Below are 60948 nucleotides of genomic sequence, written 5' to 3' on the forward strand. Positions count from 1 at the left end.
TGATAAAGTTGGCTACGGGTTTGTAAATTTTGTTGATTCTTTCGAATACCCAACTCATGGCTTCATTGATTTTTGTATCGTTCTCTTAGTCTCCATTGCATTGATTTCTCCTCTGATCTTTATAATTTCCTCCCTTGTATGAGCTTTGTATTTGTCCTACTCTTCTCTTTCTAGAAGCTTGAAGGGCAGCATCAGGTTGTTTAATTGGGCTCATTCTGTTTTCCTAATATGAGTATTCACTGCTATGAATTTCCCTTGTAAGACTGCTTTCATTGTGTCCCATAGATTCTGATATGCTGTACTGTTGTTGTCATTTAATTGAAGGAAATGTCTGATTTCTTTTTTAATTTCCTCTGTGATCCACTGGTTATTCAGAAATGTGTTATTCAATTTCCACGTGTTCATGAAATTTTTTGAGTTTCTTTTGCTATGGATCTCCAATTTCATCGCACTATGGTCTGATAATATACAGGGGATAAGTTCAATTCCTTTGCACTTACTTAAACATGTTCTATGTGTGAGTATGTGGTCTATTTTGGAGAATGACCCATGTGCAGCTGAGAAGAATGTGTATTCTGATTTTGTGGGGTGGAATACTCTGTAAACATCTGTTAGTTCATTTGTTCAAGAGTTCAATTGAGTTCTAGTATTTCATTACTTATTTTTTGTCTAGTTGATCTATCCATTTGTGACAGTGGGGTGTTGAGGTCCCCCACTACAATTGTATTAGTGCTTATATGACTTTTCATGTCTGTTAGTATTTGTTTTATAGAGTTGGGTGCACTAGTGTTTGGTGCATAGATATTTATGATTGTCATCTCTTCCTCTTGGATTCTTCCCTTTACAAGGATGTAATGTCCTTCTTCATCTCTCTTAATCAGTGTTGGTTTGAAATCTACTTGATCTGTGAAGAAGATAGCTACTCCTGCTTTTTTTCAGGTTCCTGTCACATGGAGTATTGTTTTCCACCCTTTAACTTTCAGTCTATGAGTTTCCTTTTGAATTAAGTGTGTTTCTTGTATGCAGCATATTGTTGGATCTTGCTTCTTGCCCCATTCTGCCAGTCTATTTCTTTTGATTGGTGAATTGAGATGATATCAAAAAATGGAAAGACATCCCTTGCTCCTGGGTAAGAACAGTCAACATAGTGAAAATGGCCATACTTCCAAAACTGCTTTATAGATTCAGTGCAATCTCAATTGAAATCCAAGCAGCATACTTCACAGACCTTGAGAAAACAACCCGAAAATTCATTTGGAAGAAGGAGAGACCCAGTATAGCAAAAGCAATTCTAGGTCCAGAGACATGGCAGGGGGTATTACAACCCCCAACTTGAAACTATACTACAAATCTGCTGTGATAAAAACAGCATGGTACTGGCAAAGAAACAGACCTGAGGATCAGTGGAACAGATTAAAAGATGCAGAGACAACCCCAGACACACTCAGCCACCTCATCTTTGACAAAGGAGCCAAACACCCTCACTGGAGGGAATATAGCCTCTTTAACAAATGGTGCTGCAAAAATTGGGTTTCAACTTGCCAAAGATTAAAACTAGACCTATATCTCTCACCATGCACTAAACCAAAATTGAAATGGATTAAACATCTAAATATTAAAACAGAAAGACTAAACTAGCTGGAGGAGAGAATTAGGTAGAACTACTAAAGACATTGGTATAGGAAAAGATTTTATGAACAAAGTCTCAGTTGCCCATGAACTAGCACAAACAATCACCAAGTGAGGTCTCTTCCTATTAAAAAGCTTCTGCACAGCAAGAGAAAGCACCAACAGTGTGAAGAGATAACCCACAATGTGCAAAAAAATTTTCACCTGCTGTCCCTCAGACAAAGGTCTACTATCTAGAATATATAAAGAACTTTTAAAAATCAGAGCTCCCAAACTTGTTTTGTTTTGTTTTTTTGGTACCAGGGATCAACTAGGGTCCGTGTGCTTGCACGGCAGGAGCTGGAACCACTGAGCTAAATCCCCGTACCTAGACCTCCCAAATTTAAAGACCCAATCCAAAAATGGGCATCTGAAATGAACAGACATTTCTCAGGCAAAGAAGTAAAAATGGCAAATAAACAGGAAAAACTGTTCAATCACTGGTCATTGGAGAGATGCAAATGAGAACAACAGTGAGATTCCACCTCACCCCAGAAAGAATGGCTGCTACCAAGAAATCAACCAATAACAAATGCTGGTGGGGCTGTGGGGAAAGAGGAACCCTGCTCCACTGCTGGTGGGAGCATCAACTGGTGCAACCACTGTGGAAATCAATATGGAAATACCTCAAAGGACTACAACTGGAAGTCCCATTTGACCCCGCTATTCCACTGCTGGGGATCTTCCCCAAAGAATTAAAAGAATCGTACCACAGTGATATTCGTGCACCCATGTTCATAGCAGCACAATTTGTAATAGCTAAAACTTGGAAGCATCCCATTTGCCCATCAACTGGAGACTAGATAAAGAAAATGTGGCTTTTTTATAAAATGGAGTATTGGGCCGGGGATTTAGCTCAGTGGTTTCGCGGCCTGTTGTGCCAGCGGAAGGATCTGAGTTTGATCCCTGGCACTAAAAAAGAAAAATGGAGTACTGCTCAGCCATCAAAAATGAGAAATTAGAGACATTTATAGCTAAATGAATGCACATTGAAGCGATACTCTTAAGTGAAATAAATAGGACACACGTATAAATACCGAATAGTTTCTCTATCGTGCAAAATTGAAAGTGCAAATAAGTACTAAAAGGTATAATAGATAATCTGAAATAGGAAGAAAAGGGGCAAAGGGGAAATGGGAGAGGTAGGGGAAAGGAAAGAAGGGAATGGAATTAATATGAGAAAATGAATACAAAGTCTTTGTAATAGGGAGGGATGGAGGCTTTGAAGGGAGGGCAGGGGAAGGGGAAAAAATAAGAACCAAGAGAGATTATGTAAAGGTGCAAATTTCCAATGATGAATGTCATTATATTGTATACCTAAAATGTACCAATAAAAAAAAGATATATCATGTACAGGTACAAATTCCATATGATGAAAGTGATCATTATGTATATCTAAATTGCATCAATAATCTTAATTAAGAACAACAAAATACCCCAGAAGTGTATTTACATTTCTAGAATCTGGAATTCAAAATCAAGGTGTTGGCAGGGTAGGTTCCTTCTGAAGACTGTGATAGAGAATCTGTCCTAGGGCTTTCTGCTTGGCTTATAGAATGCTATCTTCTCCTTGTCCCTTCACATTCTCTTCCCTGCATGAGTTGTTTGTCAAAATTTCTCTTTCTTATAAAGACACCTATCACATTATATTAAAGCTCATGCTAATAACTCATTTTAACTTAATTACCTCTGTAAAGACCCTATCTCCAAATATGGTCATATTTTTGTGTTATTAGTATTTAGGGGTCTCACATGAATTTTGGGGAGACATAATTCAACCCACAACAGAGGACATGTGTCTTTCTGGTTGCCCATTATCTATATCCCTGTGATGTGAGTTTGGGTGGGAAGCAGAGTCCTCTTTCTGCCTCAGAAGTCGTGAAACCCAGATACCTCTCAACTACTTGATAACAGTGAGTGACCAGGAGTTATGCCCCATTTTGTTCAGGGAAATGCACCTGCACAGAACTGTGAGTTGATCAGGATTTATTGTCACAAAGACATAGGCTACTGCAGAATTCTCTCCATTTCCACAGGTTAGCAGCCAGGCATTTGCATGGCCTCCAGTTCCAGGTCAAGGGAGCCAGTGAGATGAGAAGTCTCATGTGGGAGAGGGGATAACTTGACAACACTAGTTCTGCAAACACCTACACCCATTTCCCATCATTTTTTTTTTGGTTTTTTTTCTCTTTAGGTCTTATCTGCCTAGATAAATTGTTCCTGGCAACTGCTCTCCACTTCTGGGCCTTACCTATGGAGATCTCTGTAGAGGATCCCTTTCAGCACTCGCAACCTATGTTAGATTGGCCATGCTAATTGTTCTGAGAGGTTCTCTTTGGAGCCAGTCAGATGGAGGGCCAAACACTAATACACTCGATGTATGATCTTGAGGAAGTTAAAGACCTAAAGTAGCAGTCTTTTCTTTAAATGGACTAATAAAAGTAGATACTAGGCCAGGGATTTAGCTCAGTGGTGCTGCTGCCTGCCTCGAAAGCACAAGGTCCCGAGTTCGATCCCCAGTACCAAAAAAAAAAGTAGATACTACATCAACGTGTTTTGAGGATTAAATAGCAAACGCCACTGGTAGTAAATACATCATGTCATGACAATGTGTCCCAGTGAGGACTCCATCTCTATCATGAAAGATCTACAGACAGGAGTCTTTAGGCTCCACAGGGATTTAGGAGAAATCAGCTCAGCTGGCAACAATGAAAGATGGATTTCACCTGTGCGCTTGCAGGGCCATATGTGGTTGACCTGCTGTTGTCACTTCCTGGATGTTGGGCTTCCAATATAAGTGTGTGGGGCAGTCCTAGGGGACTGCAAGCTGGCCTGACCAAACTAATATTTTGCCTCTCTTCTTCTTTACTGAGTTCCTGGCTCCTTTCCCTTTATGAATGTTTCTGAGTGCCCTAGAAAGAAGCAACTGACCTGGAGAGGGTGTTAATACCTGGACAGGTCAGTAATTGTTCCCATATGTACTTTCTCTTCTGGTTATAGAAACCCTGCCATTGTTTCAGGTCTTTTTCAAGACTTTCCCTTCCCTGCCCATTGAGGAAGGTTCCCATTCCATCTAGCACCCAGCACCCATCCTTGTACCTGGTGGAAGGGACTCAGGGGAGACTTTTCATAGTGGCTCCAGGCTCAGCTCCCTTTTCTAGTTCAGACACTTATCTGAGGACCTGTTGCCATAGAAACAACCACCAAAAAAGCAGGATGATGGGGAGGATGGCATGTAGGTTGGGCTCAGACCTTTCTCAGAGATAGTTCTTGGTTTTGTCTTCTTATATTTTGCCTTTTTTGTGGAGAAATACAACTCACATTCCCTAGTGCTTCACCACTTGGCACATGGCAGTTCCACCACACACATGAGTTCGGATGTTATATTTCTGCAGTGGGAACTATGGGTCACTTTTAGCTGGCTGGTTCTGGAAGCCTTTGGAGTGGCCATTGGATTCTATAAGGATAAACGGAGCCAACAGTAAATCAAACAATCAAACAGTCAACGTTTGATTTAAAATTGGAAACCTGAGAATCAAAGGCGTGCTTTTTACAGTCTGGGAGGAAAGGAACCCCAAGTCCTGATCTATGAGGGAGCTCGATGGAAAGCACATGAAAGCCGAGGTAATATTTATAAATTCCTTCCTCCAAAAGGTAGAGGGAATATTTTTTAGAGCTCCAGTCAGACAGCACCTTTTTGGGATTCAGGGGAGGTTGTTTAAATCCAGTTACTCAATGACTGAAAGGAAAAGGAATTGTTAGTCAGGAGCAAGTGTGCCTCAGAGTCTGTTGCAGACACAAGGCCAGATCCTCTTTTGTATCCTTCACATCAGGGATTTCTTGGTGGCTCCTTCCTGCTGCTCTGCTCCCTCCCCTATCTCCTCCTGCCCTTATTCATTGGGGAAGAAACTCACCTGTAATTATGGTGACTGCATTTTGCCAATAAAAATATCTATCTTGGTGTCTAGGGACAGGACAGATTCTTTGGATGTCTGGTCAGGGTGAGGAGGAAGAAGGGAATAGAAGATAAATTATATGTTGAGGGGATAGAGTACAAGCACAGGTATACCCCAGGTTGCCCTGGATCCTGAGGCTGTTGTGTGATGGGATACATTGCCTTGGGAAAAATGAGTCAGAGTGTAGGAGTTTGCTGCCAGCCCTGATGTCCAAGGTGCTTCCAGCCCCAGTGAGAGGCTCATACATATGCTATGGGCTTTGGATCCATTGGCAAGACCAGTGGAGCACCCCCCCTCCCCCGCCAAGGAATCATGACCCCATCAAGGGAGGATGGAGTCAGAGCAGCAGCCCAACTGTGTCTCCCTCTGGCCTTGGCATTCCTGTCAGGTGGAAGACTAGGGAAAAAAGAGGAAAAAGGGAAAATGCAAGGAGGAGAAACCCCAGGTTAATTTCTTTAAAGGTTGACCTCCACACCTAGATGGAAGATGTCATTACTGGTGGCTCCTGCTATCCCTGCTGGAAAAGGGGCCAAGCCATGAGCTTGAGCAGGAGGAACTCACCTTGGCTAGATGGCTATGCTTCCCTGAGAAAGGAGGATTTCTTAAAAATTGTGCTCAGGAGAGAATATACCAAGAGGAGGGATGACACACATTCAGCTTTACCATATGTCCCACCTTGACCTTGCTGCTTCAGAGTTCTTATGGCAGAATAAGGGAGCCCCACTAATTACCACTCTGCTTACAGGAAGGTTCAGAGACCTGTCAGCTCTGGCCTGAGAGCAAGTAGGGGCCTTTCCATCTTCCTGCTAGCTCCTGCCCAGACAGAGGCATTATGCATGCATGAGGCCTATACAATGCTGGCATGTGTGCTTCCAGGGTAGAGTAGGACATAATAAAAAGGATCTGTTTCACCTGAACTGCTAGAAGGCTGGGAGAGAAACACAAAAAGGCACCTTCATCCACTCCCTTGTCAAAGAGTTGGCACAGTGAGTTGGTCCAGATACTTACAAGAGCTTGTTCAGCATATACCTCAATAGAAGGGCATTTGATGTCAACTCTCTAGACAGGTCCTTTACAGTGACTAGAGAGACCATGGAAAACCTCTATTTATTTCATTCTTACAGAATTTAGGAGACACCCTATGAAAGATGCTGAGATCTGAGTGTTTCCCTGGAGGGGATGTCATGTTTCTTTTGGGAGGTGGCTCTGTGGCTTACCACCAAACCTCTGTCTTGGCTCTTCTGCTTTGCCCTCCATCCCAGGGAGCTGCTGTCTATTGACTTCTGGACATTCTGTGCAAGCACTTATGGGGCTTGTCCCAGGAGGTGTCCAACCAACTCCAACTCTGAGTGGGTAGGAGGGTTAGCTCAGCTAGCCAGGCTTGACCCTCTCTCAGCAAGAGAATTGACACCAGGGTCAGTTCTTACCTGAGATGCCACCAGCCAGTGTCCCCTCAGTAACCAAGATGGCATGAGAGAGCCTGCTCCTATTCCCTCTCTATCCATGTCCCCTGGGCCATGTAGGGGTGGAAATATATTGCTATACCACAGTGCTAGAGCTGGAAGGGCTCCTTAATGGCGATGGTAATAGTAGCTATCATTTAGTAAGCACATGCTGCATTCCAGATCTGTTAAGAATATTGTTCCCTATCCTCCCCAGTGCTGGAGAGAGGCACTATTATAACCATCACAGTGGATGCACAGAGCGCATGAGTGGCTGGGTAGCAGAATGGTCAGGGCACAAATTTGGATTCAAATCCAGCTCTGCCATTTAGTCACCCTGGGCTGATTCTTAAATTCCCTGGGTCTTGACTTCCAAAGAAGGTGAGAACAGAAGCTTCCCTACAGGGGAATAGTGAGGTCCCTCAGCATCTGGATAGGATCTGACCTCTGGGTGAGGCTGGTGTGGACAAGGATACTCATCTCTAGATTGCTTTTGCACCATGTTGTGCTGGAAATGTCTCACAGGAAGCACCCTGACCTCTCATTGATCTTCTAACCATTGGACACTTTACAACATCCAGAGCAGCTGTAGGAAAATAAAAATAAAATCAATCTTCAGAGGTCCTCTACTGTAATAAACACAGGCTTTTAAGGAGCTCTACATGGATTTCCAACTATTCTATTCCTCCAAGGTATTTATTATATTCAAGAAAATATACAAAATTTACTCTCTCTCTCTCTCTCTCCCTCTCCCTCTCTTTGCTATGCCCAGAAATACAGGAATTCATTGCATGCCCAAAAATCACACACAAAAAGTGGAGATTTCAGTCTGATTTATGCCCTGGATTTAACAGGTTCATTACAGTTAGAATCAGAAACAAGGAAACAAAATAGGAATGCCAGTGTCTTATTTCTTGCAGTTTCCCTCTCCTTTTCATTCAAATTTCTCCCCTTCTAGATGAATATAAACATGTTACAACTGATCCCAGTTTTACTCCTAACTTCAAAAGATGAATCACAGAGATCTGGCAAAGACAGACTGGAGCAAGCAAGTGCTATGTAGAAGGAAGAGATTTTTTGAGCTGGCCTGACCTCAGTGGCCTGTCTTTATCAGCATTCCCTATTCCAAGGCCAAGATGTCGCTCAAATGTGACAGTAGATGGAGTCTTCAGTCCAAGAAATTCTGGCATGGACTGAAGGCTACAGTTCCCCTGGTTCTGCGTTTGCACAAGAGGTTCTAAAGTGTCACTGGACCCATCCTGGTGTACAGCAGTGAAGACTTTGCAAGTCCTTTGGCTCTTTGTCCACACAGAGACAGCTCATTCTACTTCTACCCTTGAGCCATGGGAGAGGTACAGTTTGCTCAGCATGACAGTATTTTGCATCATGCAAGATGAGCAGGTAGGCAGTTAGCAGAAAAGAAGCTGGAAAAGGTGAGATTTGAACCCACTTTGCCTGAGACAACAGTGTCCAGAAGAAGCTGGGAATGGAGGAGAAACCTTAGTGAGGTTTTTACTGCAGCACAAGGTGGCAACGGCACAGCCAGATGGGTGACAAGCTGCAGCAGCCCCTCTTGAGCCTCACTTGGACACCAGCATACGGACAAACTCCTCATAGTTCACTTGCCCATCTCCATCCGTGTCTGCGGTCCGGATCATCTCCTCCACTTCCTCATTACTCAACTTCTCCCCCAGCCTGGTCATCACGTGCCGCAGCTCAGAGGCACTGACATAGCCATTGCCATCCTTGTCGAACACGCGGAAGGCCTCCCGGATCTCCTCCTCACTGTCTGTGTCTTTCATCTTCCGGGCCATCATACTCAAGAATTCTGGGAAGTCCACTGTGCCGTTTCCATCCCGGTCGATCTCATTTACCATGCACTGAAGCTCAGCCTCAGTGGGATTCTGGCCCAGGGACCTCATGACAGTGCCCAGCTCCTGGGTGGTGATGCAGCCATCCCCATCCTTGTCAAACAGAGAGAAGGCCTCCTTGAACTCAGCGATTTGCTCCTCAGTCAGCTGGTTGGCCATGCTGGCAGGGTGTGGGTGGCGTGGTGGCAGAGGTGTGGGGCTGGTCTCTGCTCCTTAGCTGTGGGACAGACTATACTCTTCTTCCTGGCTGTGGAAGGACAGGTGGAGATCTGAGGGGTGGCTCTCTGTCTGACTTTCTAGCCCTGCCTTGAATTACTGGAGCTTAAGAAGGAACAGAATCCTCCCCCACCTCGAGGCTGCCGGGATTGGGCTGCCATCCGCAGACACCCCCGCCCCTGTGGTTGCCTGAAGGCCGAGTCCTGTTTAGACATGAGTCCAGGAGCAGCAACCAGGCCAGCCTGCTGATTGAATTGACGCCAACCCCTTTATGTGAAAGGCAGGCAGTTTTCACCCGGACACCCACAGGGCCAGCAGGAGCCACCAGTAATGACATCTTCCTTCTAGGTGTGTGGGTCAACATTTAGAGAAATTAACCTGGAGTTCCAACTTGCACTTCCCCTTTTTTTTTCCTAGTCTTCCCCCTCTTCAGCAGTAAAATAACCAGCCAACACCCCGTTTACCCCTTCAGCTGGCTTTTTTTTCAGGATGAAAAGCAGAAATGGTTTACTGAAAGGGACTTCCTTTCCTAGTTTTGGTCTCCAAAGTTTTGGGAGACAGTTTTCAGAGAAAGACAAAGGTTTTTATTTTGGGTAAAGGCAGCGTTTTCTTTTCTTCAGAATAGACATGCATGGAGAAGGATTTTTCTTGAACCCATTCACTGTCAGTCACTTGCTCACAGGGGTTCATTGAGTGACTATGATGTGCAGGTACTCTTTGAAGCAGGCCACGTTTGTCCTCATGAAGTCACATTTCAGTGGTGACACAGAGTTAGTGAGTAAATGAACAGAGAACCCAAACAAGGTCATTAGAGATTTTTGATACGTACTATGAAGGGAATGAAAGGTAATGATGGAGAAGACATGGTAAGTTCACCTCCTTCGTCATCGTCAAGGACAGCCCCTCTATAAGGAGGCACTCAAGGGTGGCCCTGCAGAAGAGGAGGGCATGGTGGGGCTGAGGGACAGAAAGCCAGTGTGAAGAAGGTGGGGAGAAAGGACAGATGATGGACTTTGGAGGACTTGAAGAATTCCTTGTCTATGCTTGGATACATAGGCAGCCTGGAAGCTTTCAGCAAGGGCTTGTCTCGGCCTTGAGGGCGGTGGGGACAGAGCCAGAGTGAGGAGCATCTTCAAGAGAAGATGGGCTCGAGAGGTACCCCTGAGTGTTCACCAGGCACATGACTCAGCTCCTTATCTCTAGCAGGCCTAGGGAAATGACCTCCTGAGAGGTGGAAAAGGTTGGTTTTTCAGTGGGAATCCAAGAAAATCCAAACTAGAGAGGAATGTGGAGCTGATCCTTTATTAATTCTATTGTTGGATGCAGAGGAATGGGGGTCAGGGGCCTATGGGGTGGGGAGGACTTGTATTTGTAAGGACTTGGGTTTACTGAGGAGAAAATGTAGCAGTATAACAGTTTAAATATTAGTATTTTTCACTCTCTGAATTTCCATCATTTTCCCCATTCAACTATTTATAACACATGTCTTTCTTCATTTGAGTACACAGCAATTCCCTTCCTTATTCAGAGAGAATTTTTGGTAGGGACAAAATAGAAGTTACCTACATGAAGTTTCCCACAAAGCCCAGTCTCTGATGGTTGATGGAGGAGGAAGAAGGAATATTTTTGTCTTGGGAGAAACAGTGAGGTTGAAGAATCCCCCCAACCCAAATCTTTTCCTCAAGAAGAGAGCCTTAGAAACACCCAGACAGCAGGATCCAGAGATGGGGAGGCCATATGCAGCCTTGGAAAAAAGTTCTGGAATCAGAGGATAGCATTTCTTCTCTTATGTTCCCTCTTGGTTGCTGTAGAAGCAAATTCATGAAATAATATAAGGGCAGTAGCAGAAGGCAGGATAACCAGCTTTCTGTGGACAAGTGGCCAGCAATTTCCTGGAAACCCAGGGGCTGGCATCCCAGGAACCCTGTGGCTGAATCAGTCCCATGACGGATGAGAACTCAAGGCTGGACAGGACCTCATTCACTCGTCCTGCCTACTTCCCCTAGAACCAGGGTAAGAGGTGACTGGTAAACTGGTGGTTTCTAGGGCATGGCTCCAGTTCAAACCCCCAGCTTTTGCTAATGTGTTTTTCAAAAAGCCACATTGAAAGATAACTCAGTAAGGATATTAAACAGGGTTAGTACACATGACTCACAGAAGCCTGCCTTGTGATAGCTAAATTGTTGCAATTCACAAATTGGGAAACTATGGCAGAGGGAATGTTTCTAATTTCCTGGTTTAATTCTCTCCCTGCAGCTTCTCACCCCATACACTGATTCCCTTCCCTACACAATGAACAATGTGTGTTCACACACACACACACTTTGGGTGTGGAGGGGTCTGAAGATCCATTTAAATATTTAGAAGTTAAATGTGTTGAAATATTTAAATATTTAAATGTTACTATATATTTAGAACTTTAGAAGTAAAGCTGAGCACAGTGTAATTCCAGCTACTCAGGAGGTTGAGGCAGGAGGACTGCAAATTTGAGGCCACCCTGGACAATTTAGTAAGACCCTGTCTCAAAATAAAAAGTGAAAAGGGCTAGGCTTATAGCTTAGTGGTGGAGGGCCCCTGGGTTCAATACCCATTGTCTCACCTTCATAAATAAAAAAAATTACTTGCTCACATAAACAACTTATTTTTATAAAAAATATATTTTCCAAGATGAAGGACAGGGAAAAGACTGGCATTTAAAAAAGCAGCTCTGCAAATCTCTTTAATGTCTGACTTTATGAAGCATACGTTCATCTGCTTACAATCTGTGGTAAAATGCTTTTGTGAAGTATATATTATCCAGCTTCACACAGATACACAGTTGGGAAAGAAGGGAGCATTTAAGTGGCTTTGAAAGAAAATTGTGGATATTCTTCTTTGATGTTACATCAGAGTTTGACAAGCAGTAGTTACTTAGAGGTTAGCTGTAATATGGATCTGAGAGCATATCAATTAACTTTCCATACTGTTCCACTAAAATCCATTGGTCTGTTTTGCACTTTGAATGGATCTTTTATCCAAATGTAATTATGTAATGCCATGCACTGGTCACTTGGAAAATACCGGTTCACTAGTTCTGCAGATCATTTAAAAGATCAGATTTTTTAATTCAGATTTCATTTTTCAATCATATTACCACCAATTCCACTAGAAAAAAATTTTTCTTTTGAAATAGGGTCTCACTATGCAGTTCAGGCTGGCCTTGAAGTCTATCAAACTTGAGACGATCTTCCTGCCCAGTGTCTCAAGTGCTGGGATTACACATATGTGGCACCATGTCTGGCTAGAAAAATCTTATGGTAGTAAAAAACCTCAAGCCTACAGTATCAAATGCAAAATTTCCAAAATTCCAATTTTCATTTGAAAGATCAAAGTTTATTATTGACAACAAACTTTGTCTATTGTTTTCCATAAATTGACAGGCTCACTTTATCCATTTATGAGAAACCTTCTGCCAAGTGTTACATCTGAGTACCCACGGTGTGTTTGTTAGCTGTTGCTTCTGATGAAAATAATATTCTATAGAAAAGCTTCCCTTGCCACTCCTGGAATCAATTACACATGTGCTTTCCAGATGACAACCATCATGCTTCAATATTTCCCAAAATACTAATGATGTTCACCCAAGGATTGAAATTTAATAAAATTAATACCTTTACTGCATCTCTAAGAGCATTCTCAAGTGAATGTTGCTTTTTTAAATGAGACAATATGGAAGTGATGAATATAAGGATTAACTGTAAAGGAGCCTTGGTTCAGGCCAAGGGGCCAGCACTTGCCACTGCTTTTTGACCTTTATGCAAACATTAACACTGTAAAAAAGGCAAAACACAAAACGAAAAACCAAAAACACACTGAAATTTTATGAAAATAGTTTTGAACTTTCAGATCCTCTGAAAGGGTTTTGAGATACCCTGCTCTCCAAAAGACCCATGGATACGTTGGAGACCAACTGCCCTGGAGTGCAAGGCAGCATGTGTCTGAACTAGGTATAGAATCCTCCAAAACAGAAGTGTGAGGTACTGAAGTCTCTGGAATCATGGGAAGACATTGTTGGGCTTACAGAGTATGGTAGTAACAGAGACCACACAGATACAGATTAAAGGAACCCACATTCATTACTTCCTTTGAAAAGGAAAAACCCTAAACAGAAGAGAAGCAAGGTATTTTACTTCATTTGTCTGAATTGGAGTTACAAGTAGCTTTTGTTAAAATTTGTTAAGCACACTTGTGATTGTGCCTCTCCTTCCGGATGCTATAGAAAGAGATATGGATCAGGATTCTCCAATCTTCTCTAGCCAGTTCCATTTTTGTGATGCTGCTAGAATGGGTGTGACTGAGGGTGGCCATGGGATGGTCCTTTTCTTCTCTTGACAAGCCACCTACTTGCCTAATATTTGCTCATATACATCCCTTGCTGTTCAGTATAAATACATGGTCAACACGGATTCAAGCTGGGCTTGGTGATGCTCACCCATAATCCCAGTACTCAGGAGGCTGAGGCAGGAAAGATCACCGTGAGTTCCAGGCCAGCTTGGGCTACATAGTGAGTTCAGGGCCAACCTGAACTACAAAGTGAGATCCTGTCTCAAAAAAAAAAAAAAAAAAAAAAAAAAAAGAAGTATTGATTCAGTTAATAGCCATAGAGCAATTACTCTCATCTATTTTCTTATAACTCCATGTTTCAGATCACAAATATGTGTGAGTCAAGGTTAGATGACTAGCAAGTGGAAAGCTTGAATTGGAATCTAGATCCTCTAATTTCTATACCCTCAGTTGGCATCCCATCCTGTTTATTGTCATCAACTCAGTCTTCGACCTTTTTCTCCTGTAGCCTAAAAGTGACTGACTGGTGTAGGAATCTTTCAGTGCAGGAAAGTATGGAAACATACATGTTGATCAAGCATGTCTTTATTCTACCTTTTCCACAAAGCCCCTCATGTATCCAGTTGCCAACTTAACACCTACATTGTGTGTTTAATCAGCATCTCCAAGTTAATGTGATCAAGGGAAATTCTTGGTCTTCCTTCCTTACCAAATCTGTTTCTTCCCCATTCTTCCTATCTCTTCAAAAAACACTCAAATCACTCAACTGTTCAGAGCAAAACTGGAGTCATATTGAATTCTTCCTTTCCTTTTGTACTTCATACCTGGTCACTCAGCTTTATGCTGAAAATGTATCTGGATGCATCCACTGCACCAAGCCACCACCATCTCTGGGCAGAATGACTCAATAGCCTCACAACCGGTCCCCCTTTTTTGTGTTATAATTCTGTGCATGCCATTTCCTGCTCAAAACACTACAATAGCATCTCTTTGGTTTTTGTGTTAGTTACTTTTCTCTCATTGCTGAGACAAAATACCCAGGACCTAAAGTTGAAGGGGAAAGGGATTCCTTTGGCTTTCAGTTTGTTGAGGTTTCAGTCCATAATTGGCTGGCCCCAAGGCTGGGATGGCAAACAAGCATTGCAGAGGAGAAAGAACGTGGCATGCACAAGGTAGCAAAGGCAACAAGGGGAATGGTTCATGGTGGCGGAAGACAGCAAAATCCAACAAGGGAGTTTAACAGCATCTTTCTGCCCCTTTGATCTTATTCAGATTACTGGGATTAGTGCAGTGCCAAACTAATCTCTCACATGTAGTGGTTTAGTAATCACACACCCTTAACCCCAGTATCACATATTCCAGATTCAACTACCTCTGAAAAAGAAAGTCCCACCTCATGTGCATGAGGCTTTAGGGGCACATCTAAACACAAACCATAGCAGTTTTCAAGTAAAATACCTATAGTAGCCATCTCGCCTTCATTTCCTGCCCTCTTTACTCTTGACCCATCAGCAACTTCCATCATTATGCTCCAGACACCAGCTTATTTTCTGCTCCATGAATACTCCAACCCTGATTCCCTGTTCAGTATCTTTGCATGACCTGCTCTTTCTGCCTGGGCACTCTATCCCCAACCTTCTAGTGGCTACATGTCACATCAGTTGAAAATCAAATCACTTCCATGTGAGACCTTTCCTAACCACTTATTTTATTTTTTATTTATTTATTTTGGTACTGGGGATTGAACTTGGGCCCTTATGCTTGCAAGGCAGGCGGCAGAACCACTGAGCTAAATCCCAGCCCTAACCACTTACTTTAAACTGACCCTCCTTTTCCACTTCATCACTTATTTCATTCCCCTCTTATTTTCTTCATAGCTCAGTACTCTTAACTGTCTTGCTCATTTCTTTGTTTACTTGCTTATTTTTTATTTCTTCTTATTGAAATTTCATAAGATACAAGGCTCTATTTTTTACCTCTTTCTCTGGCGAACCTCCTGACATAGGGCTAGCAGGCACCAATCAGTTTTATTTGCTGAATGAATAAGACAGGCGGGTCTCATTGTCATGAAAGAGCATATTTTGCTCCACCTGTCTGGGAAGAATTACTAGAACCTTATCTTTCCTTTCAGGTATGGTGCAAAAAAACTCCATGGTATGCCTCAAATTGTTTTACCGAAGTGCCCATTTTATTCTCCTTGTGTTATCTGTAATTTCTTCCCTTACTGTTCTCTAGTTTGCTATGTGGTTCCTTTGGGGATAGTGACCTCTTTGTTTGTCCTTGGAAGCAGATGCTGATTCTTTACACCTGTAGACATCTACCAGAGGCATCTTCTGGTTCAGATCTCTATAAGAATGCAAGAAAGTTCCTTCCTCCCACAGTATATACCATTTATGCTGTGTAGGATTCCTGAGGCCTGGACTTATCTCCAAATTCTTTTCATATCCCCTGGTCTTACAGCACTTTTATCTGCCTTCTTATTATGGTTTCTACCCAGGGGTTCCTAAGAGAGGTCAGGGACAATTGAAATGATAAGTACTGACAGATCTAAGGGTAAGGTGAAACTTCTCTCCTTAGTAAAGAATCCATGAAGATGACTGGAAAAAGAATTGAAGCATAAAGCTGAATTTGAAAGTTAGACCAACAGTCCAACCAGTGTCAATCTGGAGGGACTAGATGGATGATGTGGGAGATTCAGAATAGACGGTGGGAAGTGAGTCCTAGGAAGTGGTCTCAGTGGAGCACAACCAGTAGCATTTTGTCGGGACCTCAGAATTTACTACAGAAGAATGGGCACTCCTCAATGACTGTAGGATCAGCTAGAAATAATGTCAACTTCTTTGGATCTCAACCACATACCACAAGATGATCTCCTTGCCTATTATTTGTCTTAGGTTGTCCTCTTACCTGAGCTGTGCCCTGGATAGAATTTTGGGTCTTTGGTCTTAGTAGCAAGAATTTTTATCAATGACTTCTATCAGGACCACCCTATAAGTCTTTCAGAAATGGCCAGACATACTTGAATTTGCAGGGAGTGCACAGCTTACGTTGTTGATCTGGGATTCCTGCATTTCATACTCTTATGTCCAAGATCCATGATTCAGACAAAGAGATGGGGGAAGTAATTATGAGCTACTAAAGAGTTGATCAAACTTGTATGGAAATATCATGGCACCATGCTGTGCCCCTGGTGTTGAACAGATCTCTGCTGTTTCTGGTTTTCTGAGGCAGGATTGACCAGACAATAGATATTACTTGCTTTATATTCCAATTTACATTGAATGTGCCCCCCCCTTGTGTGTGTGCACACACACACATGCACAAATACACACACATACACACACACACATTTTTCCTGGCAGCTTGCAGCTAGGATAGGATTCTATCAAAAACTGGGAGGAATTTCTGTGGGAACCACGCATCCTTGGCCTCCCTGCCCTATCCTCTTATGAAAGACTGTCCCAAATCCTCTCCATTACCCAGATCTTTGGATTTTTGTGAAGTCCAATGTGAATCATCAAGATTCCTATAGGACTGAGTTCTGGGCTGAGATGTGGAGTTCAAGTCCAAGGAGAAGATCATTGTTCTGGAACAGAACTGTGATTGGTGAGCTTAAATCTGATAAGCAGCCAGGTAAAGCATCATTTAGGAAGTTGGCAAGAAAAAATGGCTTTCCCAGAGCTTGCAGGTCTCCTGGCTACAAAGGCAGAGTTGCTTTCCTGGTGTATTACAGGCCTCACCTGTAGCAAGAAGCCCACAAGGTGCTGAGGAAATCAAGCAACTGAATTGTGTCCAGGTGTTCCAGTGTCTCACATTGATCAGAACTACCCTTTTCTCTGGGAGGCTGGTTTTTGAGCTCACCTCAGGCTGTTCCACCCTGCACCAAGGCTGTCTTCTCAGCACATTGAGTTCTTTAGCTGCTTCTACTGCTGAGATCAGCTCTGACATCGGTGAGTTACAGGGCAGTCTAAGGGGCACAACATTTGCTTGTGCTTTATTCTTAACAGCAAGTTTAATTAAATCAGGAATAAATGATCATCCCTAAGAAAAGCTAATTAGTAGTAGTTCTCATATAAAAACAACCCAAAAAACCCAAAAAACAGACAGACAAAAAACCCCAGCCAAACAGGTATTTATTTGTGGACTTACCTGGGAAAAGAGCTCTTTCTTATGGAATATGCTGGGATTGAAGCTTTCTCAGATAGCTAACTCACTATGAACTCACTCCTTGTCCCCTCCAGTGTAGGGGGCTGAGTGGTAGCAAGTTGAGGGGATTATGGACAGAGGGTAGGTGAGGGCAGGGGCCAGAGAAATGTCTGACCCTGGAGGGCTTCATGTTTATGTCCTGGCCTTGCAAACTTGATGTTTGGTATTTTGAAGAAAAAAAAAAGACAGACAAAAATATTAAATCAGGAAATGCTACTGAGAGGTTAGGGTTGCATGCATCTTCCTACCAAGATGCATTTGACAGGGCTGGGGATTTAGCTCGGTGGTTCCATCCCCTGCCTCGCAAGCACAAGCACCTGAGTTCAATCCCCAGTACCAAAAAAAAAAAAAAGATGCATTTGACAGTTGGCTAAGTGGAATCATCTGTACTTTAAGCCCCCATAACCAAAGGTGAGATCATTGTCTCCAAGAGTACAAGTTGATCTTCTCTGAAGCATGGGGAGCTCACTAAAAAGAGCTTTTGTTCCAAGTTCTGAACCTTTGATGTTTATGATTGTGATGAAAGCATTAGCATTTAATATATGAGGGTGTGCTCATTTGTGTGCATATGCGTGTGCATGTATGTGGAGCTCAAGTATTCATGTGAAAATGTGTTGCCTGCTGGTAGGTGAGTGACATATAGAGAAAGCAAGAGTGCTTAGAGCATGAACTCAGCCCCTCGATAAGGGATTTGAAGGAGGGATTTGTCAAAGTACAGCCCCATTTTACCAGGCCTCACTCTAGTCACTTACTCCAGAGGTCTTTTGGTGGGTTTGTTTTGTTGTGCTGGGGGTTGAACCTGGAGCTTTACATCCCAGCCCTTTTTATTTTATTTTGAGTTAGGATCTCTCTAAGATTCCCAGGCTGACCTTGAACTTGTGATTCTTTTGCCTTAGCCTCTTGAGTAGCTGAGATTATAGGCAGGTTCCATCATGTCCAGCTACCCACCCGGTTTTAATCATAGTCTTTTAAACCCTGGCATTCTCCAAGGGTCCTTCAAAAGATGCATAGGGGCAAGGGAAGGCAAGGGACAGAGTCATGGATGTCTGACCTCCTGCCTCCCCCCCCCCCCCACAGCCAAGCAGTCAAGCTCTTCTCTGAAATATCTGTACCAGGCAAGTTGCGACTCTTGTGGTTCAGAGTTTTCATTGATAAAATGGGCCTGATAGTAGCATTGTGGCATAGTAGCATAGTGGGTCATTAAGACATAAGGAGGCTCAAAAGAAAAGCTGAGCCTCTAACACAGTAAGAACTCAGAGAATATTAATTATTATTTTAATACTAGAGATGCATTTTTATGCAAAAAATGACTTCCTTAGGGCCCCACCCTAATGACTTCTGAAAGGACTCACCTTCAAATAGCATCATGTAGGGGGTTAGAACTTTAAGGCATGAGTTTTGGGGGAACATAATTTAGTCCATAGAGACCATAGAAAATCTTTTCGTATTTCTATGCACCCATTTCTTCATTTGTAAAATGAAGAGAGCAGACACCTTACCTGTGAAGAAATATAAAGTGACAGAAAGGGCCCCACCCAAGATTAAGTATTACATGCTGAGAAGAGGCCAAATTTGATGATTCATAGAAAGGGTACCCCTAGGAAATGTGGCAGTTTCTCAGGAGGTGGAATGGGCAGACAATGGGTGTGGCCCAAGAGAAGCAGTGAAGAGGTGTAAGGGCGATAGCATCTGCAAAAGAAACAAAAGAATCTGGGGTGCTGAGCTCTGAGATTTTTCCTTCTCAGTTTGGTCAAGAATCACCATGGGTAATCCTCAGCTGCACAGAGAGCTTTGTGGATGAGGCAGAAATAGAACATGCTGAAGAATTAGAGTGAAAGAAAGGAAGAGAAGCAAAAGGAGTAAGGGGAAGAAAAGGGCTTTTCAGAGAAGCTTCTTGCCTTGTCTACTGCAGTGTTTAGCTAGAGGGAGTCCCGAGGAAATGAGGGCTTGAATGAGGACAAAGAAGAAAGCATATACTACTCCTCTGAGGAGAGCAAGTAACCAGTACTGGGAGGTAGCCTGTCATGGAGACCTTATCATAAACTTCACTGAGATTGGTTCAGACACAGACCTGAAGGCAGACAAATCCTTGGAGATGAGAAGTTTGGTGTATTTCAGATCAGTAGAGAAAGTGAATTTTGTTTTGCAAAATGAATTGAGAAAAAGAATTTAAAATATTGTCACAACTTTCTGTTTCAGTCACTCATTCTCCTTCCATGCATTCGATATTCTTCATCAGAAGACAGGCTCAGGGAGATAAGAGCCTGGCACCTCTTTGAATTTTGAAATTCTCCACTTATTTTTATTCCAATTCCATATAAGACAGACATGGAAGATACATGACAGAGGAAAGCCAGGTTTGATTTATTATTCTGCCTGCCTCACTCCCACCCCGTCTTTCATTAAACAAATAGGGACTTGCAAATCTATGGATCCCATATGTGTACAGCCACCTTTAAGAAGAAATTTTACATGCATCTCTGGGAAAAAATATTATAGCTTGAGGAAATGAACAATTGCTGTGAATCCAAATATTTAGAATTGATTAAGAGGACTCGAGTTATAAAAAGCTTATTTTCCTGTAAATGATGACAGCTTGGAATATATTCAGAAAAGGGAAACAGACCCATATAAATCATAGGATTTATGGGAGAGAAAAAAGAGTGCATAATATGTAAAAGCAAACATCTGAAGGGAGGATCAAGGAGAGAAAAAAGCTCATACCTCTTTTCAAGGTGCTAGAAAGTGGTTCAGATATGTTTTTTTTTAATGCAGTAAGTACTTAAAGAAAGTAAGTCTAAAGAATTTTAAGAATCTAATCTTACTTCCAAATGTTTAACAGAGAACATAGACATTAAAAACAAAAGTGAAGAAATTGGAATAAAAATAAGGGAGAAAATCAAAACTCAAATAAAGAAATATTTAATCTAACAAAATATAAGTTATTAAGGATGAGAAAAGGCCCAGCCAGAATCAGAAGGTAGTTTGTCACAGAATGTTCCAGAAGATAAGAAGACAATAGTAAATTCAAATAAATATGGACCAATTAAATTGATGTTGAAAGGACATTGTGTGAATAGAGATTTTGATAAAATTGTCTCCAAAGATTGCCTAGAAATGTTTTCAGAAGCTTTTCTCCATTTACCAGGGGATTGAATTTAAATTTTAAAAACTGTATATCCTTTTATTGGTATATTTTAGGTATACAATATAATGATATTCATCATTGGAAATTTGCATCTTTACATAGTCTCTTGGTTCTTCTTTTTTTCCCCCTTCCCTTGCCCTCCTTTCAACACCTCATCCCTCCCTATTTACAAAGACTTTGTTTCCATTTTTTCATTTTCTTATATTAATTCCATTCCCTTCTTTCCTTTCCCCTACCCCTCCCACTTCCCCTTTGCCCCTTTCCTTCCTATTTCATATTTTCTATTATACCTTTTAATCCTTATTTACACTTTCAGTTTCTCAAACTAGATAAACTATTCAGTATTTACACATGTGTCCTATATATTTCACTTAAGAGAGTTGCCTCAATGTGCATCCATTTAGTAATAAATGTCTCTAATTTCTCATTTTTTATAGATGACTAGTACTCCATTTTATTAAAACAAAACAAATTTTCTTGATCCAGTCTCCAGTTGATGGGCATTTGGGCTGTTTCTAAGTTTTAGCTATTATAAACAGTGCTGCTATGAACATGGGTGCACATATATCATTGTGGTATGATTCTTTTAATTCTTTGGGGAAGATACCCTGCAGGGGAATAGCTGTGTCAAATGGGACTTCCAGTCCTAGTTCTTTGAGATATCCCCATACTGATTTCCACAGTGGTTACACCAGTTGACGCTCCCACCAGAAGTAACTCAGCCCCACCAGCATTTGTTATTGGTTGTTTTCTTGATAGCAGCCATTCTTTCTGGAGTGAGGTGGAATCTCAGCCTTGTTTTCACTTGCATCTCTTGAATGACCAGTGTTGTTGAACATTTTTTCATATGTCTATTTGCAGCTTCTACTTCTTTGTCTGAGAAATGTCTGCTCATTTCAGATGCCCATTTTCAGATTGGATCTTTAAATTTGAGAGGTCTGATTTTTTTAAGTTCTTTATAGATTAAAGATAGTAGACCTTTTTTTGACAGACAGCTAGAGAAAATTTTTTCCCACATTGTGGGTTGTCTCTTCACACTGCTGGTGGTTTCTCTTGCTGTGCAGAAGCTTTTTAATAAGAAGAGATCCCACTTGTTGATTGTTTGTGCTAGTTCATGGGCAACTGAGACTTTGTTCATAAAAATCTTTTCCTACCCCAATGTCTTCAAGTGTTCTACCTAACGTCTATTCCAGATGGCTCAGCGTTTCTGTTTTAATATTTAGATCTTTAATCCATTTTGATTTTAGTTCAGTGCATGGTGAGAGATATAGGTCTAGTTTTAGTCTTTGGTAAGTTGAAACCCAGTTTCTCCAGCACCATTTATTAAAGAGGCTATCTTTGCCCCAGTGAGAGTGTTTGGCTCCTTTGTCAAAGATGAGGTAGCTGCATGTGTCTGGAGTTGTTTCTGCATCTTCTAATCTGTTCCACTGGTCCTCAGGTCTGTTTCTTTGCCAGTACTATGCTGTTTTTTATCACGGTAGCTTTGTAGTAGTTTCAAGTTGGGGGTTGTAATAACTCCTGGCCATGTTTCTGTTACCTAGAACTGCCTTTGGTATTCTGGGTCTCTTCTTGTTCCAAATGAATTTTTGGATTGTTTTCTCAAGGTCCATGAAGTATGCTGGTGGGATTTCAATTGGGATTGCATTTAATCTACTTTTTTTTTTTTTGGTACCGGGGATCAAACTCAGATCCTTGCGCTTGCGCTTGCGAGGCAGGTGGCAGAACCACTGAGCTAAACCCCCGGCCCTGGATTCCATTGAATGTATAAAGCAGTTTTGGAAGTATGGCCATTTTCACTATGTTGATTCTTCCTACCCAGGAGCAAGGGATGTCTTTCCATTTTCTGATATCATCTTCAATCTCTCTTTTCAAAGTGCTATAGTTTTCAGAGACGAGGTCTTTGATTTCTTTCATTAGGTTGATTCCTAGGTATTTCAGTTTTTTGTATGCTATTGTGAAAGGAATGGTTTGCCCTAATTCTCTCTCAGTGAGTCTTGTATAGAGGAAAGCTATTGATTTTTATGTGTTGACCTTGTATCCAGCTACTTGACTGAATGTGGTTATTAAGTCTAGAAGACTTTTGGTGGAGTTCTTGGGGTCTGCTATATAGAGTATCATGTCATCTTCAAATAATGACAATTTGACTTCTTCATTTCCTATCTTTATTCCTTTTATCTCTTTCTCTTGCCTAATTGCTGTGGCTAATGTTTCCAAAACTATATTGAACAGGAGTGGTGATAGTGGACATTCTTGTCTTGTTCCTGATTTTAGTGTGAAGGATTTCAGTTTTTGACCATTTAGTATGCTATTGGCTGTTGGTTTTTCATAGATGGCTTTTATCAGATTGAGGTAGAGACCATCTATTCCATTTTTTTGTAGGTTTTTTATCATAAATGCATGTTGGATTTAGTCAAATGCTTTTTCTGCATCTATTGAGATGGTTATATGGTTTTTGTCCTTGGCTCTATTGATATAGTGTATTACACTGATTGATTTTCATATGTTGAACCATCCCTGCATCCCTGGGATGAATCCCACTTGGTCAGGATGTATGATCTTCTTGATGATCTTCTGCATTCTATTTGCCAGTATCTTAGCAAGGATTTTTGCATCTATGTTCATTAGTGAGACTGGCCTATAGTTCTCTTTTTCAGTTGAGTCTTTCTCTGCTTTGGGGATCAAGGTGATGCTTGGTTCCAGGAATGAATTTGGAAGGATTGCTTCCCTTTGAATTTCATTGAAGAGTTTAAACAGTAGTGGCACCCTCAAAATGTCTTGTAGAATTCAGCAGTGAAGCCATCAGGACATGGGCTTTTCTTAGTTGGTAAATTTTTAATTATGTTTTCAATTTCATTGATTGATATTGGTTTGTTTAGAATTTTTAGGTCTTCTTCGTTCAACTTTGGTAATTCATATGTATCTAGGAATCTGTCCATTTCTTCTGTGTTTTCCATCTTATTGGTGTATAGTTTCTCAAAGTAGGTATTGATGATCCTCTGGATTTCTGGTGGGTCCATTGTAATTTCACCTTTTTCATTCCTAATTGCATGGATTTGGGCCTTTTCTTTCCTTTTTCTGATAAGGTTGGCTAAGGGTTTGTCAGTTTTGTTTATTCTTTCAAAGAACCAACTCTTGGCTTCATTGATTTTTTTGTATCATTCTCTTAGTCTCCAGTGCATTGATTTCTGCCCTGATCTTTATAATTTCCTCCTTTCTATGGGCTTTGGGCTTGTCCTGCTCTTCTTTTTCTAGAAGCTTGAGGTTCAGCATCAGGTTGTTTAATTTGTGCTCTCTCTGTTTTCCTAATATGAGTATTCATTGCTGTGAATTTCCCTCATAAGATTGCTTTCATTGTATCCCATAGATTCTGCTATGTTGTATTGTCATTGTCATTTAATTGTAGGAACTGACTGATTTCTTCTTTAATTTCCTCTGTGACCCATTGATTATTCAGAAGTGTGTTGTTCAATTTCCATGTGTTTATGAAATTTTGGCAGTTTCTTTGGCTATTGATCTCCAATTTCATAGCACTATTATCTGATAATATACAGGGGATAACTTCAATTCCTTTGCACTTACCTATGTGGTCTATTTTTGAGAACAACCCATGTGCAGCTTTTTTTTATTACTTGAATTCTTTTATTGGTACATTTTAGGTATATAGCACATTTACATTTTTCATTGGGAACTTGTACCTTTACATGATGAGTCTTGGTTCTTATTTTTTCCCCATTTCTAGCCCTCCCTTCACCTCCTCCATTCTTCCCTATTTACAAAGATTTTGTTTCCATTTTTTCCATTTCTCATCATTTTTCCTTTCCCTTCTTTCCTTTCCCCTGCCCCTCCCACTACCCCTGCCCCTTTGGGCCTTTTCTTCCTATTTCACATTATCAATTATTCATTCTAATCATTGGTACATTTTAGGTATACAATATAATGACATTCATCATTGGAAATTTGCACCTCTACAATATCTCTCTTGGTTCTTATTTTTCCCCCTTGCCCAGCCCTCCCTTCAACCCCTCCATCCCTCCCTATTTACAAAGACTTTATTTCCATTTTTTCATTTTCTCATATTAATTCCATTCCCTTCTTTCTTTTCCCCTACCCCTCCCACTTCCCCTTTCTCTTTGCCCCTTTTTTTATTCTGATTTTGTGGGGTGGAACACTCTGTAAACATCTGTTAAAGAGTTTGATTGAATTCTAGTATTTCATTACTTATTTTTTGTCTAGTTGATCTATCTATTTGTGACAGTGGGGTATTGAGGTCCTCCACTGCTATTGTATTAGTGCTTATATGTTTTTTTATGTCTGCTAGTATTTGTTTTATATAGTTGGGCACACTAGTGTTTGGTGCATAGATATTTATGATTGTCATCTCTTCCTGTTGGATTGTTCCCTTTACAAGGATGTAGTGTCCTTCTTTGTCTCTCTTAATCAGTGTGGATTTGACACCCACTTGGTCTGCCAAAAGGATAGCTCCTCCTGCTTTTTTTCAGGATCCTGTCGTGTGGAGTATTGTTTTCCACCCTTTCACTTTCAGTCTATGGGTTTCTTTTTGAATTAAGTGTGCTTCTTGTATACAGCATATTGTTGGACCTTGCTTCTTGACCCATTCTGCCAGTCTATTTCTTTTGATTGGTGAGTTGAAACCATTAACATTGATGGTTATAACTGATATGTATTGACTTATCATTGTCATGACTTTTTCTTTTTGTTGGATTCTCCCCCTTTGCTTTTAATTTCTTGTTGTGCCCAGTGGATTCATCCTGCTAGGCTTCCTGGGGTTGTGATCCTCATTGTCTTTTCCTAGGATTTTGTCTAAAATTTTTTGGTGTGCTGGTTTGGTGTTAATGAATTTCCTAAGGTGCTCTTTGTCATGAAAGTATCGTATTTCACCATCAATTTTGAAAGATAGTTTTGCAGGGTACATCAATCTAGGTTGGAGCTTGTTTTCCTTTAGGACTTGAAATACATTACTCCAACCTCTTCTTGCCTTGAAGGTTTGAATTGAGAAGTCTGCTGTGATTCTGATGGGCTTTCCTTTGTATGTGATTTGTTTCTTTTCTCTAACTGCTTGTAGAATTTTGTTCTTCTGTTGGGTTTATGGAATCTTAACACTTATATGCCTATGTGTACATTTTTTTTTTTTAATCAAGGCTAGTTGGAGCCCAAATGCCTCACTTATCTGTATGTCAGTTCTTTTCCCCTCCTTGGGAAGTTTTCTACCATCTCTTCTGTGAGCAGTTTTTTTTACGTCATCTGCACTCTCTCCTGTTTCTTCATTGACTCTAATCAGTCTTCTGTTATTCTTCTTTGCATCGTCTAGCAGGTGCTGGATTGATTTCTCATGGTCCCTTACAATTTTTGTTTTTTGGTACCGGGGATCGAACTTGGGTCCTTGTGCTTGCTAGGCAGGTAGCAGAACCACTGAGCTAAATCCCCGGCCTGGCCCCTTAGAATTTTAAAGAAATTTTTCTTTTCCTGGTCACTAATTGCAATCTTATCTTCTATATCTGAAATTCTGTCCTCACATTGGCTCATTCTGCTGCATAGACTTTGAATGGAGTTTTTAATCTGGAAATCTGTTTGCATCTGTTTTATGGATTCCATTTGTTTCCTATGTTGGGATTCCATCATGTTCCTCAGCTCCTCTATTTTTTTATCTGTGTCCTCTCTGGATTTATTAATCATGTCTTGCACTATGGGCACAATCTCTGCTGTTATGTGAGAAATTATTTCTGATTTCATTGTTTTCCAGATCCTCTTTTGTAGCTAGTTCAGGGAGTCCAGGTGGTTGAGTATCAGATTGTTCCATCTTGTTTTCCTTTGGGGTTGCTATCGGTGATCTGAAAGTCTGGTTCTGAGGCTTGTTTACTTGTCTTCTCATTTCAACAGGGGAGGGGGTGCTGCTGGCACCTGCGTGGCTCACCTCCTCTGTGCTGGGAGCGGTGGTAGGTTGACCTGGAAGCCCCCTCTGTGCTGGGAGCTGTGGCATGTCTACCCAGAAGCCTCCTTTGTGCTGGAAGCCTCTTCTGCACTGGGAGCTGTGGCATGCAGACCCGGAAGCCCCCTCTGCTCTGCTGAATTTAAATTTTCAGTCACTGATTCTAAATGGTTATGTGTGCCAAAGCCTCATAATGGACAAGAGGCAAAGCTGAAATTATATTGCCACCTCCTCTGGGCACATCGTATGATCTTACCACCACTACACAGCCACCTCCAACAGGCCCCTGACTGGGGCCAGAGCTGTGCTAAAAGCTGCCAATATGTTTTTTCACTGGGGTGTGCATGACTGTTTTTTTTTTTTTTTGGTACCAGGGATCGAACTCATGACCTTGTGCTTGAGAGGCAGATGTGGCGCCACTGAGCTAAATCCCTGGCATGACTAAATTTTGATGGCAAACTGTGCTTCTCCATGAAGTCACAGTCAAGTCTTAGCAAAATTCCAAAAGGTGTTTTGGCTGCCTTCAGTGGCTCACAGAGGAAGCTAATGTTAGACAATGAATGAATGCTGTAATGCTGGGTCTTGGAATAAGGCAAAATTAGGTTCAAATCCAGTTCCTCCATGAACTTGTTTTGTGGCATTGCTAAACCCCAATCTCTTCATCTGTAAAGTAAGAATGAATGGTGAGGATAAGATGAGGTCATACATCAAGCCCTTAGCACAACACCTGGCACATAGAAGGAGCACATTAACATGACCTCCCTCTCAGGTAAATGGGGCAGCAGTGGCAGCAAGGTGGCTGTACCCAGTCCAGGCAATCAGTTGTTGTAGGCTGGTATGAATATTTAAGCAAAGAATAAAGCTGGAGGTAGCTGCCACTATTAAATGCTGGTGCAAAAGAAGATAGTATAAAGATACCATAGTCACTTAATCATTGTGTGCTAGTTAGAGCTGATATGATGTTCCAGAATAGGGAAAAGTACTTTCCCCAAAAAAGAACTGGGAAGGAGAAACAGCTGTTTCTAAGAAACTCAAAGTTGGCTGGACACTGTTGTGGGAAAGACAGGAAAAGCCAGCTATGAAGGCCCAGAAAAGGCTTTGAGAGCCTTATCCTTTGGGAAGAAGAAAGAGGACACATGACTAACAACATCAATGAGACTTCAGGTTTTCTGGGACAGCAGAAACAGGAATGCTTCTGAAAATGTAACTGAGTTAAGGGAAGGGACATGGGTGTAGAGCCTATCATAGAAAAGAGAAAGAAACAGAAAAGATAAAGACTTTAGGATTTTTAAGAAAATAATACATAGCAGTTAAGAAAATTTTTAGTGGTGGATAAAAGTGGCAGAAGTATAAATGTCTTTTATGATTACCAATCTAATGGGAGGGAGATCTAAGAAAAACCTGAAGAAATACTTGTGGAAAAGGCCTAAAATGTTTGGAAGTAGGTATTAAACTCGAGGCAGTGGTGATCAACACTGAGAACAAAAAAGGGTGAGTGGGGTAGTGAGGAGATGGAAGCAGTGACCAAATAGCTGCCAGACATCTGGTTAGGAACAGGGGCCATACATACATGGAAAGTAACTTACATTCATAAGGCCACCTGTATGTGACAAGTGGCACATAAGTCACACCTATTTTAATTCTAGCTTCCCTTTTACAAAGCTGGCATCTTTTCTCTGTGCTTTGGTTTCTCAGTCATTGAAGTGTGGTTAACCGTGACTACTGTCTTGGCATTGGCTACAGGGATGGAATGAAAGGGTTATTAACAAATGGACATTAAACATGCCCATGTGAAATGAGCACTGGCTTAGAGCAGGGATGTCTCACCTGGAAGCAAGAGCCTCCATTTGCTGGTGCATTTTTCTTACTGCTGAATCTGGAGCCCCAATATCTGCTCCAGAGTACATTGCATTAAACCTCTACAAGGCTGAGGCATCCTGCAATGGAGCAGCTCTGCTATGTACCTGGTTGGGAACACAGTTGGGTTACTTAGCTAATTTACTTGACCCCTCAAAGCATTATCTGTGGAGAGATCAGCCCTAACTAACTAAAAGGATTACAGAGAAAACGCCCAGGCCATTGGTCATGGACACCTTCATGCATTCTTTACATGTGAATTCAGCCCTATCATGTGATGAAGAAGATATGCTTCCTAGTCTCTATCCAGGCCAGGGACACAGGCAAGTGCATAGAAACTCCACCACAAGATGTGAGGAAAGCTGTGAGATCATGTACAAAGTGCTGCAAGTGAAAGAGAGAGAGACCAATCCATGTGGGAATGGAGCTGCTTCCAGGAGCTGTGGCATCTGGATGCACAGACAGAGCAGAAGGCAGAGAATGGGCTGAAGGATTGGAGGTGGGCATTGGGCATCAATTCCATTAGTAGGGAGGAGATGCTAGGACTAGAGGTGCAGAGAGAGCAGGTGATAGAGGACTTGAATTTGAAGGTAGCAGGTGTTTTTGTGGGGTGAGCTTGCTACTCCCATCCTCTCGGGCCATTGCAGGACCTGTCTGGGCTACTTAGCCTCCTGCTGGAACACAACTTGACCCTACTTCATTCAACATGTGGCCATACCTGCCTGCAACCCACACTTGCTATCTCTGGGCTTCCATCAGAGAGAAATCTTAAGGGCAGAATACATCCTGACTTCTTTTACCCCACTGTAAAGGTAGCCCTGCCCAGAGCACAGTTCCATGCCAGCTTGGTGGTGCCTGGACCTGCCCTGGCCTGGGTCCCCCAGGGGGGCAGGCACAGAGTCTCCCAAGGATGAGGCATGGCAGTCCCTGCTGAATGGGTTGGTCTCCTACAGATCAGGTTTGTTGTGAAAAGTTCCTGAGACTCCATGGGAGAGACTTGTGCAGGTCCACCTCTCCCCTGAAATTGGCATGTGGAGAAGAACTCCTGTTGAGAAGGACTGAGCCAAGAGTCTTCAGGAGTAATGGAACAGCAGTGACTTCACTGAGACACTGAGCTGTCCTTGGGGTAAGCACTGAGCTGTCCTCAGGCTGCAGTGAGAAGACACTGATCTCCAAGGTCTCGTTGCTCCCATTTGTTGAAGACAGTGCCCTCTGTCTCCAGGCTCAAGCACTGAGAAGAACAAATGCCATCAGGAAAAGAAATATTTTCTGGGCCAACTCCATCTTCTATTGTAGTTCCTATGCTTATAAACAGTTTCTGTCTCCTTTCCACTCTGATCACACATACTAATGTGTTTCTCATACCAGACTCAAGGATCACTGTCTGCTTGGTTTGCACCATGTGTTATAAGGAGCCTAGGACCAGGAGACAATAGACCTATAAGGCCTCTGGGTCTGAGTCATCATTCATTTATTGAATGGGCAGCTGTCTCAGAGCATCTCACCTTCTGTTGGGGGGAAGGAGGAGCTAAAGAAAGTTGAACTAAAGATGAGGATGGTAAAGTCAACTCTTTACCTTTGTATAGTTTGTTCCACAAGCACTTTTCCATTTAACTCCCACAACAGCCCCATATGGTATATAGGCTGGGGATTATTGGTCTGTTTTACAGTTGGTGGATCAAAAAAACTCAAGAGAACTCTTGTTTCTCCAAAGGCCCAAAGCTAGTAAGCCATAGGGGCACTTAGAATTGAGTTATTCTGCTTCCTGAGCAAGAGACTTTCTCTGGGACCCAGTCCTGTCAAGGGCAAGACAGAGTCCTGGCCACCATTCACTCTTCCTTTCCTAACTACTATTGTCATACCTGAGGACAAGGTGCATTTTCATTCCTGACCTTTGAACAACTGAAGATTCAAAAGAATCTTACACCACAGTTGGCCTAGGAATAGCAGAAGAGGAGGCCATAGGAGATGCTTTCCCTATAGCAGGTTCCATGATTTCTGCTGTTGGCAACACTGAGGGTAAAGAAAGTAACCTCTGACTCTCCCCCAATTTTCCTGTACTATTTTTGACTTTGATTTTTTGGAAAATGCCTTATCTCTGAGGTCTACTTTTGCCCCAGAATTTAACCCATGGCTCTAGCCACACTACCTCATTCCAACAAAGTCTTGACTGCATCTAATCAAATGCAAAATAAGGCTAATGTGACCCCAGTTCATAGCCAGGAAACCTGTCCTCACCACTATCGGCATGTTAGACACAGAAACTTGTGTTTTCTGTAAGTCAGGTACATGAATTCCAGTTCCTAGGGAATGTAACAAATATTATTATTTAAATACTCTGCTATGGGACTGGAGAGTGAGACAGCTTCCCAGATGCCCATGTAAACCCCAGACCTTCTGTACTTTGCTTCTTTAATAGACCAAGAATTTCTCCACAAGTGAGCATATTTATTTACCCAACATTTATGAAACTGTCATGATATTCTCAATGTTTCCCAGAGGAGTTCTAAAAAGACACCAAATTTGAAAGTTAATAAAAAGAATGAACATTTTATCATGTCCCATCAAGTCTTAGAAGATAAAAGATATACCTGGGGTACTGTTAAAATGAAGGCAACAAAAGACTTCTACTGAAACCTTCCTACATGAATTACATGGTATTGGAGTCTGACACCACCTTCCCCAACCCTCCTATCTGGAGGCCCTGAGATCAGGCTGGTTGATCTCTGAACCCTCCAAAGAATGTCCAGCCTCCCCTGAGTTCTCATGCAAAGCTGTTGGATGCAGTTGGGAGAAATATAATTCTTTTTTTTAAAGTTTTATATGTACTTTATTATACATAAAATATACTTGCATTCTACAAGAAAGCAAAATTCCAAACCCAAACAGTAGTAAGAAAATAACATCATAATGAGATAATAAAGTAACAATTACTGAAATTCTAGAAAGACTTAAAACAATAAAAATCAAACTTCTAACATGGATGAGAGAGGAAGAGAGAGGCAAGGGAATAAGGTTTAGCTAGACAGGGGACCCTCCTCTTTTAGAATTTATTTTATTTTATTATTTTGTAAAATTAATTTTACTGGTATATTTTAGGTATACAATATAATGACATTCATCATTGGAAATTTGCACCTTTACATAATCTCTCTTGGTTCTTATTTGTTCCCCATTCCCCTGCCCTCCTTTCAACCCTTCCATCCCTCCCTATTTACAAAGACTTTGTTTCCATTTTTTCATTTTCTCATATTAATTCCATTCTCTTCTTTCCTTTCCCCTAGCCTTCCCACTTCTCTTTCCCCTTTGCCCCTTTGCTTCCTATTTCACATTATCTATTATATCTTTTAGTCCTTATTTACACTCTCAGTATCTCACACTAGAGAAACTATTCGGTATTTACACGTGTGTCCTATTTATTTCATTTAAAGAGTATGGAATCAATGTGCATCCATTTAGCTGTAAATGTCTCTAATTTCTCATTTTTTATGGCTGAGTAAAAAATTTTATTAAAAATCCCCACATTTTCTTTATCCAGTCTCCAGTTGATGGGCAATTGTGCTGCTTCCAAGTTTTAGCTATTATAAATTGTGCTGCTATGAACATGGATGCACATATATCACTGTGGTATGATTCTTTTAATTTTTTGAGGAAGATACCCAGCAGGGTATCTAAACTAAATCAAAGTGGATTAAAGATCTAAATATTAAAACAGAAACGCTGAACCAGCTGGAACAGAGATTAGGCACAACTCTTGAAGACATTGGTGTATGAAAAGATTTTATGAACAAAACCTCAGTTGCCCATGAACTAGTACAAACAACCAATAAGTGGGATCTCTTCTTCCTAAAAAGCTTCTGCACAGCAAGAGAAACCACCAACAGTGTGAAGAGACAACCTATAATGTGGGAAAGAATTTTCACTAGCTGTCTGTCAGAAAAAGGTCTACTTTCTTGAATCTATAAAGAACTTAAAAAAATCAGACCTCCCCAATTTAAAGACCCAATCCGAAAATGGGCATCTGAAATGAACAGACATTTCTCAGACAAAGAAGTAGAAATAGCAAATAAACATATGAAAAAATGTTCAACATCACTGGTCATTTGAGAGATGCAAATGAAAACAAGGCTGAGATTCCACCTCACTCCAGAAAGAATGGCTGCTATCAAGAAATCAACCAATAACAAATGCTGGCGGGGCTGAGGGGAAAGAGGAACCCTGCTCCACTGCTGGTGGGAGCATCGACTGGTGCAACCACTGTGGAAATCAGTATGGAGATACCTCAAAGAACTAGAACTGGAAGTCCCATTTGACCCAGCTATTCCCCTGCAGGGTATCTTGCACTATGGGCACAATCTCTGCTGTTATGTGAGAAATTATTTCTAATTTCCTTTTTTCCAGATCCTCTTTCTTTGCCAGTTCAGGGAGTCCAGGTGGTTGAGTATCAAATTGTTCCATCTCTTTTCCCTTTGGGGTTGCTTTAGGTGATCTGGAAGTCTGGTTTTGATACTTGTTTACATGTCTTCTCATTTCAAGGGCGGAGGAGGGATATGTGCTGCTGGCACCCACTCGGCTCACCTCCTGGGTGCTGGGGGTGGTGGTACGGTGGCCAGGAAAGTTCAACTCCTTTGGCAGGAGAAATTTAATTCTTGTCATGAGGATGCTTTTCTTTTTTGGAAGATCTCTGAATGGAAAGCCAACCTTTTTCCTTTTTATTCAGTCAGATATGCTTTTTTAAATTCTGTTCTTTCTTAAAAATGAAAGCTTTTTGAGGCATAGGTATATAAAAAATAAATGAATTGTTATAGAAATGGTAGGTACTTTAAAATAAAGGCCCTTTAAAATATTTTATTTAAATTCGTACACACACACACACACACACGCACACACACACCTGGTGTGTCTTTAGTTGTACAGTCGTAGCTGCCTTGATGTCCTAAAGTCCTGAAGAATAGATTCAAAATATTGACCTTTGAAGAAGAGTAAAAAGTTGCACAGTGCCAAACCCAATGAATAAGGTGGATAAGGGCACACTGTAATTTTTTTATGAGCCTACCTTTCTGCTGGATGGCATTGGGCAACAAGCATTGTGTTTTGGTTTTTATGGTTGTTTTTGTTTTTATCATCTCTTGTAAAGACACTCATGAGAGAGGATTTCCAGAACTGCTTCAGAAAGTGGCAAGAGTTATGGGATAATTGTGTTAGAAGCAAGGGGGAATACTTTAAGGGGGATTAATGGTAGAGTGTCTTTTACTGTAACATTTTTTAAAATTTAAACATATATATCTCATACAGTCTTTCTCATCTTGTTCATTTCCTTTCCTGCATATTGCTACCTTCTGAATCCATGTTAATATCCTAAATTTTTGTTCATAGTCATGTAATACAATTATTAGAGTTAATATATGACATACTGCCTGACTATTTAAAAAATTGCCTCATTTGATTTTCCACCAGCAATGTAGGGTGATATTAATTTTCCTATATCTTTTCCAGAAGTAGATATTTCAGCTAATTTTGTCACCAGATTGGACATAAAATGATACTTCATTATTATTTTAATTTTTCTTGTGCACTGCCAAACTTTACCATCTTTTAATTTGTTTGCTGGTTACTAGAATTTGTCCTTCTGTGAAATTATTCATATCCTTGGCCCATTTTTCTATGGAATGATTGTAGTTTTTAACAACTTAAGAATTCTCTTTGCATATTAAATGTTTTGTAATTTATCATTTCCCTCCACATCTATCATTTTTCTTCCTTTCTAGTCTTTTTTTGCTGCTTATGTAAAAGTTTCAGTTTTTTCTTCAGTCATTCCTTGATGTCCCTGGAAGATTCATCTAGGATCCCCCACCTCAATTCCTGCATTTATCCACTGTTCAGGCTCACGGTAATCTCCCTGCTTCTGAGTCCAGAAACTTATTTATTGGAGGCTTTGAGCACCTCCCTCAGAACAATTAATTGATTATGGTTTTTAGATGAAAGTTGTTGATTTACAAGTTGGTTAATTTCTTTTTTCCTGGCAACTTTCTGCCCTAACCTATGCCACTAACAGCTGTGAGACAAAGAGGATCACAGGACACACTAAGAGATGACCCAAGAGAGAGTAATAGTAGCTCACAGGCAGCAGGTGGGAAAGATTGCCTGGAAAGACTGAAGCAGACCCAGACTTCTCCATGCATGGCATCAGATGAGAGAACTAAGGGTCATATTGATCACCTTTAACCCCTGGAAGGATCTGCTACCTAGTTTGTCTTAAATAATGGGGAATGGAATGTATAATCCACTCCTGGATAGTCAGAGTTAAATATGTCAGGAACCTGAAGAAACTCAAAACACTTCCTATAGAAAGTCCTACATGATTAGGGGACAGGTGAACAGGCCCTGGGTCTGGGACACAGAGTAGTGTGTGTCCTGCCAAGCTCCCAGGTGTGTCAATGGTGGGTAAGAGTGGGAAGGACTGCTCTTGCCAACTACCCCAACAAGTCTGGGCAGACTGCGGGAAATGAATAAATAGCAGCTCTTGCCAGCCCAAAGGCCTGTGTTTACCTCAGAACACACAGACATAATAATCTCCATGAGAGCAGAGCCTCTGCTCTTTTCCCAGGGGACCTCTTTGTTGATTGCATAAGGATCCACAAGGGAATGGTGCTCTCCAACTTATAAGTCCTCACCATATGATAACTTCCTATCAGTTATGTCTATTCACCTAATTCACTGGACACATATGGAACACAACTGAGTATCAGACACTTAGGAAGCCTGACTCTGGAGCTCAACAGGTAGTATGTGTCGCATCAATGAAATCAGTGCTTCTTGACAATACTTCAGGCTTTCTGGGGATGTGAAATGGCCAAATGGGTGCTGTGAGGACACTTATCCTTTGGCCAGGGATAGGGCAGTTTAGAGGAGATGGACACCTGACTGGGACCTCACAGAGAGCTGGTGCAGGGTGACTGAGTGGATTAGTACAAACTCTAACACACTGAGGGCTCCCTCAGCCAGGCTCTGAACTAAGCTTTCCCTGAACCTCTTTTACTCACAAAATGGCTGGGTCTAGTAATAGCCTTTTACAGTGTAGGCCACTAACACTTGGGAATGGGAAGTAGCTTGCTGAAGGCTGCACAGGTAGGAAAATGTAACAGCCAGAACTCACAGTTTCCTGATTTCAGTGACTGAACCACATGTTATTGCCACCTGTGTTTAGGGGGACATGGGAGCTGGTTGCTGGGATCCCACCCTCTGTGAAAGCAGAATAGTTTCTCACCATTTCTACTCCTCACTTTGGGGGAAAATCTTGAAGGCAAATAAGCTTGTGAAGTTAGTTCCAGAAGTTCTCTCCCATGGATCACATTGCAAACAGACACAGTGACTCCACACAGACTTCTTCTCATTACCCTCGGGGAAGCCAGTCTGTGCCAATGCAATGGAGAAGTCTCAGATGCCAAGGTGAAATCAGGTTCCTGCAAGTCACCTGAGCCAAAGGAGTTCCAAGCTGGTCTCAGCTTCAGGACCTGTTTGACTGGTTTCTTAGGAGTGTTTCACCCACATTAGCCAAATGCTAATAGGAGCTTTGGAGTGTGTATTTGTTTCTGGGGTCAAGCTCATGTGAAAGCAGGAGTTGGCTTAATCCATTCCTTCTAAATGCCTGAACAGAAAGACAACCATCCCCCATCTCCTCCTAACACTGTGCACACAACCACACATATAAACACGCATGTACACTGCATGCACAAATACACATACAAAAGGCCCACACAATGCATGCACATGAACACATAGGACACAAAATACCAATATATGTGCCTTACAGATATGTATGCACACACACATGTATACTCATAGGTATACACCTACACACATGTACACAAACACATATATACATGACAAGCACACATATATGCACACAAAGCAATTGAATTCTATGGTTGCTACTTCTCCCTTCCTACCTTTAGAGACTGGTCCAGCAGCCCAGGAGAGGTCTTTCTCCTCCCTCTGACACCTGGGGAGTGTCTTCATCTCTCCTTAATAAGGGTACCCTTTCTCCTCCAGGTCTACAGTTGTTCTCATTGGGAAGAGTCTGTATCTTCGAGGGCAGTAAGCTGAAAGGCAGAAAGAAGGGGACATGTCCTTGGGAGGAGTGTCTACCTCCTACAAACCTGATCTCTTGTCCATCCTTGCTAACCACAACTTTCTTTCCCTTCTCTGTCTTATCAGCAAACTCTAGCCTCTTCTGCTCAGCTTCAGTTTTTCATAACCCTTAGCATCTCCCTTGTGTCCCTCACACACAGCCCAGGGGCATGGCTACCATAGCCGGGGATGGACGGGACACATTATTCCCTGCTCTAACTAATGTACTTTGAGTTTGCTTCTAAGTGGCCCAAGGGACCTCAAGTGTGTAGACAGGAGCAAGTAGCTGGGCCTCTCAGCCTTGGACTCCTCGCTGGATAAATAATATCCCTTGTTTCTTTTATTACACAGGTAGCCTCACAGGTGGTACAGCCTGTAAATGCACTTCAGCTAGAAAGACAATTGCAACTGCCACATATTCAGGTCTCCACACTACATGCTGAATAGTGCATACATTTGGCTATGCGTTAAACCATTAGACAATGAAGCTTAACTGGGTTTTGGCAACAAATGCCATGCTATTTCCTTTCCTAACTCCTAGTTCGACTGAGTCAAGCCCCTGAACTGTGGGTCACTCATGCCTAGCTATCCCTGGTCCTGACTCAAAGAGAAGAAAGGGGCTCCCACACTTGAAGACTGAGCCAGTGTGTAGCTGCCTGCCCACCTACTGAGGGAGGAGGCTGGGTGAAAAGAGTAAAGAAACTACTTTAGTGTCTATGAATGCCCTGGAAAAAGCAAGTGTGGCCTTGGAGAGGAAACAGGGCCCACATGCAGGTAGAGAATAGAGAGACAGTCAAAAGTCATAGGACTTTTCTTCTTAGAGACTCCCTTTCTTCCTCCATAATACAAGAGTCACCTAAAAAGTATCACCTTCCTGTCCCATGATGGGACATAGCTAGATGTTTTTCTAAATGAAGAGCCACTGCACATGGAACGGCATTGGTTAGACCCAGTGTCCAAAGCTATGCTAACATTCAGATTCTTGGTTTGCTGGATTCATCTACAACTTGAAAATGGAGCAGTATCATTTTTCAGTTCAACCAAGAAAGATATAAGAAAACAGTGACCTTCAAGTAAATAGTTTCTTGAGGCTTACATCAAAAGAGATCCAGCTTATCCTAGAACATGAAGTTTATCATAGAATAATGACATCTTCTGTTGGTTCTGAACTTTATACTTTGATCCTAAGTAATCTTGTTAGATATGGTGGATGTATTATCCTAATTAATAGTAAAGATACTGAGACATAATGTGCCACATCAGTGGTAGAACAGGAACCAAGAACTCAAAAATCTTGATATAGTTTGTAAATTATTATTTAATATCAAGGGAAAATACCAAGTCAATACTTATTAAACACTCGGATTTTAATGACAGGCCTTGGTGATTAAATGAGAAGAAAAGGAAATTTCAAATATAGATTGCTATCTTCAAATATTCTTTTAAAAATAAATAAAGGAGCTGGATTGTATCTAGTTATTAAGAGTTCCACCCTTCTTGTGGTTCTTACCAAGCAAGGTTCTGGTCACCAGACTGGAATGATATTCTCCACCCAATACTGGTTTTCAGTTTCATTGAGAAATTGATTGTTTAATATTTATTGAGGCCTCTGTACTATTCCAGAACAAAGATGAGATAATCATCTTTCAGCATGATGTCTTTATAAAAAGTTATAAAATGGGATATTTCTTTTTGAATCTGTCTTTATACCTAAGTCCTCCTGAACTCATAAGTGAGATAAGGATGAGAATGCTCAGTCTGTTTCACTGGCTGAACCAGAGAAAGGTGGAATTTGTACATTTTTCTGGAGGAAAGTAAATAATTTTTTTTCTTAGTACAAGCAGTGGTTGGGTAGGGAAAGGATGGGAATCTGTTAAGAGGAGACTTGCTTGAGAAAGGCATCTTAGGGACTCCATGGCAAATAGCCCCTCACAGACATGGTTTCTACCCTTGGATGGATTTGGGGATGGTGCCTTGAGGGTTGAACTCTTGTTCCAAACCCTGTCCTCCAGAGAGTGGGCAGGGATGGGTTTCATTTCAGAAGGCAAATCAGATGTGTGGCCCTTGGGGTTCCTAGATGGCTCACCATGCTTAGGGCTAATGCTTAGTAAAACCAGAGGGAGGCCAAGTTCTCACCCTTAGTAGCTCCATTCTGCCCCTTCCTGCCCCTTGACACTTTCCAGGCTGGCCCTTGATGGCCATTTATTGCCTCCAAGTGTCCAGGCAGCTCTTAGAAAAGACTCCAACCTCAGTGGTTTTCTCCTCTGTAAATTAAACACATGCTGCTCATCTCCAAAGGGCATCAGCATAGACAACTTAGCAATAGACTTATAGCAATAGAATGGAATAGTAGGAATCACTGAGCTGGAGAGGAAGTATCCTTGGTTGGAGGGGTGGGTAAGCCCTTTCCTTGCCTTTGAAATAATGTCTATGGTGGAGTATGTCTGTAGTCCCAGCACTTGGGAAGCTGAGGAAGAATGGCGAATTCAGGACCAACCTGGGCTATGTAGTGAATGCCTGTCCCCCAAATCCAAAAACAAACAGCATCTCAGCACTGCCTATTATTCTAAATGCATCCTGGCTCCTTGCTTTCTGGAAGCTAAAGGTTTCCCAAAGTGAAGAGAACCCCATTCTCTGCTCTAATCTGCTGCCTTCTCTGGACTGTGGATTTGATGAAGGCCATGGTTGCACCCACAGAGACTCAATCCTCCATTCCAGCCACCAGCATCACCCTCAGGGAAAGAGCAGAGAGAAGGGAAATATGAAATGGAGCTCTCACTCCTCAGGACTATGTATCCGTACCCCTACCCCTTTTTAGACTGTTTCTGCAGAGTTGGTGCAGCTTCTTAAACTCATGGGCTTTGTCAAGATCTCTGTGAGAACAAGTTGCAGGGGACTTGTACCCTGGGCTGATGTTCCTGCCATCAGGGTCAGGAGAGGTTGTTAGGTCTCTGATCCCACTGAACCTATGGCAGTTACACCAGACCCTCTCTGTGAACCTTCCCACTCCAGTTCTTGCATTTCTTGTCTGCAGCTAGTGTGTCCCTCCCTGGGAGGAGGATCTTGCCTGAGGACAGATGAAGGGTGGGGAACCTTCCTCCTCCCTTTGCTCTAATTGCAGAAAAGGAGGGGGTTCCCCTACCCAAGAAAGACTGCCTTATAGGTCTGCCCTCTGACAGATGCTGCTTCAGATCTCAGTGGCCTCCTTGAGCTCTGGACCGTGAGCCTTGGGGACAATAGGTTGATACCCATTTGGCAGCAAGCTCAGAAGCTCCACAAGGTTCAGGGGACAAAACCATGGCCAAGGAGCTGTCTCAAGAGCAGGTGGCTGCATTCAAGACAGCCTTTGAAGAGGCTGACTTGAATAAAGATGGCAAGATCAGCATCCAGGAGCTGCGTGAGGTGATGAAGAAACTGGGCAAGAACCTCTCAGAGGAAGAGCTGAAATTACTCATGGACAGCGTGGACAAGGATGGTGACGGTGCCATTAGCTTCCAGGAGTTCCTGGATGCGATGAAAAAGCAGATGAAGGCCCTGAGCAGTGAGGAGATGAGAGCCTCCTTCCATGCCTTTGATATGAATGGTGATGGTCACATCAGTGTGGAAGAGCTCAAACAGACCATGACCAAGCTGGGGGTGGATCTTTCTCAGGACGAGCTGGACACCATGATCCAACAGGCTGATGTGGACAAGGATGGGAAGGTGAACTATGAAGAGTTCATGAAGGTCCTCAGCCAGAAGTGAGGCTTTACCTTGTCCCTGTCTGCCTGACTTTGGCCTGCCAGGTTCTGGTGCCTTCTCAGGGACCCTGCTTTTGTGGTGGGTCTATAGATGGAAAATCCGGTTTGGTGGATGGGAAATTACCTCATGGATGAGGAAGACTTTGCTCTCTTGGGCCTGGAAGCTGGGTGGTCTGGGGCTGCTAATGAGACCCTCTCTGCCTACTGATTCCCTGGGTGAAAGGCAGCCTCCTTAGTCTGGTCCCTCCTCTTTTTCCCACAGTGTGATGGGTGCTCCTTACCTCACAGGGATGTTGTGATGATCTAAATAAAAGGAATGCAAAGCCCAGCTGTGTGCTTCGTGTTTGATTGGAAAGCTGAAATTTCAGGAGCCCCAAATAGTACATTTAGTATTATTTTGAGCTTCAATCCCTTTCACTGGTCTTTGTGGAAAATCCTTGTTGAGTGATCCTCCACGGTCAACCTCCTGCCTCGCTTAATGCCCAAGGAAGAAAACAGGTGAGTGGCAGTATTGGGGGGCAGGGGAGTGGAGGAAACAGGTGTCTTTGGGCAAACAGTTTGCCTGAGTTTCAGGTCAGGCCAGATCTCGAGGCAAAGATGGGCAGCACTACTTATGTGCCCACCAAGGACATCATCTCTGCAATAGCCTGCTGTGCTTGAACCCCAAGTAAAAAAGAAGGGTGTGTGTCTCTGTGTATGTGTGTCTGCATGTGTGTCTGTGTATGCCCATGTCTCTGTGTATGCCTGGATCTCTCGTCTGCCTATGCTGTGTGGGTATGCTTCTGTATGTCAGTGAGAATGTGGGTATATATGTGTGTCTCTAAATGTCTCTGTATGTCTATATGTGTATACATGAGTGTCTTGTGGATGTATGTGTATCTGTATGTACATACATGTGTCTCCGTGTGTACACTTGTGTTCGTATACAGGTGTCCTGTATTTAAGATACAGGATCCTATATATTTTTTTAAAAGGTGGAATCCTGATGATAAGTCCCACTCTTTATAAATGGAAACCAGTCAGTTGGAAGTGGTCAGGGAGGAGGATAATCTTCTATGATGGGCAAAATGTAGGACCTGCCCCTAGAGGTGGGAGCCACTTGTTACATGTAGAGGGCAGAAATCTGGTGGTGGAGGAGAGTATTTTCAAGGCTGAGAGCAGGCCACTGATAATCCCTGAGGTCCTGCACCCCATAGCTGCCCAGAGACTCTGCCTTTTGAGACTTTGATATTATTTTCAGGTCTTCTGTCTGAGGGATACATCCCAGAGAGGAGTTGGGAGAGCAAAAATAATAGAGAAAGAATACTGAGATCTTGGCGGTCACCTCCCAGCCCTGAGGGCAAGCAAGACCAATATTTGAACTTACATTAGGGTAATGCTGCGTGGTTTTGAACATGAGGCCAACAGCCTGCTTATTATTTAACAAGCCTGGGCTTCCGCTTCCTTCTCCATGAAATGGACTTTTCTTTGGTGTGTGAAAGTTAGCTCAAAAAGCTAGTGATGCTGCCCTTACCTTGGGCCAGCTGTGGCTGGCTGTGTTCTCACCCAGGGTGGGTATAGAAGCAGAACTGGCTACTCTGAAGAGGTATTGCAAAACACAGAGCCTGGTGCATTCTGCACACCTGTGGTGGCCATGAACTTGGGGTGACGGAAGGCTGAGCCTGTCATTTGAATCTGGACTTGCACACAAAGCCTAAAGGAGTGAGGGGTTGGCCAACTTCACTGAGGAGGGACTGCCACATCTGTGAATTTTTCTTTTATCTTCCTCCATTGGACATTCTCTCAGGGTCACTCCAGGCTCTTTAGCCTCACGCATTGTTACCTTGCCCCTCCTAACTCATTCCGCTGGGTCTGGCAAATGTGGACCCCTTCTAGCCTGCAGGGGTGAGGCCCAGGGCTAATAAGAAGGAGAAGAACTAGGGCTGGGGCTGGGGCTGGGGCTGGGTAGTGCCTGGGGAGGGGAAGACAGGTTGGGGAGTGTGCCTTAGTCCCCTCCCTTGGTGCTCCAAGAGTGAGAACGGAATGTGGGGAAGGCAATGATGAGAAGAACCTGGTGCAGGGATGAGAAGGTAAGATAAGGAGACAGAACAGAGACAGCCTCAGATTGCATTTCCAAAGTATTGATTCCTTAATGCTGAGCTAGTCCAAAAAGTTTTCCAGGATCTGTGTAGAAAAATAAAATAATTTTTAAAAGAAAAAGAAAGATTTTTTGTTTCATTTTTAAAATACTGAAAATATGTTCTTTTTTTATTTCCAGGGTTAAGTACTCTCTCTTTTTGGCAGCTATCATCATGGCATAGGAAGTTTTGGGTTTGATTTTATTTCTTCATGCTCTTACTATGCAAAGTGGAGAGCTCCACATGTCTTCAAATTTATCTTGAAATGTTAGTGATCTGTGAGGTCTGAATGTCTGAGGACAACCACATGACTCTAAGAACAAAATCTATTTTCTTTGCTTTTAAAAAAAAATTTTCCCTCCACCTCCCCTGATGGTGAATTATGTAGCTTATACATGGAAATAATAGACACTGAGGTCAGGACTGATATTTCCTCTGGAGCAGGGGAATAGGGCTTTGGCAAAGGCATAAAGATGGGCTCTAAGGGATATCTTAATGTTTTATTTCTTAGTCTGGCCTTAGACTACATTAATGTTACGTATTTTATTCTCTATTTTTTAGTATGTCTAAAAATATTTTGCACTAAAAATAATATGTGTATATCATGGAAGATTAGAAATTACAGAGGAACACTTAGAAGAAAATGGCCTTCCCTGATAGGCTACACCTAAAGAGAACAAGTGTTGGCATTTTTGCTAGATGTTCTCCCTGTAAGAAGGCTAATTTGCCCCTCCAACTCTGACTATAGTACACATTGACTGACTTGGGGATAGAGGGCTTGGGTTTCCCATTTAACCAACTAGGCATCTAATCATTCCAGTTAATTTCTAGAGTTGAGGGGTTAGACAAAATCTAGAAAAGTTTGAAGAATAAAATTAAAGCCATTTTCTATAGAAGCGTTACCAATAGTAGAATGTACACACCTTCCCAGATTTGTCAAACTGGTTAACTCTAGGCCCTTGGGCTGGAGCTGGAGTTCCATGATAGAGTACTTGCCTAATATATGAGACTGGTCACCAGCAGTACAAAAATGAATGAATGAATGAGTATAGGTTCTTTTTTATAGGCTCTTTGCAATAGTGGCCCAAGAGCCAAACCTTTGAGAAGAAATACACTGGGACAAAAGTTCTTGGAACCTACAAAGGAAGGTCTTCATCCAAGAACCCCTCACTGTCCTGTTAGCTGACTGTGCAACTGTCTCTGCTGCAGACAGACAGATATATTTTGAGTCTTCTATTCCATCAAACCCTGACCAATAACTTAGAAAAAGAACAGAACCAATTGTTAAGGGAATATGCCAGAGAAAGTAGCAAAGATTTATTTGTGGGGAAGCCATCAGGAAACTAGGGCCTAGAGATAGCTAATTATAAAAGTTCCATACTCTCACTGAAAAAGAATTCAATAGCATAAGATAAGTGAACAGATAAGGGAACAGAATATGGAACCTCAAAATTTGCACTTTAACACAGCATTGTTTTGAGCAATTAGATGAGCAGATGCAGGAGAAATTCTCTGCCTTCCCCCTCTCTGTCCAGAAGCAGGACATAAACTTCCCTTTATGAAGTGTCTCCCTCTCCTCTCCCATACCAAGAAGAGGAAGGGAACTCGATCACCAGGGACACTCTGATCAAAAGAGATGGCATGACATACCTTAACTAGATAATTCTTGTCTTCTGTTAGTTTCTCCTATATATTTACCATCCCACAATTCACTGTCCCTAGAAGCCCAAACTTTTTTCCTTTATCTTATTACTTCTTCACAATGTATCATCCTTTGTTAAAATGGTATACAGTGGTACCTCAGTTCACAAACTTACTTCTTTCCATAATTCTGGTCATAGAATCTAGTTGCAACAAGAATCATGGAATAAATTCTGCAATCAGCATCATGGAAAGAATTAAGTTCATGAAGCGAGGTATCACTGTGTAAGTTCCTATGGCTAACCACTTCTCTGGATTTTTTTCTCCTTTTTCTGACTCTCCTGTATGTGTGCAAAATGAACCTCTTTTTGTTTAACTTGCAGATTCCTGTCACTGAGACCAAGAGTAAAGATGTTTCCCTCTCCTACATAAGCACAGACTACAACATAAAATGTAGCAAGTTAAAACCTCAGATAATTTTCTACTCAAAGATTATGTGTAAAAACTTAAGAATATAATCTTTTTTCTTTTCTTTTTGCTTTCTTAATTTCTTCCTCTCTGAGTCTGCCTTTTCTTTTCCCTCTCTCCCTCCTTCCTTTCCTCCTTTCCTTCTTTGTACTGAGGATTGAATCCAAGGCTTTTGCACTGAGTTACATCCCTAGCCCTTTCAAAAATGTTTTTATTTTTAGACAGGGTCTTGCTAACTCAACCAGGCTAGGGTCAAACTTGTGATCTGACTGCCTCAGCCTTCAGACTGCTTGGATTACAGGCACATACCAGCACATCTGGCCTTTTTTTTTTTTCTTTGCTGTCCATTCATATGTATCTATTTGTATATTTTTTTTCCTTTCCAGAAATTATATCATACTAATGGCTCTATAAACTACATTTTTCCACATAATGTTATATTGTGGATATATTTTCTCATAAAAAATAATAGAGATAACACACCATTGCTTTAAGTGGCTACTTAATAGTCTCCTAAATGGCGATGTCCTACCTGTGGCCTTCAAAAATGAGATGGAAAAGTATGTAAATCCCAGACCTGCTGCTTGTTACCTATGTGACTTCTACCTCTCTGAATCTCAGTTTGCTTTCTTGGAAAGGAGATGCTAGTGCCCCAGTCACCAAACTCCAAGAAGCTATTATCTTATGTAGTACCTGTGTATAGCATTAGAGATTGCTCCAAGCCTACTCCTCAGGTAGCCTGACCAGGGAGCAGGACCAGCCTGGACCTTTGAGGGGTACTGTGGTGAGTGATCCCTAAGGAGCTGTATGTCTTGGAGTCCCACACAAGGCCTAGCACAGTCTGTCACATAGTAGGTGCTCAGTATTAACTGTAAGTGTCCTGACGTGTTCCTCAGCTGCACAACATTCCCTCAGATGTGGGAGTGGAAGCAGGGCAAAGGGAAGAGAATCACTGTGTGCCTAAGTTCTCAGTCTCTGTCTCTAGCAGAAATATAGCCTCTTCTGAGAGTCCAGTCCGGATTCCCAGCACCTGGACCGCCCCATCCCTGCAGGCCACCTGGCATCAGGGAGGCCAAGTGATTACACCAGGGCTGTGGTTTTGACAGTTGGAGCAGGGTGGGTTAGGGGTATGTTCCTTGCAAAGAAGGCTGTGGGAGGAAGTTCTGTACTGAATTAGAGTGAGGGGAAGAGTCAACCAAAGAGAGAGCTTCCTAAGAGATCATTCTCATTTTAAAGAAATTCTGGCCAAGGAAATAGAAAGATGAAGCCCTTCAGACATCCCAGGGAGGTAGAAGATCTGTCTGGGGATGCAGAAAGGATGTTAGATACAGGACCTTTGAGGTCATTCATTTGTCACTGAGAAACCCATTCCCAGGAAGGGCTAGATGGGTCCACAAGACAACAAAGTAGCAGAATCTTTTCTTTATTGCCCCAGAAAAGGAAGTAATATGCTCCAGGTCTGACAGTAAGGTGTAAAAAAGGATCAGGGATGGAATTCAAGTGCTCAGAAGGGCCACCGCTGTCTGCTAATAGTGCATAAGGGTCACCTGGTCACGTGGGCAAGACCTGGCAGAGGAGAATGGTCAGAACACATAGAGTGCAATGTCTTCTAGGAGCTAGTGATTCTGAATCACACTTGACTCCCTAGGGCAGATGCACAGAAATGCCTTAGTTGTTAGCTGTGAATCTCCCTGAAGGCCCTTAGGCAGACACAGAGCCTCCCTGCTTTTGTTCAGAAGAAGAGAATGGACAATGTTCAGGAAATGTCATGGACCCAACATGGCTTTAGGTCATTCAGAGAAATTCCATTCTTGGAAATCCACTTCTTTGAAAATTAATTTGCCAAAAGACTAATTCTGTAAATGAGAATTTTACAGTTATATCCCAATTTACCTTAATAAATAAATGAAATAAAAATATTAAGAAATTTATATTAGAGAAGCTATTTAAGTTATTCAATGTTTTTTGAATTTTTATCTGTTCAATTTAAATTTTTAGTTTCATTTAATTTTACTTTGAGCTTAACAAGTAATTTTACTGGTGATCAATTTGCTTAAACTTTCCACCATAACTTGACAGAGACTAAAGTTCTCTGGTTTTGTTTGCTTGTTTGTTTTGCTTTTATACTTTAGGCCTTTGGCTTTTGGAGAAGGAGAGCTTCTGATTCATTTTAAGATTCAGCCATTGTACATGTCTCCAATATGAAGGACTTTAAAAAGTACAGATTAGGCAGGTTTCTTCCCTCTAATAGATTTTCAATATAGTTTACTGCTTTAGTACTTCTCTTAATTCACAGATTTATTACCTGGCTCAGGCAAATGGATATTTTACTTGTGGTATTTGGCAAGTTCTCAGTGTTTGACATATGAATTACACACAAACTGACATTTAGCTGAGCAAAATTGAGCTAATGAATCTACTGGAACTGACTGGTGAAAAATAGCTTTGATAAAACCAAAACTAATGTAATTGAAGCAAAATTTCCCCCAAATCCTCTAAGATGTTAATTAGTAAAGCAATTTGGGGTGAATTATTCTTTACATTACATCAAATTCCATTAACTAAGTAATAATTTATATCCATCGCTGACAGGCCTGGTGATCCAATCCCTCATTTAAGGTCCATACTCCATGCCTTTTCCACCTGGAACCCTTCCAGAGAGCAGGGCCTGGCACATAGTGGGTTTTCAGTAATCCTTTTCAAGTGAATGACTACCAGTGATCTCACTGTTTTTCCACAGTTCTTACCAAAGTGCACCTGGTATAATTCCTGGTGAAAAAGGCCTATTCTCTCTCTTCAGAATCCCAAATAAGAAAATGAAACCCACCAAAGTTTAAATGAGATTGTAAACTCCTGTAGCATGTTTGCTTGACTACAAAACCCTCCCACTGTGATAGTAGGTGACACAGGGAACTCCTTCACTCACGGGCATTGTCTAGAAACCCTAAGATCTTTCATTGTGTTGACAGGGTTACAAGGAGCTTTTACACTGTTGTACTCAACAATAAGAGGGAAAATGCAGGGTGAGATTGAAGAGAGCCGCCTTTTCTCTTAAACCTGATTGTCTAAGAACCATTAAATCAGGTTTCATATGGTTCTAAAATTCCAATAGATCATTCCTTCTTGGTCTAGAAATATGGAGACTCTGTAAGGTGTTCCAGTGGGACAAAGATTTAGATGTTAGGCCATGTGGACCAGTTAATAAGATTTCAAACTAATGAAAGCTCTTTTGCAAATGGGAAGGGGATCAAGAGATGGGGAGAGGGAAAGGAAAAGTAAAAAGAATTAAGATGTGTTATGTACATGTACCAACACCCCAGGATGAATGTAATCATTCTGTACTACAAACATAATTGAAAAATTTTTTTTAAAGATTTCAAACTAATACTTCTCTTTCCAAAAAATTAAAAAGATAAAAAACAGGCTCCCAAATGTTCCGGATTTTTAGGGGTAATCTAGATAAGATACTTATTTCCATCGTCTTTGAAAATTAGTCCAACTTTGAATTTGGAGATTATAAACATGGCTGCCACACCCATATTGCACTAGGATTGTTGCCCTCTAGGAGGGGTAATGTGGCCTTTCTCAGCCTGATATCTAAAGTAAGGACCTACCTTGCTCTCCTAGTGCCTGCCCAGCCCACAATGACCTCACCTTGCTCCTCCCTGGTCTGCTCTGTGGGTTGGATCATGATCTGGGAGAGAGCCCAAAGGCCTCCTCTGCAAGCCCCTTCTTGCTTATCTGGACTTGTTTACTATCTCCAGGAGTGTACAGGGCTCTTTCCATACTGTGGGTACCTCCACCCTTGGGGGATTAGCACCTATTTCCAATCCCAGCTCTATTTCTCCCTCCAGATTCCACCATTTTGCTATAAGCTGGTGATTCTCAGTTCTGGATGCACATTGAAAGAATACCTCAGGGGATTTTGAAAAATGCCACCTGTAGGCACCCCCTATGCCTGACTTCCCAGTGGATCTGGGGAGGGGCTCAGGTGTGGCTCTGTTTTTTAAGGTCTCCAGGTGCTTGGGAAGCCAAGATTGGGAAGCCAAGATTAAGAACCTTTGTTCTAACTTGTCCCTGGAAACTCTGACCTTATCAGGCACTCCCTACACCCAACTCCTCCTCTGTGGCCTGGGGAAGATTGGCAGCCAGTGAGGGGAAACATTGGGGGACAAGCATCCAGCTGCACAGATCTCCATGGGCGGGAGGCCTGTGGGTTGAACAAATCAGTCTGAATCATGTTGGGGGTAGGTGGCACTGTGTTGGTGGCCACCTAGCCAATGCCCATTCACCACCTAGAGAACTCTATGCTGGGCACTTCACCAATCTCAATGCTTTGACCTCACTAACCTGTTGACCTTTGGCCTAGACAAACATCAAATCTCAGTGCTCCTGACGAGCTGTATTTTCTTGAGAGTGGAGCCTGTGGTCGTGACCACATGGCAGAGATGGTAATATTTATTTGCTCATTCATGTTGTCATTCCATAAGTGGTTTCTTGGGTGTTGCACCTTACTGTGGGTCTGTGAGGATTCAGAGGAAGATGCTACACCAACCAGTGCCCTCTGAGGGGGATGAGACATGGATATAAAAGATCACATATTGTGTATGGTGGGTGCCTCATGACGGAGTTGAGGGTTAGGAGAGTGCTCAGCAAAGGTCAGAGGCTCCAAGAGGGTAGCACCTGAGCCAGACCATAGAGGTGGGGGAAGCTCCCAACTCCCAACAGGTGAGAGGAACTTCTTGACAGAGGGCACCGTGTGAGTAAAAGCACATGCCTTTGAGGGGTTCACACTGCCAGGGAGATGAGTCCTACAGTAGACAGCCATGATGGTGAGGCTAAAATGTTGGGAATTCTCAATCCTGGAGGAGCCATGTAGTAGCTTGTGACCTTGGGCAAATCAGAGACACTCATGTGCCTCAGTTTCCTCAATTGTAAAATTGAGGATAAAAAAGAATATCTGCCTTAGTGTTGTGAGGAGTAAATAAGTGAAATAGAGAAAGTGCTAGGAATAGTGCTTATGTGACAGCAGAAATTTTTTTCTGTGTTTTACCATTATTATTGCAATTGCTTTCTCCAGAAGATCAAATCAGGTGTTTCATCAGAGGAGGTGCATGGCCAGGTTTGAGGTTTATAGAAAGGTGATTTGGGCAGTGATGTGCAGAATGAAGAAGCATAGGGAGACAGGGTGGAGTTGGGGGTGTAGGAGTTGAGTTTGATCACCTAAGCCCGAGCAGGTGAAGACGCAAAGGATGATGGAGACAGTTGGGAGGGCAGGAAAGGGTAGGTGGGGTAGAGTATGGCTGGCTCTGGAGGTGGGAGAGCTGAGCAGGAAAGTGTTCTAGGGATGGGACTTGATTTAGTAATCTGAGAGGGAGCCTTGTTTGGTTTTGGAGGATGTGGGAGGGGAGCAAACAGGGAAAGAATAGACACCAGCCTCCAGTGGGCAGAGCTTCACCCTTGTGCCTGCCCCTGGTCAAGTCAGGGGTTACTGATGTTTTTGCTGCCTGTCATGAGGGAGGCCAACGTCAGAACATCTGACCTCTTGCCTTGTCAGATGGTGAAAGCACATCAGAGCTCTCAGAATGCTGGAGCCATCCCAGTGCTTAGCCTTTGGTAGGAACAGGACAGAGGGTGCTGCCTGTAATCCCTTGGCCTCCCTGGGGAATCTGGAGAGAAGGAAAGCCCAGGACTTCCCTGGAACTTGGAGAGTGCCAGCAAAGAGGGGGGAGCAGGGACAGCACAGGACTGGTCAGTGGTCAGCCACCCTTGCCCTCCCCAGTCTCCCAAGCTCAGGGCCTCTGGTTTGGCTGCATATCCTGCTAAAGACAGGGCCTGAATATTAATCTCACACCTTACTTCTCATCCTTAGTAAGGGAAGGGAGTTTCTGAGATACTGCAGGCAGGCTCCCAGGTGGGAGACAAGAAGGAAGAGATAAGGAGCTGTCCTAAACATACGATAAAAACAATACTTTCTTCCCTTCCTTCACTCTCCCTTCTTCTCCCTCTTGTTTTCTTCCCTCAGCAAAAATGCACAGCTGTGATTATCTGCTTAGAAGAGTGCTAGGCCCTGTAAGCTCAGGACCATGCCCATGCTGAAAGAGCTAACCATGGGGTCACTGAGCACAACCCAGAGGGTGCCAAAGGTGGGTGCCATGGGGAGGCTGTGACCACACAGCATTTGGCAGTAAGAGTGCCAGAGGGTCAGAGGCTGTGGGACATCTAGGTCTTAAAGCATTCAGTAGCTTTGGAGACTAATTGAATGTTGGATATTGTGGGCTCAGAATAGTCCATTTCTGGCCAGCCTCCCTGGGAAGCAGAATGGTACCTTTCTGTAGGGAACAGGGGAAGGGGACATTACCAGAACCTCTGCAGTAAGTCCTAGTCTCCTGTGAGCCACGGCAGCACACAGCAAATTACAGGAAAGGTAGACAAATGAGAAGAAGCTGAGCTTTGGGTCTGATCAGTGCTGCTCTGGGCAGCAAAGACAACCCCCCCCCCCGCCCCGCCCCCCAGCTTGCAGCACCTTTTATTCAGTACATAGGGAAACAAGTGTAACAACTGAAATGTAGAGTTCAGTACTTCACATTGGGATAAACAAGGTGTAACAAAAGACTAGGGGGCAGTGGAAATCTAAGAACAATGAGGAACTATGCAGATGAAGATTTGGTTCCTCCCTGGCATCTCCCGCAGGTGTGGTCTTGTCCTGGAGATTGCAGCATTGGGGGAATCACTGAGGTCTCAGTTGTGACCAGAGGCCAAAATGCAATTATGTCTGGAATGTCGTAGCTGGCCTGTAGGCAGGAAAACTAGGCCTACTCAAATGATTTTTCCCTAAAATTATGTAGCATTGCTCCCAACACCTTTCAGAAAGGCACCCACTCTTCTAGAAGGAGGGGACTGGGCTGCCCATAAAGCCACCTAATCCACTTTCTGCTTTAAGCACCCCCCTCAACCTTCCCCATAGCTTTAGATAGAATTCCTGGCCCTGTGAATGCTAGACAAGCACTCTACCACTGAGCCAAAGCCCAAGCCCAACCTTTCTTTAAGGTCGATGAAATTCTGTTCTAGAATTTCTGTCATTTTATTTTATTGTATTTTATTTTGAGTCAGGGTCTTGCTATGTAATTTGTGCTGGCCTTGAACTCACAGTGATCCTCCTGCCTCAGCCTCCCAATTGCTGGGATAACAGGTATGTGCTACCATGCCCAGCTGAAATTTCTGCCTTTAAAGATACCCACTTTTGCAAATGGAAGGGAACCAAGAGATGGAAGGAGGGGGAGGGAGATGAGGCAAAGGGGATGCAAAAAGAATTAACATGTGTTGTGTATATGTACCAACTCCCCATGAAGAATGTAAACATTATGTATTGCAAACTTGTACTAATAAAAATAAAAGTATAATAAAAAATAAGTGTCCAGAGGGACTGGGAAAGAAGTTCCTCCTTCCTGGTGTTCATACTGAGTGGCTTAGCTGTACCCCTCTGGGTTGGTCTTGGGTGGGAGACACCACAATCTGGAGGAAAAGTAGCCAGGCAGGCAAGAATTGCAAGCTAGGATCACAGCAAGGGAAGTGAGCAGAGGCAGTCCCTGCTGCCTCAGGAATTTTGCTTTAGCTCCTTTCTGCTTGGCTTCTTCTTGTCATTCAGATCTTAACATAAATGTCAGCCTCCCAGAGAGGCTAAGCAGACCCTGTAATAAAAGTTGTCACCTTGTCACACTTTATCCTAGGACCCTACTTAACTATCTCTAGAGCATCAGTCTGACACTTTTTTTATTTGTTTCTCTCTATCTCCCCATCTCCACTAGAGCACGAGTTCCCTGACAGCTAGATGATGTCTGTCTTGCTCACTTGCATTATCCCAGCACCAAAGATTCCATTTTGTAGAATGGATGAAGAACATAGAGATGCTCTTCATTTTCATTTCTGGGCACTTCACTTTTAATCTGGGGTCTGTCAAGGGGGAATGACAGGAAGACCCACTATGTGTGGTTGGTGGATTTACCAAGAGGGTGTTAAGCCAGAATAGAGAAGCCCAACACAAGCTGAGCATTTGAAGAGCTGCTGCTTGGGAAAAGGATTTCCATTTCCTCCCCTGGGCCTCAAACTAAAATTAGAGCCCAGAGTGGGAGCTGCTGAGCCCTGTACTCTAACTCAGCAGGAAGACCGTGTTCCTCAGCTCTAGAGCTGCCCAAGGATCCATGAACACCTAGGGAGAAGGGAACTAGATGGAGGTGTTGTGCCCAGATCGCGAGGTCCCCAAAGACCACCAAGGAACCGATTCCGATGCAAACACATGAGGGTCGTTTATTCAAGCTCGAGCAGGGACTCTCAACTGTCACCGACGCAGCGGGTCAAGATTGAGAGCCCTGACTCTAAAACACCAGGGGTTTTTATAGAGGTTACAGCAGGGCGCGGGGTTTCGAAAAGGGCGCGGGGTTTTAAATCACACGCAAATCACACAATTGGCTAGCATTTAGCAAGTTTTGAAAGTTTAAACCTAATTGGCTGGGCCTTGCGCGCTGAACTGCAAACGGCTGTTCAAGTCATCGAAAAGAACATCTGGGATACTGGGGTATTGGGGTAACTACTGATTAGCTGTTGCAGGCCATCGAGAAGAGCATCTGGGACATTGAGGCAGCTACCGATTAGCTGTTGCTAGGCTAGTTGTTAGGGGACTGCTGGACATTATCACAGGCAGGTGGCCAAAGTGCATCTTGTGGTTTTTCTCGGAAATAGAATTTATGTCCAGGCCACCTTTACTCTAAAATGAGGCCAAAACTTTAAAATGGAGTCACTCAGTTCTCACAGAGGGAGCACACAAAGGAGACTCTGACCATCCCAAGGGCAGTTAGGCTCAGTGAACTTAAACATCTCTCCCTCTTCTGAGCCAGTGCTTCTATAATCGGGATATCATTTCTAAAAATGAGCCTACAGAGCCTTGTTTTACTGGAAATCATGAATTTGTTGTAATCCTTAAGATCAAGCAGCTAACCATTTGCTATCATTACACTTTTCCCTGATATAAAGTCCTTTGACTTTATGATTAATGGGTGTTGTTAGTTAAAATGGCATTTTGTTCCTATATAAACATCCAAAGGTCTATGTAATTTTTTTATTTATAAAACAATAAGTATTTCTCTCTTGCATTTTTTGCTAAAAATATGAATGGTTATATACTTGGAATGCATGAAACAGAACACTCCATCGAAAGATAAGCACTAGTTATTTGTCGATATGAGAATAGAAAGAATTTCCTTTGTGTATGTGTGTTTTCTATTTTTCCTCAACAAGTCTGTACTTCACTTGTAAAAAGAAAACACCAAACCATGAGTAATTTAGGGCATTTATTTATACCCAGTGGTGTGTTCCAGAGCTGTCTGTTATTGCCTCATCAGACTGATTATATGGCTCTCTTCCCAGCTGCAGTGATATAGTCATATTAAATCAAACGAATTAGTGATGTGTTGGTAGCACAATACTGGCCTTGGAGGGAGTATTTACACTACACAAGTCTGTAAATGCTACAAATCAGGGCTTTTTGGGTTTTTTCCCTAGCAAAACTGGTTGTTAAATATTTACCAGAACACCATTTATATCCTGAACCAGTCAATACAAAATGTTTGGGTAGTAGACAAGAATGGAGTGTAGTTTTAAAAAAATCTGTAAGTAACTCATAAAAGCAGTTTTTTCAAGCTTCAATTAACTACAGAGCTTTATAATCTATGCAATCTCCCCACAAACATTCTTGTTTAAATACTTGAGATTTTGTGACAGGTAAACTATGCACTCTCCAGTAGAACTGAAGTTAGCTTTAAGAAAATTCAAGATACCTATAAAAGCTATTTACAGCTGGAGTTGTCAGGCTCCATGTTTTAAATTTGCAGAGGAACTATATAAAAATTACTTATTTGTTTAAGATGATTTTAATTGTTTCTCTTGGCGTAGTGGTTGTTCAATTTTTACATTTCTTTTGTACTATCCCTCTCTTTATGTCTCCAACTAAGCCTCCTCCATACCTCCTGCCTACCCTGCTCAAAATCTGTTGCATGTCCTACTTTATTGTACTCAGGGTCCAATCTAGTTTGGGCAGGAAGGAACAGAAAGTACAGTGAGAAGAAAGAGTTGAGTGGGGATTGGAATGTGATGAGGGATCACCAGCTGACTTCAACACAGGAGCTTATTGCCCAGAGGACTCTGGACCTGATGCGTTCCAAATAAACTTTTTTTTTTTTTTTTTTTTGGTACCGGGGATCGAACTCAGGTCCTTGCGCTTGCAAGGCAGGCAGCAGAACCACTGAGCTAAATCCCCAGCCCCAAATAAACATTTTTAATGCAAAAACATCTGGCTACAAATAATCCTTGTGACTGAGAAAGCCATGTATTTGGCATATTAAGTATGGCATGCCTAATTTAGAATGAAATGTTTGGGAAGAAAAGCAAAAGGCAAGGGCATACATTCCTTAGTCAATGCCTGCTTGTCATAAGCGAGCTGGTTATGTTATGTGGTTGGGCTGCTGTGATGTTGCCCTTACCTCCTCATCCAGGTGAGACAGATGATGCCAGTGCTACCCCACTCCCTATACCACATCTTTCCTCTGTTATTTATCATGGTGAAGTAGATCCCAGAACAGATGTTCATACTGAGTCCTTCAAAAACAACTTTGTTAGCTGGGTGTGGTGATGTATGACTATAATCTCAGCACCTGGGAGGATAAGACAGGAGGATCACTGTGAGTTCCAGGCCAGCCTGGACTACATAGTGAGTTAAAGGCCAACCTGAATTACATAGGAAAACCCTGTCTCAAAATTAAAACAAAACACAAAACAAACAAAAACCCAAATAATTTTTAAAAACCCAACTTTGTTATTTTTATGATCCTGGCAGTTAGACTTCCAGAGAAATAGTCATCTATCAATTTTTAGAAAGTATCTCAGTCTATTTTTTTTGGTACCGGGGATCGAACTTGGGTCCTTGTGCTTTTGGGGCAGGCAGCGGAACCACTGAGCTAAATCCCAAACCCTATCTCAGTCTATTTTGTGTTGCTATAACAAAATGCCAAGAGTCGCTAAAGAAATTTATTTTACCTCATAGATTTGAGGGCTGAAATGTCTGGGCTTGAGGCTATATATGGTGAGGGCTTCATGCTGTGTCATAATATGGCAGATGGCATCACATGGTGGGTATGTGTGAGATCACTGAGCAATGCCTAACAGGGTTTTATAGCAACCTATTCTCTCAGCAATCCCAAGAGACCTAATATGCTCCATTGAGATACACATTAATCCCCTCTGAAGGTGGTATTCCCATTTTTCCATCATCTCCCAAGATGCCCCATCTTTTGAAGATCCCATCACATCTCAATACTGTTACACTAAGGACAAGCTGCCAGCACATGAACTTTGACAGACAAAACATATCCAAACCACATCAGAAACTTTTCTTACCCAAACAGGATACAAAGGTCAAATTTCTTTGTCTTTGAGTTAATTTGTACTTCATTCAGTAAAAAAAAACTTTTTTATGACAGTTGCTTAGGAACTAAAGACATAATGACATAATGGTGAGTAAGATAGATACAGTCTCTATGTGAAACTTAGGATTCACTGGTGTACTGAGTTGAATGATGTTCACCAAAAAGATATGTCTAAATCCTAACTCCTCATATCTGTGATTGTGACTTTTTTTTTTTTTATAAATAGGCTCTTTGTAGATGTAATTAAGCTAAGGATCCTGAGATGAGATTATGCATATGGGGAGGACCCTAAATCCAATGACCATTGTCTTTAGAGGAAAAGAGAAGGGAAAACAGATCCAGAATAGAGGGAAAAAGCTATGTGAAGATAAAGGCAGAAATTGGAGTGATGCTGTCACAAGTTGAGGAACATCAAGGATTTCCAGCAACAATCAGAAGCTGAAGAAAAGGTCTGGGGTGATATCAGACTTTTGGCCTCCAGACCTGTGAGAGAATTGATGTCTGTTGTTTTTATGGCTCAAAGTTTGTGGTTGTTTATTGTACAGTCATAGGAGATGCATACAAAGGATAAAGAATTGTCATGCCCTTACAAATGAAATACAAGAAGCAGGATGTGCAGCCACTCATGCATCCTCAATGCAGGGTGAACAACATAAGGTCCTCTCTGATGCCCAGGGGTTTGATGGGCCCCTTTCAGGTCCTTGATTAGTACAACTTTAAAAAACCCCACAAATAAATCATTATGCATCATTGTGGTATGTTTGGCAAACAACTCTCAGGAAATAAAAGGGGACCTTGATAGGGAAAGAGTCAACAGCAGTTGGAGCAGACATGCTCAAATGCCCTCTATGAAGATAGAAACTTCTCAGGCCCCAGAGTGACTAAAAATGAGGCCCTATAAGCAAGAACCAAGGATTTCAGATTATAATACTGCTTGTATCTAGCCCTACTTACTGCTTTTAAATTAGATATGGTGAGTTTTGAAACAGATCCTCCTGATTTCTGCTTGATCACTTGAGCAATCAGTAGGTTTAGGAATGAACCACAGCAGAGGACAGACTCTGCCTGTTCCAATCAGCCCTCTGTCCTCCAGAACAGATGCAGAGGAGAACTGGGTAGGATTATGTGCCATGTATGGCTCAGGGTGATGCTCAACACTAAACTGGTATTGTAGGATTCTGGGATTGATAGAAAAAGAAAGGGCTGGAATCATGGCCCTTCAGGACAAGGGATGCAGGAGAGGGGTGCCCTATCTCATCATCAGGTGGCAAAACCCCGACATGACTATATGCAGCTGCAAAATGGCTGGTTGTGCTGTGTTCTTGGCATACCCACCCTCTCCTCTTCCACTGCTTTTCTTTTTTCTTTCCCACATACAGGTCAGCTTCATGAGTGGTCTCGGAGGATTGAGCTGTATGACTTTAGGAAGAGATTGGGCAATAAATTTGATAGAGTTCTCACACAGACTAACTGTGGTAAGGTGGGAAGGTAGAGAGAAAGGAGCAGAGGCTCTGTCACAGTGGGTTGGGGACTTTGATCTTGGAATCACCTTTGAAGAGAAAGAAAAAGTGATAGGATAAGAGAAGAGAGTTTAAGGTGTTTTGTTTGAGTAGAAAAATCTTGCCTCAGTTAGCTCTTGGGCATGGTTTGTTCATTTGGAAAATGGAAACTGATATGTCTTTTTTTTTGCAGATTTATTGGGTTGTTGTGAGCCAAAACCACCTTGGGCCTGGTGGACATGTTGCAAATGAGAAGGTATAAGGCAACAATGGTGTGTGTGGGTCTCCTCCCAGGCTCAGTGTCCTTGTAGTGCACACAGCACTTGCCTTTGTGGGCTTCAGGACCCTGGCCTTTTTCCACTTCTGCAATTTTGGATGGAGTTAAGCACCTCTGATAGAACTGCTCTGCTTCCTTCTTTAGTTTTCCATGATGTAGAAGGGGATTTCCTGTCAGGAATCACCATGATATCTTTCCAAGCCAGTGGGAGGGGACTTTGGAAACAGAGTCCTTTATCACTCCTAAAACAAAATGCTGGCCTCTTGTTCTGTGGGTTGGCAATGGTGGAGTTCTTTTGAAGTGTGCGCTTTTAGACCAGAGGATTGTGTTTGTGTGTGTGGGATATAATTATTGCAGGAAAGTGTATTGAGCAGCTGAGAAAGAGAGAGAAAAAGAAACGGAAAAATAATTGAACTGGTAGCCCTGAAAAGGACCACAGAGATCCTCAAGTCCAGAGTTCATTCCAACTTGAGGAATGTACTTCTGGTGACATCTAAGATGACTTTAGGATTTACATAAGCACAGAAAAGAGGAGAGAGACCTTCCTTATTGAGGCAAAAATATCTAGGCAAAGCTTATTATTTTGTTTGTAGTACGATTATTGTGACCATTTCCTTCTATTTTTAGCAAGGGAAGTTGGTTTTCCACTTATAACAATGACATAGCATGTTTAAAATACATTTACTAAAGAAAGGAAGTATAGATTAAAAATATTAAGTAGATTATATATTTTAAAGTACAAAACTGTGGTGGTGGTCCTTAAATTAGTGAACTTTTAGAAACATGGATGTAATCCAAATTTCTCAGGTCACCGAGGAGTAGATCAAGGCCACAGAAAGGTGGGCCGGACCAGGGTCTCCCAAGAGAGAAGAGCACGATGGATTTAAGGTGTGAGTATACTACAGGTAGCACATTGGAACTGGAAAACCATGCCCCTCCATCCATTTGAATTTGGGCAGTATGTAGAGTCAATCCTTTCATTTTTCTAAGAGAAGCAGAAAAAATAACAAAGACCTAGGAAATCTCAAAAGCTCCAGGCCAGCTTCAGTAATCTATTCCCTACTTGAACTGTAAAGGTCAAATATGGACCACTTCTCGTGTATATAATTTAATCAGAGTGAACTCTGGAAGGGACATGTGTGTTGAAAGCCCAAGATGACTCAGAACCCTGTCAATCATTCCTGTCAATCATATCCAGAAACCCAGTGAGAGGCACCTGGGGTGGGGTGCAAATTTTTTAAAATCCAAAAGCTTGATTTATCTGTGTACCTTGATTTTTATCTCCCTGTCACCCTGACACCAATGTTCTATTCAGATCTTCCCTGAACACATCTTCCTGTTGTCTTCAATAAATGTAGCTGCTTTTTCTTTTATCATGGGATGTACACTTGCAATTCTTTGTTCATTGTATACAAAAGCCTGGAATCTAGCTGCTGGATCTACCATGAGGTATCAAACGAACTGGAGGGAGGTGAAAAGAGCCATGGAGCCCCCATCTCTGATCCAGGTCCTTTAGACAGCCCCCTAGCATCACTCCTACAACACTTTCTGGTGAAGAGGATCACCTCCTGAAGCACCAATTGTCCCTTGTCTGGCCCTAGTCACAAAAGGGACTTTCTGAAGATATAATTTCAAATCTTCTGATTCAATTCACTGAAGCTTTCCAGAAATTTTACTAGGCCACAACACTTTTGTTTTTGCTCATCAAGATATGCATGGGGGCCACTCTTTGTCCATGACCTATAGATTTTCACCTACCGAAGAAGAGGCAGGGAAGTAGGGAAACTTGCTGGGATTGGTATAAGAGCACTTATTGTCCTTTAAGTCCAGAGAAATTGGATTTGAAGATCAGTTTAAATATAGGAGGAATCTAGGGAAGAGATTCAGAAATCTCAATAGCATATGGGTTATCTGGTAAATCTGCAAAAGCACTGAAGCCAGGGGCTAGGACTAAGCATCTTCCGTAAGTTCCCTTATACCTAAGAAATCTCTAGATAGGAATCTCTTGTGGAGGTACAAGAGGGCCAGTTATTTTTCCAAAGCTCCTCTTCTCTATTTCCCCAGGACCCTTCTTGCATACACAGCACACAACCCTGAAGCTGAGGACGAAAGTAGAGCAGGAGCCAAGAAAGGCTTTGAGGCCTGAGTGGTACAAGTCTAGCTCAGACAGAGTAGGGTGGGGTGGCAAGATGGTTCGCTGAGTTTAGAAGTCCTCTGGAGACTATGAAAGATTACAGAGCTACTCAGGCTGTGAAACAGACACACTCTAAGATGCTGAGCCTGGGACCTCAGTGAAGTGCAAATTCTCCCAGAGAGACCCTGAAGGACTGACAAATGAAACAATGACCATCCTTGGAGACAGGATCCTCAGATGACATGAGTCAGGGCCTAGAGATGGCGTTTCCTGAAAGGTCTGCACTTGGTTGGGTAAATTAGCATTTCTAAGGACAGAGTATCTCCTGGTGGGAGAACTGGTCAGCCTGGGAGCTGAGGAGGGACACTAGAGGAGGCAATGTGCAGGAAAAAGGGGTCTTGACAGAAGTATTTTCTCTCAGCGTTTTAGCCATGCAGCTGAAGAACTTCCCTTAAATTCATCTAAATTCATTTAATTTTAGTTATACAACACCATTTCAGTAGATTTCAAACATTTTACCAGTGAAACACATTTGTTTTGTGTGTGTGTGGTACTGGGGATTGAATCGAAGGGCCTTCATACTGAACTACATTCCTGGCCCTTTTTTGTTTTGAGACAGGGTCTCACTAAGTTGTTAAGTTGCCTAGGCTGGGCTCAAAATTGTAATTCTCCTGCTTTAACCTCTTAGAGTACTAGGATTACAAGTGTGTGCCACCACACCCAGCAATGAAACACTTTTAAGGAACAAATCATGTGTAGAGGGTCCAAGAAAGAAGTGGTTAGGGATGGTAAAAATTTATTCATAAGATCAAATTTACATCTTGAACTTAG

General features: G+C 42.2%; 2 protein-coding genes across 2 annotated transcripts; one reads left to right on the forward strand and one right to left on the reverse strand.

The window, feature by feature from the left end:
* Positions 1-7882: 7882 nt before the first annotated feature.
* LOC101716865 (calmodulin-like protein 3) lies at positions 7883-9332 on the reverse strand. The gene has a single exon (XM_021266306.2). The coding sequence runs from the start codon at positions 9094-9096 to the stop codon at positions 8647-8649; it is 450 nt and encodes a 149-aa protein (XP_021121965.1). The 5' UTR covers positions 9097-9332; the 3' UTR covers positions 7883-8646.
* Positions 9333-39932: 30600 nt separating this feature from the next.
* Positions 39933-40830, forward strand: Calml5 (calmodulin like 5). The gene has a single exon (XM_021266305.2). The coding sequence runs from the start codon at positions 40062-40064 to the stop codon at positions 40506-40508; it is 447 nt and encodes a 148-aa protein (XP_021121964.2). The 5' UTR covers positions 39933-40061; the 3' UTR covers positions 40509-40830.
* The last annotated feature ends 20118 nt before the right edge of the window (positions 40831-60948 follow it).

Source organism: Heterocephalus glaber, unplaced genomic scaffold, assembly GCF_053883595.1.
Source record: "Heterocephalus glaber isolate CG9 unplaced genomic scaffold, H.glaber_assembly_v1.0 deba00001472, whole genome shotgun sequence".
In the NCBI taxonomy this organism is placed as follows: Eukaryota; Metazoa; Chordata; class Mammalia; order Rodentia; family Bathyergidae; genus Heterocephalus; species Heterocephalus glaber.

What these genes read in the sequence shown, in the direction of transcription:
- LOC101716865 (XM_021266306.2), bottom strand. Translation starts at nt 9,096, where the DNA reads ATGGCCAACCAGCTGACTGAGGAGCAAATCGCTGAGTTCAAGGAGGCC.
- Calml5 (XM_021266305.2), top strand. Translation starts at nt 40,062, where the DNA reads ATGGCCAAGGAGCTGTCTCAAGAGCAGGTGGCTGCATTCAAGACAGCC.